Raw genomic sequence first — 72,089 nt, 5'->3', positions numbered from 1 at the left:
TGAAAATGCCATGAAAAATGAAATTTTATGTGTTGTATAAATAAGAAAAATTATGGGGTATAATGTTGAATAATTAAAAGTTTAACATTAACTTAATGTTTTAATTGTGTTAGTGGACCACTAAACATTATATTAAGTATTAAAAACCAGGTTCCTTCCACTATATCTATGCATTCATCTTCTTCTTCAATTAAACTTCATTTGGCCAAATGAAAATCTCTCCCAAAGTTCATCCATGGCTGCCCCATTTGCATGCTCCATGCTCCCATGATCAAGCAACAATTTCTTGCAAGAGTCTTCATCAAAGTTGGTCTATACAACTTGGGCAGCCATTTGAGAGCAAAAAGGGAGAGGTTTGAAGAAGATTTAGTAAGCTTCAAAGATAGGTAAGTGCTTATTTTCCATTTTTGCTTCATTAAAACTTGTGAGGATGTTATGGGTACTTGAATTGTGGAAAGAATTTTGAGGTTTGATGTTGAATGGGAATGTGTAATTTTGGCAGCCATGGAAATACCTTGAAGGCAGGTTATTTGTGCTTGTAAATGGTGAATTAAATGATTGATTAAATGTATATTGTGTAGGAAATTGTTTGGGTGATGTATACTTAGTGTATGTAAATGTAAAATGAGATTTAAAGCTTGGAAAGTAATGGAATGTAAGTGTACCATTGTGGCAGTTTGCTAACTCTTGAAGAATGCTGGAATTCATGCTTGGTTTATGGAATAATGATGTTAAAATGTGTTGGTTGTTATGGCAGTTTGAATGTATGTATAGTGGTGTGAAGGTTGGACATGTGAATGAGCTTGGTTATGGAGTTAAATTGTTGTAAATTGAGTTGGGCAAATTCTGCACCTGTTGGTGCACATTGAATATAATTGTAAGCTGCCAAAATGACCTATAATGTATTGTGAATTATGTTTAGGTTGTGGTACAACCAGAATTGGTTTGAATGGTAAGTTTGGTGAGTGTTAAAAGTGATGCTTGATGTGTATGCAAGAATTTCAATAAGGCAGTTTGAGTTTTAAGCCTATAAATTTAATTGTGTGGCTCCAATTGGTATGAGACCAATTGGAGGTGAAAATAGGCACAAAATGTGCCAACTTTCATGAAGGAAGCTTGCCAAAATTCTGCTTGCAAGGTAGCTTGAAAAATGACCAAATCCGGATTAAGTGCAATTGAGGCCTGAAAACTGACCATTTGGGCAGCAGTTAGTGTTTAGGCCATAAATCACTCAAAACAGGTCCAATTGACCTGAAATTTTAACCATGAATAGTTAAGACCCATATCTACAAGTATTATGAAGACACCAAAGCCCAGAAATGACCATAAGCAAGTCAAACAGCTTGCACAAGTTCGGGTCCAAAAACTGGCCGAACCTAAAATGACCTAAAGTGACCTAAAATGACCAATTTTGGTGCAATTTGACCAGTAATAGTAAAATGACCATAACTTGGCCTACATAATTCAGAATAACCTGAAATTTGGCCCCGCGTTCCATAAGCCATAGATCTACAAGTTTGTAGTTTTGACCGAAATCCGAAAACGGAGGGAACTAGGTCATCCGGCTAGGTCAAACTAGTATCCCGGAATCCAGCAAATCGCAAGAAAATGCAGTATACACGGAAATGAATTTGGTAACATGTACTAACCCTAAAAGACTATCGAATGTGACATATTAATGACATTAAAACCTAAATTACCTAGAATGTACCAAGGGTCGACATAGTAGGTTGACGAAGCGAATAAATGAATTCAGTGAATTAATTATCAAGCATTATCGTTAGAGACAATTTAAATGAGTATTGAAACACTTCAAATTGTGTTTCTCAGTTAGCAAAGACTTAGGGAGGGGAAGGAAACACTGAGTCAGAGCCAAGAGACAATTATCAGAGGTTTGTGCACAATAAGTATTTCTTTTGAATATTTTAATTCAAATAAATTACGATTATTTATATGTTATTGTTTTAAATTGTGTTTGTGCACAATAGTTATTTCTTTTGAATTTTTAATTGAAATAAATTATGATTATTTGTATATTATTGTTTTAAATTGTGTTTGTGCACAATAATTATTTCTTTTGAATTTTTCAATTGAAATAAATTATGATTATTTATATGTTATTGTTTTAAATTGTGTTTGGGCACAATAGTTATTTCTTTTGAATTTTTCAATTGAAATAAATTATGATTATTTATATGTCATTGTTTTAAATTATGTTTGTGCACAATAATTTTGACTTCTCATTTTCTGCTTAAAAATTTAATTGAACATTATAGTTTTAAATTGTGTCCATGCACAATACTTTTATATTCACTGCTTTTACTAGCAAATTTATTTGGAGAAATGAGTTATGAATAATTTTTTATTGCTTTGGTTTTGGGAATATTATTTGGAAATTATTGTGTTGCCAACTTTGCAAATGGAAATTTTGAGATAAAATGTGATTTATGGTTTGTATGAAATATTATGATTTGAAATTGTTTTGATTCACACTTGGCATGACACTGTTACTATGTTCCTCCTCCATTTATGGGGTGAGTGTGATTATATTCCTCCCTCTTTGACTTATCAGTCTGGGGTGAGTGTGATTATGTTCCTCCCTCTTTGACTTGTCAGTCTAAGGTGAGTGTGGATGAGTACTCATTATTCAGCTAGCTTCCTCCCTCATTGATTTCGATTATTGGGGTGAGTGTATCTTGTCGTGGTGTACAACACGGCATGTGTGGAAAAAATTATGTCATGGCCTAAATTATGTTATCGATTGGCAACATTGTATTATTCAGTTATTTGATCAAATTGTGTTATTGATTTGCAAAACTGTATTATTCAGTTATTTGATCAAATGGTGTTATTGATTGGCAAAACTGCATTATTCAGTTATTTGATCAAATTTATGTTATATGAACTTTGTAAATTGTGAAATGGAATTGTGAATTATTTGATTTGTGAATTATCAATAAAAGATTTATGTATCGCATTTCAAATTGTTATTGTGCACCACTGAGTAAATTTTACTCAGCGATAGCTTTTCATTCTTTGTCGCAGTAGACAGATCGACAGGCGTGCAGACTAGGCTGCTAGTACTACATTGAGAGATCATCGGGTATATTGAGTATACCACATTTTGCATTTTGTACTGTAATGTATGTTCACTGTATGTATATATTGTTCTTGGTTTTGAGCAGTTGTAAAATAAAATTATACATTAAAGTTGTAAAATAAATTATGAGTTATTTTGACTTGTAAAAATTGTATTATATTTCTTGTATCTCAGTCTTTGAAAAATTACTATGGATTTGAGTTGAGAACTATGTTGTGTTGAGAAACATGTTGGAGTTGAGATTTGGAAATATATATTGAAGTGCTTTTTACAGGTTTTTCTGAAGAACTGTTTTATCCAAAATACAGATGGCACTCTGCCAAAATTTTTACAGAAATTCCAAATAATTCAAATGTGTTAGTTCTATCACTTCAGTTCAAAAAGGTTTTTAGCACCTGTAAATAGTGCTCACCACTATAAAAGAAGTAAGAAAAGTTTTTAAAATCCCTTGTAGTGTATTTAATGGGTTATTAGTAGACGGAGTTGGTAATTCATTAGGTATACTACGGGATCATGTTGTGCCTTATAGAGGGGTAGGGTGTGACAGGATAAACGGGTAAACTGGCACTAGGTATCTAGTACCTCGGGTCGTCACACCATCGGTCACATATGCATCTCCCGGTGTGCAACAAAACAGCTAATAAGTTGTAATAACATTAGGCACAAGGCCAAGTATCAACACAATGTCAGAATGGCTAAAAGCCATGAAATCACATAATGGCATAATGCCATGTACAGTACTGCTAACTGAACCCTATTGGCATGCCAACCTATCCAATGTCACACCTTACCCCTTTGTAAGGCATAACATGATCCCGTAGAATACCTAATAAACTACCGCACTTCACCTACCAATAACTCATTAAGTACCCTATAAGGGATTTTAAAATAATTTTCTTACTTTTGATAAGTGGTGAGCATTTTCTAATTAGTATCAAAACAGTTGTTAAAAGTTGAAAACTAGATAAAATTTTTGGCCCATTTTATTTTTCTGCAAATTTTATAAAAATTTTGGCAGAGTTCAGTTCTTCAAATACCTGAAAAAAAAAAAAAAGCACTTCCAATAATTTTCTCAACAACTTCTTCAAATTCACAATCAATTCCAATAACTCCACAATCAATCTCAACCAATTTCTCAAGTATCAAAATTCAATAATCTTCATTTCTCAATTTCCAAAAATGTAGTAATCATCAAAATAATATCTATCCATTTCATTCAAATTAAAATAAAATACTACCATTCATATTTCATTAATGACAAAGTAATTTATATACATCATTGCAAAAATTTACATTCAAAGAAATTCAAACTAAATTTTAGTACAAACTTTATACAAACTTTGTACAAGCTGCTCAAGACCAGTTTTGCATGTCCATACATTTATGTGCAATACATATATCAAAATAAATATTTACATTCAGGGTATAAATTATAATCGATATAACTTCAAGCAAGTAGGTCCTCAATACTCAGCAGCTCCTCTAGTCTCTAAATCTGTGACAGCAATAACAGCCATCGCTGAGTACTAGGACTCAATGGTGCACAACATACTAAAATAATCTTTATGCAGAATTTAAATCACATTTATTCAAAAATTAAACTGAACATGAGGATTAAATATAAAACATGAATTATGGGATTTTAATCCAAACAATTTCATTTCGAAGTATCAAAACACATTTCATAAAACCCATAGTTATATCATGCCATTCGAAATAAATATAATCTCAATAGCCAGAGACTAAGGAGAAGTCACATCACAAGGCTGGCTAGCTCAAATATATGGATATCCATTCAATTTCTTCTTCTACTGGCACACACCTCAACACTTCAGCCAGAGAAGGAATCAAAATTCGAAACTGATTACGCCCACTAGTCATGCTAGTGAGGTGTTCAAATATATGGTCATGACATTGTGGTTTCAAAACTTATCTTAACAATTTACTAAATATTACCAATTCAAATATGCGCAAATAAACTTTCAACAATTCAAAGCAAAGTAAAATACATATTTCATTCACTTTATCAATGAATTTTAAAGCATGGTGATGTTGTGCAGAAACCTTAAGCGAGTCGCTTTTTGGCCTTGACTCGATTTTTCGGGTTCCTTCCCGGTATTCTTTTCCACTAAAACACATAGTTTCACAGTGTTTTAGTATCATAACTTAACATAAATCCAAAAATAAATTAAATTTCACTTTTACTTAGCTCTAATATGCTAAACTTGACGTTCTTTAAATTTTGTGTTTCGGGGTTACTATTCACTATACTATTCAAGTCAATTTGTTGACTTTCTAAGGCTTAATAGGTATGGGAATTCCAACTTCACCCACATACCACATTTTGGTCATTAAATTTGTTGTTTTTGGTTGTTTACTCAAATTCTAAGTCTTTTAGGCAAATTAGCAAATTTTCAGTTTTGGTGTCTTAAGTTGCACTGTTTCATTGGTTATTTTATTGTTAGAATTTGGCAAAACTTTCTTCATAGAAAATGTTCCCCATTGTCTTAAGTTTATTCTCCTTTTTAAATCACTCAAATTGGAGTTTGTAGCTCAAGTTATAGCCATTTGAACTATGGCTGCCGGATTGGACTTAACCCAGATTTTCTGGGCAAATTTTGGTTCTAGCAGTTTTAGGTCACCAAATTTGGGTGGCCAAATGACTTGGTTAATGGCATAATTTGGGTTTGTGTCCTTCATGAAAGTTTTAGGTATATACCTCAACTGTCTACTGGTAAAATTTCAGGTCATTTGGACCTACCTAGCTCAAGTTATGGCCAAATGAATAAACACTGTTCATTTGGTCAGTTTGTACAGGGCAGACTAAGATTTTCCGGATTTGGTCAATTTGTTCACTAGGTTTTGGTCACTTTTTAGGCATGCTTCCTAAATGAAAATTGTGTCATTTAGTGTCTATTTTCATTCTTAGTTGGTCTCATACCAATTGGACTTGTAAATTTTCATTTTTGGTTCCTCAAAGGGAACTTGGTGCTGCTACCAGCAGAATGACTACATTGAATCCGAATTTGCTTTTGATTCAAACACTTCTAACACACTTCATTTAGTCACAAATGACCATTTCTCACCTTAAACTAGGTCAAAGACATCATTTACCAATTTCTCATATTTTTGTCTCTAAACCCTAAGTGTCCAAAACTCTAGTTCATAAATTCTTTGCATTTAGCTAATTCAATGCCTTTAACTATAATCACTTAACTCCTAGATGTTCATATCCCCTTCTAATTCAATCAAACCATGCAATAATACCTCCACACACATGTTGGCTGAAATTCACTCATGGTCCCTCAACAAAAATTTTCTTTTTATTTAAAGTTTATTTACAAGTTCAATAAGTTAAAAATGTAGAAATCAAAATAAAATTGTCAAGTTTGCTTACTAACCTTTCTTAGAACTTCAAATCCTTCAATTCTCTATCTTTTGTCCTTTCTTTCCTCTTTCAATCTTCTTCTTAGGTTGAGATAACAAGTTTTGATGAGGTGTTTATGGAAAATATTAAGGTTAAGTGAGGGAATTCAAGTTTGAGTGCAAGCTTCAATGGAGGACAACCATGGAGAAGTGAGGGAGAGTGAGGGCGGTAACATGGATGAGGAAGAAGACTTTTTTTTTTTTTTCTTTTCGTTTTTTATGTCTTAGGAAGACCATAAATCAATTTAATTTAATTTATTAATTATAATCTTTATGGCATCATGCATGATCTCATGCATGATGTCATCTCCCTTCACTTTTTCATTTTCCTTTTTATTTATTTATTTATTTTTCTATTAGTTCTTTAATTTAATTCCTGACTCCAAAATTTTCTTTTCTCTGATTTTATTTGACAGGTAGGTCAGAAGTCAGCTCTCGGGGTCAATTGACCAAATTGCCCCTCGCCGGTTCATCCCGATTTGCAAATAATTCAATATTTCTTCCGGCTCCTTGACCTAATTATTTGGCTGGCTTAACAATTCTTTTTCATGATTTTCTCTTTCCCACTCTGTTCATAATGGTCCTAAGGACCGCAGTGTCACATTTTACGGTTCAAAATTTGAGTTTAAATCGACTTCGTAGTCGTTCCCAAGAAGGTCACCCATCGTTATGACTCTCGGCTCATTTAACTTCTTATGTTCTGTTTTTCTTATTTATACTTAACTAATTGACAATTACTAATTATTTGTGTTTATAGCTTATCTAGTTGTCTTAAGTGTGGTTCTAATCCCCTTAATTATCCGGACTGACACCGGTCACTGGAACAGTGAAATATACCAGGCTATACAAATAGGGGTGTTACATCCAAACCAATCTTGCTAGGTGTACTAGGGCATGTTACACTTTTAAATTGTACAATTCTTCAAATTTAAGTTTAGGTGCTACTATTCATTTCATTAGTTAACTAAGATGTTGACTTTTGCATAGACAATAGGTACATTGGTTCTAATACTCCCAACATGTCACACCTTACCCCTCTGTAAGGCATAACATGATCCCATAGAATACCTAATGAACTACCGAACTTCACTTACCGATAATTCATTAAGTATACTACAAGGGATTTTAAAACTATTTTCTTGCATTTTGGAAGTGGTGAGCATTTTGGTAGGAATTAAAATCATTTATTCAAAGCTTATAAACTAGTAAAAATTTTGTCCATTTTAATTTTACAGCAAATTTTATAAAAATTTTGACAGAGTTCCGTTTATATTTGGAGAAAACCGTTCTTCAAAACCTGTAAAAAGCACTTCTAATAAATTTTTCCTAACTCCCAACCTCCAAATATTCTCAAGTCAATACATCTCAAAATTCTCAAAACAAACTATTTCATATCATTCCATCAATATTGTATGCATAATTTAAATTTACAGATATACAATCCAAAAATAAAATTATTACAATTTATTATACAGCTGCTCACTTTACATTGATACATAAAACATCACAATATTTACATCAAAAGAACTACAAGGATATAAAACAATACCCGTACAAAAAGATCAATGGAATCTTCAATATTGATAGCAGCTCACTCTGCTGCTTTCTCCTTGCTCTTATCTACGACAGCAAAACAAGCTATCGCTGAGTATAAAAATACTCAGTGGTACACAATAAAAATTTTAAATACAATATATAAATCATTCATTAACAAAACACAATTTAAATATTTCTCAAATTATGAAAACTCATAATAACACAATTTAGTCAAATAATTTAAGAAACACAGTGTTGCCAATTCATACACAACTCAAGCCATGACACAAAATTTCCGATCAATGCCGTGTTGTACACCACGATAAAACAATCTACAACCCCACTAATCGAAATCAATAAGTGAGGTGGCTAGCTGGCTAATGAGTACTCATCTGATATGAAGGAACGGAAGCGTGAAAAACACAAGTTTATACTATTGAATTCAAAAATTTCACCTAGGGTCACATGCATCATGCAAGATTTATTTTTATCTATTTGATTTCAATGATAAACAACATATTAAAACTCTTTTAATATATTTTTGGATCTGTATTTGCCATTTAAGATTTTAAAAATTAATCAGATTAATTTTAGAACCCTATATTAAATAAAAAACGATTACACTAACCTCTTGATGCACTGCAGCGTGTCTGCGCCTTTGAGATTCGTCTTCAGGACACCAGATGTTGTCCCTCTAGCTTGTCCACACCAAGAACACCTATGGCAGCCCTTGAATAGCTTCTAAATCTTTTTCTATTAATTAGAAAATCAAGTTCTGCCTTTTAAGAGATTAAAGATGTAAACAGGACACTAGAAACAATTTCTAGTGTTCTTAATTCAAGAGATTGATGGCTAATCTCTTTGAATTGATAAGAGATGAAGAAGAAGAGATAAAAACCCTCAAAGTGGCGTGACAAAGGAGTGTGGCTGCTGGTTGTGTTTTATTTTCTCATAACAACACTTAAATAGCTAGGTTAACACATTAAACCCTTGCCACATGTCACCCTTTGATTAGCTCTAGGTTTAAGTGACCCAATCACATTGTGCCAAATGTCAAACCTATATTTAATCTTGATTTTAATCATCTTACATGATTAAAAAACATTTGGCAAGCTTATGTGTTATGCCATGTGTCACCATCTCATGGTGCCACGTGTCACACTGTAAAATGACCAAAATGCCCCTGTGTCTTAATTTTGAGTTCTCAACCCAAAATAATTATTTTTCTTCTTCTAATTAATTTATATCAAATATAAATTAATTAATTAATCTTTATTAATTAATTTCTCATTAATTAAATTCATATTTAAACACTTTAAATATAAATTTAATTTATACTACACATCCAATAATCTAGATTTGGTTTCAAGTCATGCTAGGGACTTTGCAATTTAATTGCAAACCAAACCTATTTAATTAATCAATTAAACTCTTTAATTAATTAATTAAATCATATTTAAATAGGTGATAACTTGTGTATGTGTGTGACTTACTAGGCTCATCACTAATTGGCAATGAGACATGATATCAACTCTTAATATCATCAGAACTCTTTCTTACCATAAATGATTTCTCTAAATCAATTTATGAACCTCATAGACCATGGTTAACACCTAGCATAGCATGCCATGGCCACCCAATTAGTAATAAGGTTTACCTTAAATGAACCTATAATCATATGTTACCATGCACTAGAATCTCTCTATTACAAAATCCCAACTCAAGCTGGAGTCATCGTTTATGTCAAACTCCATTTGCTATGAATATTATGTTCTCTTTTAATTCCAGTTCTTGATTAAAAAGATTTTCTCATCAGAAACTCTTTTCTGAATAAATCTATCTGTCCTGGCCAGGAACTTGAAACATTAAGAACAATTAAATGAACATAGGATTTTATCTCTATTTACTTAGAGGAACAGATTCCATCTTGATCAACACCTACCTCTATATATAACTAGTACGAGCCAACACATGCCCATATACCCATACACAGTACAAGTATGAAAGCAATATCAAACTCAAACTACCTATGTACAAGATAACTGTGCTATCTCAGGTCTAAAGATTATATGCACTGATATGATTTATGACAAAAGATTGACAAGAGTAAACTCCATGTGCTTGTCATAAGTGTCACTGGTTCGGCCTACTTATCATTTATAAGTGCCTATCATGTTTGTTATATGGCATGAGACTCACCATTCCATCTTATTTATATCTCATATAAATAACTTGGGAACAAACATGAATACAATCTTTCTGGATAAGTCATGTCCTTATTATGAAGTATCTTCGATTGTGAACCTATTTATGATACTTCGTGCTAGAAATATTGTCACTCATATTCTTAACAACTTAAGAATAATATTTCTAACAAAATATCAATGGACCTTTTCTATTACACATAAATATATTATGTAAACGGAAAAGTGGAAATGCCTTTTATTAATAAAATATGTACAAGATACATACTAAATGATATGCTCTAGGGCATACTACTAACAATCTCCCACTAGCACTAGAGCCATTCATTTCAATATCTTAAACCTATCTTCTCAAGATGTCGGTCTAACTGAGTCTGTGACATAGGCTTAGTGAATGGATCAGCTGGATTTTTCAGCTGATGTTATTTTTTTGCATGGCTATATCGCCTTGTCCAACTATATCTCTGATAATGTGGTAGTGCCTTTCTATGTGTTTGGATTTTGGTGAGACCTTAGTTCCTTAGCCTGTATGACTGCTCCATTATTGTCACAGTGTAGCGGGCTGCGACACAATGGAAGGAACTCTTGTAAGTTACATCACGAACTTCTTTATCCAAACGACTTCCTTTGCGACATCGATGCAAAGAATATACTCGGCTTACGTAGTGGAATCTGCAATCGTGCTCTGTTTGGAACTCTTCCAACCGATCGCACCTCCATTACAAATGAACACATATCCAGAGGTAGACTTTCTATCATCGATATCTGATTGGAAGTCAGAATCAGTATAACCATCTAATTGCAAGTCTCCACCTCCATAAATCAAGAATAAATCCTTAGTTCTTCTCAAGTACTTAAGGATATTCTTGACAGCTATCCAGTGTTCCAAACCTGGATTGGATTGATACCTGCTAGTCAAACTAACAGCATATGCGATATCCGGCCTAGTACACAACATTGCATACATTAAACTTCCAATAGCCGAAGCATATGGAATCCTAGCCATCTTATCTCTTTCTTCAGGTGTCTTTGGAGACATCTCTTTAGAAAGATGGATACCATGTCTCACTGGTAACAATCCTCTCTTGGAATCAAGCATGTTAAACCTCTTTAACACCTTTTCCAAGTATAGACTTTGGGATAAACCAATTATTCTTTTCGCTCTATCTCTATAGATGCGAATCCCAAGAATATAGGTTGCCTCCCCTAAGTCTTTCATGGAGAATGTATTTGACAACCATACCTTTATAGTCATCAACATACCTGTGTCATTACCCATCAACAGTATGTCATCCACATATAAGATAAGGAAAGTGATAGCACTGTCACTAACCTTCTTATATACACATGGCTTATCCTCATTTTTGATAAAACCAAAGGATTTAATGGCTTCATCAAAACGGATGTTCCAACTCCTCGAAGCTTGTTTCAACCCATAAATGGATCGCTTTAGCTTGCATACCTTAGAACCATCTTGGGATTCTAATCCCCTAGGTTGTTCCATGAAAATGTTTTCTTCAATGTATCCATTGAGAAAAGCTATTTTGACATCCATCTGCCAAATCTCATAATCATAGTACGCAGCTATTGCTAATAAAATCCTAATTGATTTAAGCATGGCAACAGGCGAGAAAGTCTCCTCGTAGTCGATTCCTTGCCTTTGGCGAAACCCTTTCGCTACTAGCCTTGCCTTATAGGTCTCTACCTTTCCATCAGAACCAATTTTCTTCTTGAAAACCCATTTGTTCCCTATAGGTATAATACCTTCAGGTGGGTCAACAAGATCCCAAACTTGATTCTTATACATGGAATCAATCTCGAATTTCATAGCATCAATCCATTTTGAAGAGTCTATATCTGATATAGCTTCTTCATAGGTAAGTGGATCATCTCCATGATCTACTTCTTCACGTGTAGACAACTCTTGTTCTTCTTCATGAAGAAAACCATATCTCACTGGTGGGTGAGATACCCTGGTTGTTCTACGAGGAATAGCTGTAGATGTTTCATCAACGGGTATTGGTTGACTAGATGGATCTATATCCATCGATGCATTGGTTGGTCAGAATTCTCCAATTCTAACTCTATTTGCCTTCCTTTGCCTCCTTCTTGAACAAACTGTTGTTCAAGAAATGTGGCATCTCTACTTATCACAACCTTTTGTGAAGTAGGCAAATAAAAATAATATCCAAAACTATCTTTTGGATATCCAACAAATTGACCTTTTTCTAATCTGGTCTCCAATTTATCAGTGTTCAGCTTTTTGATATAAGCTGGACAACCCCAAATCTTAACATGCTTAAGACTTGGTTTTCTTCCATGCCATATCTCATAAGGTGTGGAAGAAACTGATTTTGATGGAATCCTATTCAGAATATACAAAGCTGATTCTAATGCAAATCCCCAAAAGAAGATTGGCATATCAGTATAGCTCATCATACTACGTACCATATGAAGGAACGGAAGCGTGAAAAACACAAGATTATACCATTGAATTCAAAAATTTTCACCTAGGGTCACATGCACCATGCAAGATTTATTTTTAATATGTTGTTTATCATTGAAATCAAATAGATAAAAATAAATCTTGCATGGTGCATGTGACCCTAGGTGAAAATTTTTGAATTCAATGGTATAATCTTGTGTTTTTCACGCTGCATTCCTTCAATTGGTATCAGAGCCACTATATTTGCCATTTAGATTGTTGATTATATAATTTAATTGTGTGTTTGATCATGAGATCAAGAGATTCATTGCTGGTTGGATCATGAGGTGTGGCGGCACACATGGTGAAGCCACCATTGGTGGCGGCAACAATGGTTCCTTGGATGGTTCAAGGTTTGGCTTTTAATTCTGCAATTGTTGTATGATCTAAGGCCTATTCTTTGACTAATTAAAGTGTTTAATTAGTTGTTTTAATCACACAATTAAATTATGATTCAAATCAGAATTTTAAAAATTGTTTGAATGTGATTCAAATCTGAATTTTAAAAGTTGTTTGAATGTGATTCAAATCTGAATTTTTAAAGTTGTTTGAATTATATTTAAATCTGATTTTTTAAAATTGATTCAATAAAATTCAGATCTGATTTTTTAAAAAATATTTGAATGTGATTCAAATCTGATTTTTTAAAAAATGTTTGAATGTGATTAAAATCTGAATTTTTACGATTGTTTGAATGTGATTCAAATCTGAATTTTTAAATTTGTTTGAATGAGATTCAAATCTGAATTTTTAAATTTATTTGAATCATATTCAAATCTGGATTTTTAAGTTGAATATGAGATATTCAATTTAATTTAAGTATGTATGTTTTATTTAATTGTTAAATAGTGATATGCATGATGGATGATCATGGACTATAAAAGACCAATGTGATTGGATTTATTTCTTTTATGTTTCTTTGGGATTGTAAATTAATTAATTTATTTTAATTTATTTTGGGCATGTATTATTAAGTTTGTAATATTTTTGGGTTGTAATTTCATTTATTTAAGTTCTTGTAAATTCGCCTTGGTATGCCAAGGATTACTATGTAATATTGGATTGCAAGAAGTTCAAGGAGGTCAAGAGCATTGGTGGGACTAGTGGGAGGAATTCAATATCAAGTGTTGATTATGTACTCCTTCAGTAACTCTTGTAAAATGAATGAATGAAATACACCTAGGAATGCCCTGATTCAATTCTTGGTGGCTCAGAATTGAATCCCTTAGAAAGTCCATGATCATACCATATTTACTGCTTATCCATGAATGCATGAGATGTATGGGAATGTATGCAATTATATGATATATGCATGCTAAATGGATAATGTGCAAAGTGAGACCTTAATAGTAATTAGGATGGCTATAAAATCTTCCAAACAAATGATTAAGTTGGAAATGCTATAATTAAAGTAATTATAACATAAGCCCTCCATTGGGGCAATTATTTTAAGAAATTTTAAATAGTTGCATGAGATGCAATTAATTTAAGAGATTTTCTTAAGAATAATTGTTAAGCATGAGATGTTGTAAATATGTAAATGGTTTGGTGGCCAATATTGGATGTACCTGAGGACATTAAAATTATTTGCATAATTCCTGGCTCAATGGGATCAACTTAACTAATGCAAGATCAGTCAATAATGGATGTACACGAGATTTTGAGCATTAGGGGCTAGGTAAAGGATTGAACCTCACATGAGATGTGATGGGCAAGGAGTTGCTCACTTATAGTTTATTGTAATTCCAATAATGGATGTACCTGAGGATGATCAATAGAATTATAAGAATTCAATCACCCACTAGAAATCCATCCAACTAGGATTTCCGTTTTCTACTTTGGAAGTGTAGGATTCGCTAAGTTAGTGGGAGGACCAATTTGATTAAAAGACCATAATCATTTTGGTTAATTACATGATACATTTACTAATTAATCTGGTTATTTTCTGCAGTTAATTTTCTGATAAAAATGACCACAAAACAACCACCACCATCCAATATCCTTGCAAGCATACTTGATCACAACAGGTTGACAGGACCTAATCTATCTGATTGGCTAAGAAATTTGAAACTTGTCCTGAACCTTGAACATATAGGATATGTTCTAGATTCAAATGTTCCTGGTCCCTTACCTCCAGAGGCCACACAAGAGGAACATGAAACTTTGGACAAGTGGAAGGAGCATGATATGAGAGCTAAGTGTTACATGCTTGCTTCTATGAGTAATGAGTTACAGAAGCAACATGAGAACATGCAGAGTGCGAGTGAGATTCTCCTTCACCTACAAGAGTTGTATAGTGAGCACAGCAGGAATGCTAGGTATGAGATATCTAGACAGTTATTCCGTATGAGGATGTCTGAGGGACAGAATGTTGGGGATCATGTCCACAAGATGATTCGGCTGATTGAGCAGTTGGAACATCTTGACTTCAACATGGATTTCCAACTACAAACGGATTTGATCCTTCAGTCCTTCTGAGTCTTTTGGGAATTTTGTGACAAATTTCCATATGACTAAACAGAATGCACCTTGGCTGAATTACTCAACATCTGGTTATTGCCCAAAAGAATATGCCAGCAATAAAGGAAAAGAGGTAGCTTTGGTTGCATCTTCTTACTGGAAAGTCCAACAAGAAGAAGGGCAATAAGAAAAAGAAACCTCAGATTCTGGTCCTTCCAAGAAAATAGCTAAATAGAAAAGGAAGACTAAAGGCGATGGAGGCAAAGGAAAGTGTTTCCCTTTGCCAAAAGGATGGGCCTTTGGAAAAGGAACCGCTGCAGTATCTTGCTTCTCTGAAGGACAAGAAGGATACACCTTCGGAAGGTATGTCCATATCTTGTTATTTAGATTCGATGATACTTATAGTTCATCTACACTTGGGTTTTAGATCTGGTGCGGTTCTCACATTTCTAATGATATGCAAGAACTAGCAAGCGATGGCGACTTGCGTTCTCAAGATATTAGAGTCCGGATTGGCAATGGCTCAACTGTTGAAGCTTTAGCCATAGGATCTAAATCTTTTTACATGTTTGGACATGTTTTGTGTTTGGATAATATTTTATATGTACCTGATGCTTTTAAGAACATCATTTCTATATCTAGTTTGACTAGAAATGGCTATGAATTTCAGTTCACAGATGATGTTTGCAATATTTATTTTGGAAATAAATATGTTGGTTCGGGTTATATGAATGATGGTCTTTATTATTTGGATAATAATGACAAACACCAAATGAATGCAAGTGATCTAAAAGAATACAATGCCATGGTGAAAACCAACTCAAGTTCAAAATATATTTGGCACTTAAGGTTATGTCATGTTGCAAAAGATAGGATTGCAAAATTGGAGAAAATGGGGATTCTATCCTCATTGGGCTCTGAGCCTACTCCAACTTGTGAATCTTGCCTTCAAGGAAAAATGACTAGATCACCCTTTGTTGGACAAGGGCTAAGAGCTGAAAATATTTTGGAACTAATACATAGTGATGTATGTGGTCCGTTTAAAGAAATGGCTAGAGGGGGCTTTCATTATTTTATTACCTTTACTGATGATAAATCAAGGTTTGGGTATTTGTATTTGATGAAATACAAACATGAATCCTTTAAAAAGTTTAAGGAATTTAAATCTGAAGTAGAAAATCAAACAGGAAAAAGTATTAAAGCTCTTCGATCAGATCGTGGAGGTGAATATTTGAGTACTGAATTTGATGAATACTTGAGAGAGCATGGCATTGTTTCTCAGCTGACTCCTCCAGGAACGCCATACGGTGAATTGTGTATCTGAAAGGAGAAATCGTACCCTATTGGATATGGTACGTAGTATGATGAGCTATACTGATATGCCAATCTCCTTTTGGGGATTTGCATTAGAATCAGCTTTATATATTTTGAATAGGATTCCATCAAAATCAGTTTCTTCCACACCTTATGAGATATGGCATGGAAGAAAACCAAGTCTTAAGCATGTTAAGATTTGGGGTTGTCCAGCTTATATCAAAAAGCGAAACACTGATAAATTGGAGACCAGATCAGAAAGAGGTCGATTTGTTGGATATCCAAAAGATAGTTTTGGATATTATTTTTATTTGCCTACTTCACAAAAGGTTGTGATAAGTAGAGATGCCACATTTCTTGAACAACAGTTTGTTCAAGAAGGAGGCAAAGGAAGGCAAATAGAGTTAGAATTGGAGAATTCTGACCAACCAATGCATCGGATGGATATAGATCCATCTAGTCAACCTATACCCATTGATGAAACATCTACGGATGTTCCTCGTAGAACAACCAGTATCTCACCCACGGTGAGATATGGTTTTCTTCATGAAGAAGAACAAGAGTTGTCTACTCATGAAGAAGTAGATCATGGAGATGATCCACTTACCTATGAAGAAGCTATATCAGATATAGACTCTTCAAAATGGATTTATGCTATGAAATCCGAGATTGATTCCATGTATAAGAATCAAGTTTGGGATCTTGTTGACCCACTGAAGGTATTGTACCTATAGGGAACAAATGGGTTTTCAAGAAGAAAATTGGTTAGATGGAAAGGTAGAGACCTATAAGGCAAGGCTAGTAGCGAAGGGTTTCGCCAAAGGCAAGGAATAGACTATGAGGAGACTTTCTGCTTTGTTGCCATGCTTAAATCAATTAGGATTTTATTAGCAATAGTGCATACTATGATTATGAGATTTGGCGGATGGATGTCAAAGCGACTTTTCTCAATGGATACATTGAAGAAAACATTTTCATGGAACAACCTAGGGGATTTGAATCCCAAGATGGTTCCAAGGTATGCAAGCTAAAGTGATCCATTTATGGGTTGAAACAAGCTTCGAGGAGTTGGAACATCCGTTTTGATGAAGCCATTAAATCTTTTGGTTTTATCAAAAATGAGGATGAGCCATGTGTATATAAGAAGGTTAGTGACAGTGCTATCACTTTCCTTGTCTTATATGTGGATGACATACTGTTGATGGGTAATGATACAGGTATGTTGACGACTATAAAGGTATGGTTGTCAAATACATTCTCCATGAAAGACTTAGGGGAGGCAACCTATATTCTTGTGATTCGCATCTATAGAGATAGAGCGAAAGAATAATTGGTTTATCCCAAAGTCTATACTTGGAAAAGGTGTTAAAGAGGTTTAACATGCTTGATTCCAAGAGAGGATTGTTACCAGTGAGACATGGTATCCACCTTTCTAAAGAGATGTCTCCAAAGACACCTGAAGAAAGAGATAAGATGGCCAGGATTCCATATGCTTCGGCTATTGGAAGTTTAATGTATGCAATGTTATGTACTAGGCCGGATATCGCATATGCTGTTAGTTTGACTAGCAGGTATCAATCCAATCCAGGTTTGGAACACTAGATAGCTGTCAAGAATATCCTTAAGTACTTGAGAAGAACTAAGGATTTATTCTTGATTTATGGAGGTGGAGACTTGCAATTGGATGGTTATACTGATTCTGATTTCCAATCAGATATCGATGATAGAAAGTCTACCTCTGGATATGTGTTCATTTGTAATGGAGGTGCGATCGGTTGGAAGAGTTCCAAGCGAGCACGCATTGCAGATTCCACTACCGAGGTCGAGTATATTCTCGCATCGAATCTCGCAAAGAAAATTTGGATAAAGAAGTTCGTGAGAACTTACGATAGTTCCTTCCATTGAGTCGCCAGTTCCATTACCTTTGTGACAATAATGGAGCGATCATCTGAGCTAAGGAACCAAGGTCTCACCAGAAATCCAAACACATAGAAAGGCGCTACCACATTATCAGAGAAATAGTTGGGCGAGGCGATGTAGCCATGCAGAAAATAGCATCAGCTGAAAATCCAGCTGATCCATTCACTAAGCCTATGTCACAGACACAGTTAGACCGACATCTTGAGAAGATAGGTCTAAGATATTGTAATGAATGGCTCTAGTGCTAGTGGGAGATAGATTTGAATGGCTCTGATACCAATTGAAGGAACAGAAGCGTGAAAAACACAAGTTTATACCATTGAATTCAAAAATTTTCACCTAGGGTCACATGCATCATGCAAGATTTATTTTTATCTATTTGATTTCAATGATAAACAACATATTAAAACTCTTTTAATATGTTTTTGGATCTGTATTTGCCATTTAAGATTTTAAAATTAATCAAATTAATTTTAGAACCCTAGATTAAATCAAGAACAATTACACTAACCTCTTGATGTGCTGCAGCGTATCTGCGCCTTTGAGATTCGTCTTCAAGACACCAAATGTTGTCCCTCTAGCTTGTCCACACCAAGAACACCTATGGCAGCCCTTGAACAGCTTCTAAAGCCTTTTCTATTAATTAGAAATTCAAGTTCTGCCTTTTAAGAGATTAGAGATGTAAACAGGACACTAGAAACAATTTCTAGTGTTCTTAATTCAAGAGATTGATGGCTAATCTCTTTGAATTGATGAGAGATGAAGAGAAATAGCTGAAGAGGCTCAAAGTGGCGTGACAAATGAGAGGAGAGGCTGCTGGTTATTTTTTCTTTTCATAACCACACTTAAATAGCTAGGTTAACACATTAAACCCTAGCCACATGTCACCTTTTGATTAGCTCTAGGTTTAAGTGACCCAATCACATTGTGCCAAGTGTCAAACCTATATTTAATCTTGATTTTAATCATCTTACATGATTAAAAAACATTTGGCAAGCTTATGTGTTATGCCATGTGTCACCATCTCATGGTGCCATGTGTCACACTGTGAAATGACCAAAATGCCCCTGTGTCTTAATTTTGAGTTCTTAACCCAAAATAATTATTTTCTTCTTCTAATTAATTTATATCAAATATAAATTAATTAATTAATCTCTATTAATTAATTTCTCATTAATTAAATTCATATTTAAACACTTTAAATATAAATTTAACTTATATTATACATCCAATAATCTAGATTTGGTTTCAAGTCATGCTAGGGACTTTGCAATCTAATTGCAAACCAAACCTATTTAATTAATCAATTAAACTCTTTAATTAATTAATTAAATCATATTTAAATAGGTGATAACTTGTGTATGTGTGTGACTTACTAGGCTCATCACTAATTGGCAATGAGACATGATATCAACTCTTAATATCATCAGAACTCTTTCTTACCATAAATGATTTCTCTAAATCATTTTATGAACCTCTATTTGATTTCAATGATAAACAACATATTAAAACTCTTTTAATATGTTTTTGGATCTGTATTTGCCATTTAAGATTTTAAAATTAATCAGATTAATTTTAGAACCCTAGATTAAATCAAGAACGATTACACTAACCTCTTGATGTGCCGCAATGTGCGCCTTTGAGATTCGTCTTGAGACACGGATGTTGTCCCTCTAGCTTGTCCACACCAAGAACACCTATGGCAGCCCTTGAACAGCTTCTAAAGCCTTTTCTATTAATTAGAAATTCAAGTTCTGCCTTTTAAGAGATTAGAGATGTAAACAGGACACTAGAAACAATTTCTAGTGTTCTTAATTCAAGAGATTGATGGCTAATCTCTTTGAATTGATGAGAGATGAAGAGAAATAGCTGGAGAGGCTCAAAGTGGCGTGACAATTGAGAGGAGAGGCTGCTGGTTATGTTTTCTTTTCATAACCACACTTAAATAGCTAGGTTAACACATTAAACCCTAGCCACATGTCACCTTTTGATTAGCTCTAAGTTTAAGTGACCCAATCACATTGTGCCAAGTGTCAAACCTATATTTAATCTTGATTTTAATCATCTTACATGATTAAAAAACATTTGGCAAGCTTATGTGTTATGCCATGTGTCACCATCTCATGGTGCCACGTGTGACACTGTGAAATGACCAAAATGCCCCTGTGTCTTAATTTTGAGTTCTTAACCCAAAATAATTATTTTCTTCTTCTAATTAATTTATATCAAATACAAATTAATTAATTAATCTCTATTAATTAATTTCTCATCAATTAAATTCATATTTAAACACTTTAATTATAAATTTAATTTATACTACACATCCAATAATCTAGATTTGGTTTCAAGTCATGCTAGGGACTTTGCAATTTAATTGCAAACCAAATCTATTTAATTAATCAATTAAACTCTTTAATTAATTAATTAAATCATATTTAAATAGGTGATAACTTGTGTATGTGTATGACTTACTAGGCTCATCACTAATTGGCAATGAGAAATGATATCAACTCTTAATATCATCAGAACTCTTTCTTACCATAAATAATTTCTCTAAATCATTTTATGAACCTCATAGACCATGGTTAACACCTAGCATAGCATGCCATGGCCACCCAATTAGTAATAAGGTTTACCTTAAATGAACCTATAATCATATGTTACCATGCACTAGAATCTCTCTGTTACAAAATCCCAACTCAAGCTGGAGTCATGGTTTATGTCAAACTCCATTTGCTATGAATATTATGTTCTCTTTTAATTCCAGTTCTTGATTAAAACATTTTTATCATCATAAACTATTTTCTGAATAAATCTATCTGTCTGCCAGAACTTGAAACATCAAGAACAATTAAATGAACATAGGATTTTATCTTTATTTACTTAGAGGAACAGATTCCTTCTTGATCAACACCTACCTCCATATATAACTAGCAGGAGCCAACACATGCCCATATACCCATACATAGTACAAGTATGAAAGCAGTATCAAACTCAAACTACCTATATACAAGATAACTGTGCTATCTCGTGTCTAAAGATTATATGCATCGATATGATTTATGACAAAACATTGACAAGAGTAAACTCCATGTGCTTGTCATAAGTGTCACTGGTTCGGCCTACTTATCATTTATAAGTGCCTATCATGTTTGTTATATGGCATGAGACTCACCATTCCATCTTATTTATATCTCATATAAATAACTTGGGAACAAACATGAATACAATCTTTCTGGATAAGTCATGTCCTTATTATGAAGTATCCTCGATTGTGAACCTATTTATGATACTTTGTGCTAGAAATATTGTCACTCATATTCTTAACAACTTAAGAATAATATTTCTAACAAAATATCAATGGACCTTTTCTATTACACATAAATATATTATGTAAACGGAAAAGTGGAAATGCCTTTTATTATTAAAAATATGTACAAGATACATACTAAATGATATGCTCTAGGGCATACTACTAACACCATATCCAATAGGGTACGATTTCTCCTTTCAGATACACCATTTAGCTGTGGCTTTCCTGGAGGAGTCAGCTGAGAAACAATGCCATGCTCTCTCATGTATTCATCAAATTTAGTACTCAAATATTCACCTCCACGATCTGATCAAAGAGCTTTAATACTCTTTCCTGTTTGATTTTCTACTTCAGATTTAAATTCTTTGAACTTTTCAAAAGATTCATGTTTGTATTTCATCAAATACAAATACCCAAACCTTGATTTATTATCAGTAAAGGTAAAAAAATAATGAAAGCCCCCTCTAGCCATTTCTTTAAATGGACCACATACATCACTATGTATTAGCTCCAAAATATTTTCAGCTCTTAGCCCCTGTCCAACAAAGGGTGATCTAGTCATTTTGCCCTGAAGGCAAGATTCAAAAGTTGGAGTAGGCTCAGAGCCCAATGAGGATAGAATCCCCATTTTCTCCAGTTTTGCAATCCTATCTTCTGCAACATGGCATAACCTTAAGTGCCAAATATATTTTGAACTTGAGTTGGTTTTCACCATGGCATTGCATTCTTTTATATTGCTATACTCTAGCCAGTGGAAACACTTTCTTACTGGCAATGGAAACACTTTCCTGTTGGCAATGGAAACACTTTCCTATTGGCAGTGGAACCACTTTCCTTTGCCTTTGTCAGCTTTGGTCTTCCCTTTCTATTTAGCTATTTTCTTGGAAGGACCAGGAATCTGAGGTTTCTCTTTCCTATTACCCTTCTTCTTGTTGGACTTTCCAGCAGAAGAAGATGCAACCAAAGCTACCTCTTTTCCTTTATTGCCTGGCATATTCTTTTGGGCAATAAACAGCATGTTGAGTAAACCAGCTAAGGTGCATTCCTGTTTAGTCATATGGAAATTTGTCACAAAATTTCCAAAAGACTCAGGAAGGGACTGAAGGATCAAATCCGTTTGTAGTTGGAAATCCATGTTGAAGTCAAGATGTTCCAACTGCTCAATCAGCCGAATCATCTTGTGGACACGATCCCCAACATTCTGTCCCTCAGACATCCTCATACGGAATAGCTGTCTAGATATCTCATACCTAGCATTCCTGTTGTGCTCACCATACAACTCTTGTAGGTGAAGGAGGATCTCACTCGCACTCTGCATGTTCTCATGTTGCTTCTGTAACTCATTACTCATGGAAGCAAGCATGTAACACTTAGCTCTCATATCATGCTCCTTCCACTTGTCCAAAGTATCATGTTCCTCTTGTGTGGCCTCTGGAGGTAAGGGACCAGGAACATTTGAATCTAGAACATATCCTATATGTTCAAAGTTCAGGACAAGTTTCAAATTTCTTAGCCAATCAGACAAATTAGGTCCTGTCAACCTATTGTGATCAAGTATGCTTGCAAGGATATTGGATGGTAGTGGTTGTTTTGTGCTCATTTTTATCAGAAAATTAACTGCAGAAAATAACCAGATTAATTAGTAAATGTATCATGTAATTAACCAAAATGATTATGGTCTTTTAATCAAATTGGTCCTCCCACTAACTTAGCGAATCCTACACTTCCAAAGTAGAAAACGGAAATCCTAGTTGGATGGATTTCTAGTGGGTTATTGAATTCTTATAATTCTATTGATCATCCTCAGGTACATCCATTATTGGAATTACAATAAACTATAAGTGAGCAACTCCTTGCCCATCACATCTCATGTGAGGTTCAATCCTTTACTTAGCCCCTAATGCTCAAAATCTCAGGTACATCCATTATTGACTTATCTTGCATTAGTTAAGTTGATCCCATTGAGCCAGTAATTATGCAAATAATTTTAATGTCCTCAGGTACATCCAATATTGGCCACTAAACCATTTACATATTTACAACATCTCATGCTTAACAATTATTCTTAAGAAAATCTCTTAAATAAATTGCATCTTATGCAACTATTTAAAATTTCTTAAAATAATTGCCCCAATGGAGGGCCTATGTTATAATTACTTTAATTATAGCATTTCCAACTTAATCATTTGTTTGGAAGATTTTATGGTCATTCTATTTACTATTCAGGTCTCACTTTGCACATTATCCATTTAGCATGCATATATCATATAATTGCATACATTCCCATACATCTCATGCATTCATGGATAAGCAGTAAATATGGTATGATCATGGACTTTCTAAGGGATTCAAATCTGAGCCACCAAGAATTGAATCAGGGCATTCCTAGGTGCATTTCATTCATTCATTTTACAAGAGTTGCTGAAGGAGTACATAATCAACACTTGATCTTGAATTCCTCCCACTGGTCCCACCAATGCTCTTGACCTCCTTGAACTTCTTGCAATCCAATATTACATAGTAATCCTTGGCATACCAAGGCGAATTTACAAGAACTTAAATAAATGAAATTACAACCCAAAAATTATTACAAACTTAATAATACATGCCCAAAATAAATTAAAATAAATTAATTAATTTACAATCCCAAAGAAACATAAAAGAAATAAATCCAATCACATTGGTCTTTTATAGTCCATGATCATCCATCATGCATATCACTATTTAACAATTAAATAAAACATACATACTTAAATTAAATTGAATATCTCATATTCAACTTAAAAATCCAGATTTGAATATGATTCAAATAAATTTAAAAATTCAGATTTGAATCTCATTCAAACAAATTTAAAAATTCAAATTTGAATCACATTCAAACAACTTCAAAAATTCAGATTTGAATCACATTCAAACATTTTTTAAAAAATCAGATTTGAATCACATTCAAACATTTTTTAAAAAATTAGATATGAATTTTATTCAATCAATTTTAAAAAATCAGATTTAAATATGATTCAAACAACTTTAAAAATTCATATTTGAATCACATTCAAACAACTTTTAAAATTCAGATTTGAATCACATTCAAAAAATTTTTAAAATTCTGATTTGAATCATAATTTAATTGTGTGATAAAAACTACTAATTAAACACTTTAATTAGTCAAAGAATAGGCCTTAGATCATACAACAATTGCAGAATTAAAAGCCAAACCTTAAACCACCCATGGAAGCCAAACCATGCACACCATTGATGGTGTTTTTTTCAAGTATGCCGCCAACTTGCTTTGCAACCAGCAATGAACTTTTGATCTCATGATCAAACACACAATTAAATCATATAATCAACAATCTAAATGGCAAATATAGTGGCTCTGATAGCAAATGAAGGAACGGAAGCGTGAAAAACACAAGTTTATACCATTGAATTCAAAAATTTCACCTAGGGTCACATGCATCATGCAAGATTTATTTTTATCTATTTGATTTCAATGATAAACAACATATTAAAACTCTTTTAATATGTTTTTGGATCTGTATTTGCCATTTAAGATTTTAAAAATTAATCAGATTAATTTTAGAACCCTAGATTAAATCAAGAACGATTACACTAACCTCTTGATGCACTGCAGCATGTCTGCGCCTTTGAGATTCGTCTTCAGGACACCAGATGTTGTCCCTCTAGCTTGTCCACACCAAGAACACCTATGGCAGCCCTTGAATAGCTTCTAAAGCTTTTTCTATTAATTAGAAAATCAAGTTCTGCCTTTTAAGAGATTAAAGATGTAAACCGGACACTAGAAACAATTTCTAGTGTTCTTAATTCAAGAGATTGATGGCTAATCTCTTTGAATTGATAAGAGATAAAGAAGAAGAGATAAAAACCCTCAAAGTGGCGTGACAAAGGAGTGTGGCTGCTGGTTGTGTTTTATTTTCTCATAACAGCACTTAAATAGCTAGGTTAACACATTAAACCCTTGCCACATGTCACCCTTTGATTAGCTCTAGGTTTAAGTGACCCAATCACATTGTGCCAAGTGTCAAACCTATATTTAATCTTGATTTTAATCATCTTACATGATTAAAAAACATTTGTCAAGCTTATGTGTTATGCCATGTGTCACCATCTCATGGTTCCACGTGTCACACTGTAAAATGACCAAAATGCCCCTGTGTCTTAATTTTGAGTTCTCAACCCAAAATAATTATTTTTCTTCTTCTAATTAATTTATATCAAATATAAATTAATTAATTAATCTCTATTAATTAATTTCTCATTAATTAAATTCATATTTAAACACTTTAAATATAAATTTAATTTATACTACACATCCAATAATCTAGATTTGGTTTCAAGTCATGCTAGGGACTTTGCAATTTAATTGCAAACCAAACCTATTTAATTAATCAATTAAACACTGTAATTAATTAATTAAATTATATTTAAATAGGTGATAACTTGTGTATGTGTGTGACTTACTAGGCTCATCACTAATTGGCAATGAGACATGATATCAACTCTTAATATCATCAGAACTCTTTCTTACCATAAATGATTTCTCTAAATCATTTTATGAACCTCATAGACCATGGTTAACACCTAGCATAGCATTTCATGGCCACCCAATTAGTAATAAGGTTTACCTTAAATGAACCTATAATCATATGTTACCATGCACTAGAATCTCTCTGTTACAAAATCCCAACTCAAGCTGGAGTCATGGTTTATGTCAAACTCCATTTGCTATGAATATTATGTTCTCTTTTAATTCCAGTTCTTGATTAAAAAGATTTTCTCATCAGAAACTCTTTTCTGAATAAATCTATCTGTCCTGGCCAGGAACTTGAAACATCAAGAACAATTAAATGAACATAGGATTTTATCTCTATTTACTTAGAGGAACGGATTCCATCTTGATCAACACCTACCTCCATATATAACTAGTAGGAGCCAACACATGCCAATATACCCATACACAGTACAAGTATGAAAGCAGTATCAAACTCAAACTACCTATGTACAAGATAACTGTGCTATCTCAGGTCTAAAGATTATATACATTGATATGATTTATGACAAAACATTGACAAGAGTAATGTCACACCTTACCCCTCTGTAAGGCATAACATGATCCCGTAGTATACCTAATGAATTACCAACTCCGTCTACTGATAACCCATTAAATACACTACAAGGGATTTTAAAAACTTTTCTTACTTCTTTTACAGTGGTGAGCACTATTTACAGGTGTTAAAAACTTTGGTGAACTGAGGTGAAACAACTAACTCATTTGATTTATTTGGAATTTCTGTAAAAATTTTGGCAAGGTGCCATCTGTATTTTGGATAAAACAGTTCTTCAGAAAACCTGTAAAAGCACTTCTATAATTTTCCAAATCTCAACTTCAATACATTTCTCAACACAACAATTCATCAACTCAATTCCATAGAAATTTTTCAAAGTCTGAGATAAGGAAATATAATACAACTTTTACAATCCAAAACACTCATAATTAATTTACAACTTCAAGTACAATTTAATTTAATTTACAACTGCTCAAAACCAAATACAATATGTACATACAGTGTCATACATTACAGTACAAAAAGCAAAAGCGGTATACTCAATATACCGGTAATCCCTCGCCGGATGTATATGCAGCCTAGTCTGCTGCCCTGTCGGTCTCTCTACCTGCGACAGCAATAAAAAGCTATCGCTGAGACAATGTCTCAGTGGTGCACAACATTAACCAAATCCAATTTAAATCACAATTCATAAGTCATGTAAATAGTGGATACTTAAAATCATAATTAAATTCAAGACAATAATTGTCAACAAGAATTTAAACTCCATTTCTCAATATCACAATAATTTTCCATAAGTCAGATCAGGTTTGAATTCAAAAGACAGTATATGTCAATGAGAGTTTAAATCCATTTCACAATCTCACAATACATATCAATAAATCACACACAGCTTAATCATGATCCATAATTCAATTCATCCCAAAAGTCGATGGCTAATGAGGTATTCAATTCATCCCAAAAGTCGATGACTAATGAGGAATAACATGGCTAGCTAGCAAACATATGAGTACTCATTCTATTCGTCCTCAACAGGCACACACCTCAACACTTCAGCCAGAGAGGGAATTCAATTCATCCCACTAGACAAGCTAGAGAGGAATACAATCAATATACATGATAGCTATGGTTTCAAACCATTTCTAATGCTTTTTAATCAATAAGTATCCATCAATGTCATTCAAACCATTTTTCATAGTTTCAAACTATTCACAATATTTTTCAATCAATAAATATTCACCAAACACATTTCCACAATTTAAAATAATGATATACAAATAATCAATATTTAATTCCATTGAAAATAATTCAAAAGAAACAGTTGTTGTGCACAAACCTCTGATATTTGTCTCCTGGTCTTGACTCAGTATTTCTTTCCCTTTTCTTTGAGTCCTTGTTAATCGAGAAACACAATTTGAAGTGTTTGATTCAAATTAAACTGTCTCTATCGATGGGGTTTGGTAAATAATGCACTGAACTCAATTATTCGCTTAATCACCTAATATACCGACCCTCGATGCGTTTTAGGTAAATTAGGTTTTAGTGTCGTTAATATGTCACATTCGATAAGGTTTTAGATTTGGTATGTTTTACCAAAGTCATTTCCTTGCTTAGTGCATTTTAATGCAAATTGCTGGATTCCGGAACACTGGTTTGACCTAACCGGACGATCTAGTTCCTCGGTTTTGGGTCTCGGTCGAAACTACAAACTTGTAGATCTAGGTCTTATTGCACGCGGTGCAAAATTTCAGGTCAATCCGAGTTAAGTAGACCAAGTTATGGTCATTACACTATTGCTGGTCAAATGGTACCATTTTAGGTCAATTTTAGGTCAAAGTGGTCAATTCTGGTTCGGCCAGTTTTTGGACCCGAACTTGTGCAAGTTGTTTGACTTGCTTATGGTCATTTCTGGGCTTTGGTGTCTTCATAAGACTTGTAGGTATGGGTCTTAACTATTCTTGGTCAAAATTTCAGGTCAATTGGACCTGGTTTGAGTGAGTTATGGCCTAAACACTCACTGCTGCCCAATTGGTCATTTTTCAGGTCCTAATTGCATCTAATCCGAATTGGTCAAATTTTTAGGTCACCTTGCAAGCAGAATTTTGGCATGGTTTCTCAATGAAAGTTGGCACATTTTGTGCCTAGTTTCACCCCAAATTGGTCTCATACCAATTGAGGTTACACATTCAAGGTTATAGGCCAAAATATACACTGCCCTCACTATGCATTACACACCCAAACTTCAAACACACACTTACCTTTGCAAGGTTCACTTCCATACCCTACCAAACTGTTTTGGCACATTACCAACAACATTTTCTACATTACATTTGCATTATTTTGGGCAGATTCCAATCACCCTTAACACACCAAATATCATTCACAATTATAATTCTAAGTACCATTACAAATACACCTAAACATTACAAACTTTACATACACTTTACAACATTAATTTACATACATAACATCCATCCTTCTAGGTCAATATGCTGCCCACACTTCCTTCAATATACACCATTTCTCAAGTGTCCACAAGCTGCCACAAATCACTCATCAACATCACATTGCCATACCATATGCTAATTCCCATCAAAGTGCATAATTCACCATATATACATGCATTAAATCACTAGGTTACTAACTCACCATGAACAACATTATTTCTCAACAATTATATGCACAATTTCCTCATCAAAAACGTGACCATGGCTGTCCAAAATGACAACAACAATAACCCTTCAAACTCAAAATTTTCCTTCACCAAACTAACACCCATAACATGAACATAAACTTTAACAAAGGATTTCTCAAAAATACAAACTTACCTTTATTTGTAACTTGCTAAACCTTCACCAAACTTCCCAAAATTGGTATCAATATCTTCCTTGTGGTGTGTAGACCATTTTTCATGAAAGAAGCTAAGTGAATGGAGTTGAAAATGGAGGGTGGATTAAGCTTGCATGCAAACGCCCATGGAGTTCTTTGTGTTCTTCAATTCGGCCATTTTTGAGAGAATATGAGGAAGATGGATTTCAGATGGTTAGTGGACCATATCAGCCATAATTCAATGATAAATTAGTCCCTTAGTGCTCCACTAAGTAAATTTAATCATATTATAAACTTAACTTTCCCATAATCCATATTTAACCCATTATTTCCACTATTTATTTTAGGTACCACCAAATTAATTTTTCATTTCATTTTCTAAGTGTAATACTATTTATTTTTAATGGACATTTAGGTCAAAAGACACTTCGGGATGTCGAATGACCATAATGCCCCTGTTCGGGTGGTTTTCCCGATTTTTCGGTAACACCGTATTTTGTCTGTTTTTCGATTTCTCACTTTTCTTTGTACTAATTATTTAATTTTTCTTTGGTCTTTCTAATGATATTTACTCTTCAACAATGGTCTATTTAAGTCCTAAAAATGTTTCCCGGGGTTCCATGATCCAGGCTAGTCAACGGTCCACGCCGTGACTTCAGTCTGATCACCATCGCTAGGTTTCCCGGCTCACTTACTCGGTTACATTTCTTTGCTATGATTTTTCCTTTGTTTTTCTTTTCTTGTATTTCATTATTTTATGTCTCCTCACTCATATTGAAGTACGGTTCTAGGCATCCTAGCTGTCCAGGACAACACCGTCACCGAGCAAGAGAACGCACTCTAGAACTTAGGGTGTTACAATTCTCCCCCTTAAATAAATTTCGTCTCAAATTTTTACACGCATTAGTCTCTCGAATAGCCGTGGGTGTTGTCTCCTCATATCCTCTTCACGTTCCCAAGTAGCTTCCTGGCCTGAATGATGGTTCCACAGCACTTTAACCAGGTGTATCTGTTTGTTCCTCAGCTGCTTCACCTCATATGCCAGAATTTTTATGGGTTCTTCCTCATATGAAAGGTCTGGATTTACTTCAATCTCTTCAACTGTTAGTACATGAGATGGGTCGACTGTACCTCCTTAACATGGACACATGGAAGACACTGTGTATCCTTGCTAGCTCTGGAGGTAATGCCAACCGAGACGCTAAAGGACCCACTCTTTCCGAACTTCATATGGTCCGATGAAACGAGGACTTAGTTTCCTTTACGCCAAATCTCATAATCCTCTTCCAAGGAGAAACTTTGAGGAATACCTTATCACCCACTGCATACTCAATATCTCTTCTCTTCAGATCAACATAGGACTTCTGGCGGTCTGATGCAGCCTTGAGCCTATCTCTGATCAATCTGATCTTTTCCTCTGTCTGCTGGACAATTTCTGGCCCAATCATCTTCCTTTCACCTACTTCATCCCAACATAAGGGAGTTCTGCACTTCCTGCCATACAAAGCTTCATATGGAGGCATCCCTATGCTTGATTGGTAGCTGTTGTTATAAGCAAACTCAATCAAAGGCAAGTGTGTATCCCAACTACCTTCAAATTCAATCACACAAGCCCGTAGCATATCCTCCAATATCTGAATAACCCTCTCAGACTGGCCATCTGTCTGTGGGTGGAATGCTGTGCTGAAGTTCAGTCTAGTTCCTAGGGCTCTCTGAAGACTACCCCAGAATCTAGAAGTGAACCTAGGATCTCTGTCAGACACAATTGCTACTGGCACTCCATGCAGTTTTACAATCTCATATATGTACAATCTGGCCAATCTTTCCAGGCTATAGTCCATCCGAACTGGCAAAAAGTGAGCAGACTTAGTCAATCTGTCAACTATAACCCATACTGCATCATGACTACTCTGTGTCCTTGGAAGTCCTGTAACAAAATCCATAGTTATCCGTTCCCATTTCCACTGCATCGATGACAAAGGATGTAACAAACCAGCTGGAACTTGATGTTCTGCCTTTACTTGCTGACAAGTTAGGCATTTGGAAACAAATTCAGCTATATCTCTCTTCATGCCCATCCACCAGTAATGTTCTTTCAACCCTCTGTACATTTTAGTTCCACCAGGGTGCATAGCAAATGGAGACTCATGTGCTTCCTTCATAATGATCTGTCTCAGTTCCACATCACTAGGAACGCACATTCTGCCCTGATGTAGCAATAAACCATCATCTCTCACAGAGAATTCAGGTTTCTTGCCCTGCTGAACTTCTTTCAGTAGCTTCTGATATTTTTCATCACTCTGTGCAGCCATTCTGATCTGATCAATCAACACTGGCTGTACATGCCATGCAACTACTGTCTGTCCCTCATCATCAACCTCTAAACTGGCATGCTGTGCTTTCAATTCATATACCATGGACAAAGGAGAAACTCTGAGACTTGCCATAGTCTTGCGACTTAAGGCGTCAGCCACCACATTTGCTTTCCCTGGCTGATAGTCTATTAAGCAATCATAATCTTTAATGAGTTCTAACCATCTCCTCTGCCTCAAATTCAATTCCTTCTGGGTGCCTAAGTACTTCAAGCTCTTGTGATCTGTGAAAATGTAGCATTTCTCTCCATACAGATAGTGTCTCCAGATCTTTAGAGCAAAAACAATAGCTGCTAACTCCAGATCATGTGTTGGGTAGTTCCTCTCATGCGGTTTCAGCTGGCGTGATGCATAAGCAATGACATTCCGATCTTGCATCAGTACACAACCTAACCCATTGTGAGAAGCATCACTATAAATCGTGTATTCTTTACCCGAGTAGGTAAAGTGAGAACTGAGCTTGATTAAGCACCTCTTCAACTCATCAAAACTCTACTGACATTTATCAGTCCACTGAAATTTTACATCTTTCCGAAGCAGCTTGGTCAGTGGAGAAGATAACATAGAGAATCCCTTCACAAACCGACGGTAATATCCAGCTAAACTCAGAAAACTGCGAATTTCTGTGATGTTCCTGGGCGGTTTCCAATTAAGGATAGCTTCTACCTTGCTGGAATCTACCTTGATCCCTTGGTGACACAACATGTCCCAAAAGGAGATTTCCTTCAGCCAAAATTCACATTTCGACAATTTGGCGTCTGTTTGTTTCTCCCTTAAAGTCTGCAGTACAATCCGCAGATGTCTATCATGCTCCTCTGCACTCCTCGAGTATATCAAAATGTCATCAATAAACACCACCACAAATTGATCAAGATATGGTCTGAAGATAGTGTTCATCAGATCCATAAAAGCAGCTGGAGCATTTGTCAACCCGAATGGCATTATTAGAAACTCATAGTGGCCATACCGAGTTCTGAAAGCAGTTTTTGGAATACTCTGCTCTTGCACCTTCAACTGATGATAACCAGATCGCAAATCAGTTTTGGAGAATCTGCTGCACCCTTCAATCGATCGAGCGGATCATCAATGCGAGTCAATGTATATCTTTTCTTTATTGTCACCCTATTCATCTGACTGTAGTCATTGCATAAGCGGAGAGTTCCATCCTTCTTCTTATCATACAACACTGGTGTTCCCCAATGTGACAGAATTGGTCGGATGAAGCCCTTTTCAAGTTATTCTTCCAATCGTATCTTCACTCCTTCAACTCTGCTGGTGCCATTACGTATGGCGTTATGGAGATTGGATCCACACCAGCGAACATTAATTTCAAGCGCACTTCTCTTTCCGAGGTAATCACGGCAATTCATCAGAAACACGTCGGAAAGTCATGTCTGTAGGGATGTCCTTCAATCTGGACTCCCACTTGGGTGTCTACCACATGTGCCAAGTATGCTTCACACCCTTTTCGATCATTTTTCCGCTAGTGCGGCCGAAATGATGTTGGATGGCAATATTGCCTCTCCCCATGTATCACCACATCACTGCATCGAGGAGACCAAAAGTGATCTTGATCTCTGATCAATCATGGCATGATGCCTAGCTAACCAATCCATGCCCAAGATGATATCATAATCTCTGAAGGGCATTTCAATGAAATCAGACAGGAAAGTGTGTCCTTGGATCACCAAAGGGCAATCTCTATACATCCTATTAACCCTGACCTCCTGTCCTAGCGGACTTGTTACTAGCACTTCAAAGTCCATTTTTGTACATGGAACAAAGAATGCAATCAATGATGCTAGCACTCACATAAGAATGGGTAGAACCCCGATCAAATAGCACAAATACATTCTGGTTAAAAGTTGAGAAGGTACCAGCCACAACATCAGATGTATCTACCTCTTCTCTCTGTCTCATAGCATAGACTCATCGGAGCACCTGTCTTGCTCGATTGTTTCTTGTGCCTGGCTGCCTGTTTGGGTTACCTCTACCCCTGCCTCTACCTGCTAGGTGGTTGTGAGCTTCGGTGACGGGGCTCAGGCCCGACCCTTCTGCGGTAGTAGGAGGTGGTCCAACTCTGCGACTCATGGTGCAGTCCTTGGCAAAGTGTCCGTGCCTCCACAGTTATAACAGCTCCAATAGCCTTGTACAGATTCCACCATGATTCTTTCCACAAGTTTCACATTGGCGGGAGGATAGGAACTTCACGGTACTCTGCGACCAGGATAGGGAGGTCTCATCACGAATATCTTCCCCTACCAGATTTCTTGCCACCTCTGCCATGTCCCCCATAGTTCTTCCTCTTTCCAGTATGACCACTGGAACTCTGATCTACTGATTTTCCCTCTTTCTCTGTCTTCTCTAACCTCTTCTTCTCAGGAGCAGTCTCAAACTCAACTCTTTCCAACTCTAGGGCTTGAGAAACAAGTTCAGAGAAGTTAGTGTGTTTGAAGCCGAGCACTTGTACTGACGATCTGGGCTTCAAGCCAGTTTCAAACCTCTTGCATCTCTCCCTGCTGGTAGAGAGTAGACTCACTGCATAATGGCTAAGGCGGGAAAATTCTCTTTCATACTCAGCCACTGATCTGCTCCTCTGTTTCAAACTTAAGAATTCTTGCAGTTTCTGGTCTACATAGGCATCAGGGATGTATTTACATCTGAATTCCCGAGGAAGTCATTCCAGTCGACCTTGCAGTTCTACTGCATGTGGGAATGGTTTTCCACCAGTCATAAGCATCCCCTTGTAGTAAGGATACTGAGTATTCAAGTCTGAGCTCCTCTGTACAATGAAGTTTCTTGAACACCCTATCCATCCTCTCTAACCACTGCTCAGCTTCTAGAGGATCTCTGTCCTTGAACTCAGAGCCCCATACTTCATCAATTTATCATCTTGTCTCGTAGGAGACTGTGGTTGTACCACTGTGTCCGAATTGGGACTTGAGTAGGTGCATTACCACCATTTGTTGGAATATTGCGACCATCTGAGCGAATCGAGCAGAAGCTGCAGATGCTGCGGTGGTCTTCTTTGAACCACTAACATTTTGTAGGCCTGGGGCATCCCCTTGCACCTCAGCCTCAATAGACTGATCGACTGAACGATCACCCTCTTCCATATTCAATGCGAGGATTTTAACTTTCCTGAACAAATGACACAAGAATATTCACTCTCGTTAGTGCATATTTATACTGTAATGTACTGTATGTATCAAACAATGATATTGAGCAGTTGTACTATGCAGAAAGAACATTCAAATAACAGGTGAAAACGGAATTTAAAAACTTTGCTCTGATACCACTAAAACATGTCACACCTTACCCCTCTGTAAGGCATAACATGATCCCGTAGTATACCTAATGAATTACCAACTCCGTCTACTGATAACCCATTAAATACACTACAAGGGATTTTAAAAACTTTTCTTACTTCTTTTACAGTGGTGAGCACTATTTACAGGTGTTAAAAACTTTGGTGAACTGAGGTGAAACAACTAACTCATTTGATTTATTTGGAATTTCTGTAAAAATTTTGGCAAGGTGCCATCTGTATTTTGGATAAAACAGTTCTTCAGAAAACCTGTAAAAGCACTTCTATAATTTTCCAAATCTCAACTTCAATACATTTCTCAACACAACAATTCATCAACTCAATTCCATAGAAATTTTTCAAAGTCTGAGATAAGGAAATATAATACAACTTTTACAATCCAAAACACTCATAATTAATTTACAACTTCAAGTACAATTTAATTTAATTTACAACTGCTCAAAACCAAATACAATATGTACATACAGTGTCATACATTACAGTACAAAAAGCAAAAGCGGTATACTCAATATACCGGTAATCCCTCGCCGGATGTATATGCAGCCTAGTCTGCTGCCCTGTCGGTCTCTCTATCTCATGACATAAAGAATAAAGCTATCGCTGAGACAATGTCTCAGTGGTGCACAACATTAACCAAATCCAATTTAAATCACAATTCATAAGTCATGTAAATAGTGGATACTTAAAATCATAATTAAATTCAAGACAATAATTGTCAACAAGAATTTAAACTCCATTTCTCAATATCACAATAATTTTCCATAAGTCAGATCATGTTTGAATTCAAAAGACAGTATATGTCAATGAGAGTTTAAATCCATTTCACAATCTCACAATACATATCAATAAATCACACACAGCTTAATCATGATCCATAATTCAATTCATCCCAAAAGCCGATGGCTAATGAGGTATTCAATTCATCCCAAAAGTCGATGACTAATGAGGAATAACATGGCTAGCTAGCAAAAATATGAGTACTCATTCTATTCGTCCTCAACAGGCACACAACTCAACACTTCAGCCAGAGAGGGAATTCAATTCATCCCACTAGACAAGCTAGAGAGGAATACAATCTATATACATGATAGCTGTGGTTTCAAACCATTTCTAATGCTTTTTAATCAATAAGTATCCATCAATGTCATTCAAACCATTTTTCACAGTTTCAAACTATTCACAATATTTTTCAATCAATAAATATTCACCAAACACATTTCCACAATTTAAAATAATGATATACAAATAATCAATATTTAATTCCATTGAAAATAATTCAAAAGAAACAGTTGTTGTGCACAAACCTCTGATATTTGTCTCCTGGTCTTGACTCAGTATTTCTTTCCCTTTTGCTGAGTCCTTGTTAACTGAGAAACACAATTTGAAGTGTTTCAGTACCAAATTAAACTGTCTCTATCGATGGGGTTTGGTAAATAATGCACTGAACTCAATTATTCGCTTAATCACCTAATATACCGACCCTCGATGCGTTTTAGGTAAATTAGGTTTTAGTGTCGTTAATATGTCACATTCGATAAGGTTTTAGATTTGGTATGTTTTACCAAAGTCATTTCCTTGCTTAGTGCATTTTAATGCAAATTGCTGGATTCCGGAACACTGGTTTGACCTAACCGGACGATCTAGTTCCCTCGGTTTTCGGGTCTCGGTCGAAACTACAAACTTGTAGATCTAGGTCTTATTGCACGCGGTGCAAAATTTCAGGTCAATCCGAGTTAAGTAGACCAAGTTATGGTCATTACACTATTGCTGGTCAAATGGTACCATTTTAGGTCAATTTTAGGTCAAAGTGGTCAATTCTGGTTCGGCCAGTTTTGGACCCGAACTTGTGCAAGTTGTTTGACTTGCTTATGGTCATTTCTGGGCTTTGGTGTCTTCATAAGACTTGTAGGTATGGGTCTTAACTATTCTTGGTCAAAATTTCAGGTCAATTGGACCTGGTTTGAGTGAGTTATGGCCTAAACACTCACTGCTGCCCAATTGGTCATTTTTCAGGTCCTAATTGCATCTAATCCGAATTGGTCAAATTTTTAGGTCACCTTGCAAGCAGAATTTTGGCATGGTTTCTCAATGAAAGTTGGCACATTTTGTGCCTAGTTTCACCCCAAATTGGTCTCATACCAATTGAGGTTACACATTCAAGGTTATAGGCCAAAATATACACTGCCCTCACTATGCATTACACACCCAAACTTCAAACACACACTTACCTTTGCAAGGTTCACTTCCATACCCTACCAAACTGTTTTGGCACATTACCAACAACATTTTCTACATTACATTTGCATTATTTTGGGCAGATTCCAATCACCCTTAACACACCAAATATCATTCACAATTATAATTCTAAGTACCATTACAAATACACCTAAACATTACAAACTTTACATACACTTTACAACATTAATTTACATACATAACATCCATCCTTCTAGGTCAATATGCTGCCCACACTTCCTTCAATATACACCATTTCTCAAGTGTCCACAAGCTGCCACAAATCACTCATCAACATCACATTGCCATACCATATGCTAATTCCCATCAAAGTGCATAATTCACCATATATACATGCATTAAATCACTAGGTTACTAACTCACCATGAACAACATTATTTCTCAACAATTATATGCACAATTTCCTCATCAAAAACGTGACCATGGCTGTCCAAAATGACAACAACAATAACCCTTCAAACTCAAAATTTTCCTTCACCAAACTAACACCCATAACATGAACATAAACTTTAACAAAGGATTTCTCAAAAATACAAACTTACCTTTATTTGTAACTTGCTAAACCTTCACCAAACTTCCCAAAATTGGTATCAATATCTTCCTTGTGGTGTGTAGACCATTTTTCATGAAAGAAGCTAAGTGAATGGAGTTGAAAATGGAGGGTGGATTAAGCTTGCATGCAAACGCCCATGGAGTTCTTTGTGTTCTTCAATTCGGCCATTTTTGAGAGAATATGAGGAAGATGGATTTCAGATGGTTAGTGGACCATATCAGCCATAATTCAATGATAAATTAGTCCCTTAGTGCTCCACTAAGTAAATTTAATCATATTATAAACTTAACTTTCCCATAATCCATATTTAACCCATTATTTCCACTATTTATTTTAGGTACCACCAAATTAATTTTTCATTTCATTTTCTAAGTGTAATACTATTTATTTTTAATGGACATTTAGGTCAAAAGACACTTCGGGATGTCGAATGACCATAATGCCCTGCTCGAGTGGTTTTCCCGATTTTTCGGTAACACCGTATTTTGTCTGTTTTTCGATTTCTCACTTTTCTTTGTACTAATTATTTAATTTTTCTTTGGTCTTTCTAATGATATTTACTCTTCAACAATGGTCTATTTAAGTCCTAAAAATGTTTCCCAGGGTTCCCCGCAGTCCAGGGCTAGTCAACGGTCCACGCCGTGACTTCCCGGTGCGGTCACCCATCGCTAGGTTTCCCGGCTCACTTACTCGGTTACATTTCTTTGCTATGATTTTTCCTTTGTTTTTCTTTTCTTGTATTTCATTATTTTATGTCTCCTCACTCATATTGAAGTACGGTTCTAGGCATCCTAGCTGTCCGGACAACACTGGTCACCGGAGCAGTAGAACGCACTACCGAACTTAGGGGTGTTACAAGTAAACTCCATGTGCTTGTCATAAGTGTCACTGGTTCGGCCTACTTATCATTTATAAGTGCCTATCATGTTTGTTATATGGCATGAGACTCACCATTCCATCTTATTTATATCTCATATAAATAACTTGGGAACAAACATGAATACAATCTTTCTGGATAAGTCATGTCCTTATTATGAAGTATCCTCGATTGTGAACCTATTTATGATACTTCGTGCTAGAAATATTGTCACTCATATTCTTAACAACTTAAGAATAATATTTCTAACAAAATATCAATGGACCTTTTCTATTACACATAAATATATTATGTAAACGGAAAAGTGGAAATGCCTTTTATAATAAAATATGTACAAGATACATACTAAATGATATGCTCTAGGGCATACTACTAACACGATTTACAACCTAAACTGGTAAACCAGAGAGGGAGGAAAGATAACCGATCTCACCCCATAAATGGAGGAGGAATAATAAGATACTGTCATGCTAAGTGTGAATCAAAAATCAATTTCAAACATTTTATTCAAATGATTCGTGAGAAATCCAATAAATTTCCAAAGTCATAATTTCATCCATAGGATGGCAACACAATTCATAATTAACTTCAAATTTTCATAAATCACACTAAATCAATTTTTCAATGACAAAAGGCTCAAATAAGGTTTATTGTGCACAAACCTGACGTGAGTGGCCTCTAGGCCTTGACTCAGTCTCTCCGAGCTTCCAAGTCTTTTTCAGCTGAAACACACAATTTCACACTGTTTCAGTACCATAACTTAGCATAAATCCAAAAATAAATTTAACTTCACTTTTACCTAACTCTAATGTGCTAAACTCGATGTTCTTAAAATTTTTGTGTTTCGGGCTACTATTCACTACACTATTTAAATCAAATTTTTGACTTTCTAAGGCTTAATAGGTATGGGAATTCCAACTTCACCCACATACCACATTTTGGTCATCAAACTTGTTAGTTTTGGTCATTTTCTCAACACTTAAGTCTTTTAGGAAAAATTGTCAATTTTCAATTTTTGGTGTCTAGGTTGCACTGTTCCATTGGTCATTTTACTGTTGGAACTTGGCAAAACTTCCTTCATATAAAATGTTCCTTATTGTCTTAAGTTTATTCTCCTTTTTGAATCACTCCAATTGGAGTTTTTTAGCTCAAGTTATATGCAAATTACATTTACTGTTCATGCTGCAGAATTTTGTTTTGGTAGATTATTGTTTCCAACTTCGTTCAGCAATTTGATCAAGTTAGGTCCATAATTTGGTCTAATTTTCTTCATATGAAATGTTTGACTATGCCTTAGGTTTCCATCAATTTAAGAATCACCTAAATCGGAGTTTTCTAGAGAGAATTATAGCCATTGAAACTTTACTGTTCATATGTAAATCTGCAGTTTTGTAAGTTCAGTGATCCAACTTTGCTCAGTGATTTGATTGGGTTAATGGCATAATTTGGGTTTGTGTTCCTCATGAAAGTTTTAGATCTATATCTCATCTAACCACTGGTAAAATTTCAGGTCATTTTGACCTGCCTATCTCGAGTTATGACTAAATGAACAAACACTATTTATTTGGTCAATTTGGGCAGGGCAGCCTGCAATTTTTCAACTTTGGTCAATTTGTTCACTAGGTTTTAGTCACTTTTTGGGCATGCTTCCTCAATGAAAATTGTGTCATTTAGTGCCTATTTTCATCCCCAATTGCTCCCATATCAATTGGACTTGTAAAATTTCATTTTTGGTCCTTCAAAGTTGACTTGGTCATGCTGTAGTAGCATGACCACACTCCCTCCGAATTTGACTTTAATTCCAACACTTTTAACACACTTAATTAAGTCACAAATGACCATTTCTCACTTTACATTAGGTCAAACACACCATTTACAAGTTTCTCACATTTTTGGTCTCTAAACCCTAATGTCCAAAACTCTAATTCATGTCATTTGTTGCATTTAGCTAATTAAACACCTATAAGCATGCTTCCTTAACTCAATTCTGCTTCCTAACATTAAGCTCAAACAAATTCATACTTTATCCAACCAAACCCCTAGCTGGCCAAAATTCTATATAATCCCTCAACAAGTATTTTCTTTTCATTTTAAATGAATTTCTATGTAATTCAAGCTAAAAACACAATAATTAAATCTCAAACTTTCAAATTGATGTGCTTACCTCACTTTTTAGATTCCCTAGTTCTTCAATTCTCCAAGTTTTCTCTCCCTTCTTGCTCCCAAAGTGTTTATCTAGGTCTAAGGGTAAGATTTAATGTTGGGATTTAGGGGATTTATGGAAAGGAACCAAAGAGTTCAAGCTTTTGTTCCTTAAAAATGGTGGAAGAAAAAATGAGAGAGAGGAGAGAAAATTGGGGTGGCACTTAGGAAGAAGAAGACCAAAAAAATGATTTTTTTCATTTCTTTTTTATAATTTTATCTCTCATTAACAAGAATTGACTTGGTCAATTTGGGTAGGCAAATTAAAATTGTATTTTGACATTATGATGATGTCATCCAATGAGGTAAGCATGAGTTAATAAACTTTTTTTAATTTTCTTTTTTCTTTTATATTTATTTTTTTCATTAGTTCTTTAATTTAATTCCCGATTCTGAAATTTTTCTTTTTTCGATTTTATTTGACAGCTAGGTCAGAAGTCAGCTCTCGGGGTCAATTGACCAAATTGCCCCTCGCCGGTTCATCCCGATTTGTAAATAATTCAATATTTGTTCTGGCTCCCTGACCTAATTATTTGACTGGCTTAACAGTTCTTTTTCATGATTTTCTTTTTTCCACTATGTTCGTAATGGTCCTAAGGACCGCAGCGTCACATTTTACGGCTTGAAATCTGAGTTTAAAATGGCTTCGCAGTCGTTCCCGAGACGGTCACCCATCACTGTGACTCTCGGCTCGTTTAACTTCTTATGTTCTGTTTTTCTTATTCATACTTAACTAATTGGCATTTACTAATTATTTATATTTATAGCTTATTTAGTTGTCTTAAGTGTGGTTCTAATCCTCTTAATTGTCCGGACTGATAACGGTCACCGAAATAGTGAAATATACCAGGCTATACAAATAGGGGTGTTACAATTCTCCCCCCCTTAAATAAATTTCGTCTCGAAATTTTATCTAGTATTAATCTCTGAACAGCTGTGGGTGCTGTCTCCTCATGTCCTCCTCTCATTCCCAAGTAGCCTCCTGGCCAGATGATGGTTCCACAACACTTTTACCAACCGTATCTGCTTGTTCTGTAGCTGCTTCACCTCATAAGCAAGAATCTTTATGGGTTCTTCTTCATATGTGAGGTCTGGATTCACCTCAATTTCTTCCACTGGTAGTACATGAGATGGGTCTAATCAGTACCTCCTCAACATAGACACATGGAAGATATTATGTATCTTCTCAAACTCTGGAGGTAATGCCAACCGATATGCCAAAGGACCCACTCTTTCCAGAACCTCATATGGCCCAATGAAACAAGGACTTAGTTTCCCCTTTCTGCCGAATCTCATAATTCTCTTCCAAGGAGAAACTTTGAGGAAAACTTTCTCACCCACTGCATACTCAATATCCCTTCTCTTCAGATCAATGTAGGACTTCTATTGGTCTGATGCAGTCTTAAGTCGATCTCTGATCACTCTGATTTTCTCTTCAGTCTGTTGAACAATTTTGGGTCCAATCATCTTTTTTTCACGCATGTCATCCCAACACAACGGGGTTCTACATTTTCTACCATACAAAGCTTCATATGGAGGCATCCCAATGCTAGATTGGTAGCTGTTGTTATAAGCAAACTAAATCAAAGGCAAGTGTGTATCCCAACTGCCCTCAAACTCAATCACACAAGCCCGTAGCATATCCTCCAAGATTTGAATTACCCTCTCAGACTGGCCATCTGTCTGTGGGTGGAATGCAGTACTGAAGTTCAATCTAGTTCCTAGGGCTCTTTGAAGACTACCCCAGAATCTAGAATTGAACCTAGGATCTCTGTCTGATACAATGGATACTAGCACTCCATGAAGTCTCACAATCTCATCGATGTACAACCTGGCCAATCTATCTAAACTGTAGTCCATTCGGACTGGCAGAAAATGAGCAGACTTAGTTAGTCTGTCAATAATGACCCATACTGCATCATGACTCTTCTGTGTCCTCGGAAGTCCCATCACAAAATCCATAGTTATTCTCTCCCATTTCCATTATGGCACTGGTAGTTGATGTAATAACCTAGTTGGTACTTGGTGCTCTGCCTTCACTTGCTGACAAGTTAGGCATTTGGAAACAAACTCTGCCACATCTCTTTTCATACCCATTCACCAGTAATGCTCCTTTAGCCCTCTATACATTTTGTACCACCAGGGTCCATGGCAAAAGGAGACTCATGCGCTTTCTTCAAAATGATCTGTCTCAAATCAACATCATTAGGAACGCATATTCTCCCCTAGTGTAGCAGTAGACCATCATCTCTGATTGAAAACTCTGGTTTCTTGCTCTGTCTGACTTCTTCCAACAGCTTCTGATACTTTTTATCATTCTGAGCAGCCATTCTGATCTGATCAATCAACATTGGCTGTACATGCCATGCAACTATTGTCTGCCCATCATCATTAATCTTTAAGCTGGCATGCAATGATCTTAACTTATGTACCAAAGACAAAGGAGTAACCTGTAGACTTGCCATAGTCTTGCGACTTAAGGCGTCAACCACAACATTAGCTTTCCCTGACTGATAGTCTATTAGACAATCATAGTCTTTTATCAACTCTAACCATCTCCTTTGTCTCAAATTAAGCTCTTTTTAGGTGCCCAAATACTTCAAACTCTTATGATCTGTGTAGATGTAGCACTTCTCCCCATACAAATAATGTCTCCAGATCTTAAGAGCAAACACAATAGATGCAAGATTCAAGTCATGTGTCAGATAATTCCTCTCATGCGGTTTTAGCTGGCATGATGCATAGGCAATGACATTTCGATCTTGCATCAATACACAGCCTAACCCATTATGAGAAGCATCGTTATAAACTGTATATTCTTTACCCGGTGTAGGTAAAGTCAGGACTGGAGGTTCAGTCAAACATCTCTTCAATTCATCAAAGCTTTGCTGGCATTTATCCGTCCACTGAAATTTCACATCTTTCCTAAGCAGCTTGGTCAATGGAGATGCCAACAAGGAGAATCCCTTCACAAAATAATGGTAGTATCCAGCTAAACCTAGAAAACTGCGAATCTCTGTGATATTTCTGGGTGGCTTCTAATTAAGGACAACTTTTATCATGCTAGGATCTACCTTAATACCCTCTGTTGATACTATGTGCCCCAAAAAGGATATCTCCTTCAACCAAAATTCACACTTCGACAATTTGGCATATAGTTGTTTCTCCCTCAAAGTCTGTAGTACAATCTGCAGATGTTTATCATGCTCTTCTGCATTCCTCAAATAGACCAATATATCATCAATAAATACCACAACAAACTGGTCTAGGTATGGTCTGAAGATAGTGTTCATCAGATCCATAAAAGTAGCCAGAGCATTAGTTAACCCGAATGGCATAACCAAGAACTCATAATGGCCATAGCGGGTTCTAAAGGTAGTTTTAGAAATACTCTGCTCTTGTACTTTCAAATTGATAATAACTCGATCTCAGTCAATTTTGAGAACATACCGCACACCTCAACTGATCAAACAAGTCATCAATGCGGGGCAATGGGTATCTGTTCTTTATTGTCACCTTATTCAACTGCCAATAGTCAATGCATAACCAGAGAGTGCCATCCTTCTTCTTTACAAACAACACTGGCCCTCCCCAAGGTGACACACTAGGGTGGATGAAGCCCTTGTCAAGCAACTCTTGCAACTGTACTTTCAATTCTTTTAGTTCTGCTAGTGCCATTCTGTATGGCATTATGGAGATTGGGTCCACAGCAGGCATAACATCAATTTCAAACTGCACCTCTCTTTCTGGAGATAATCCTGGTAATTCATCAGGAAACACATCCGAAAAGTCACATACCGTAGGGATGTCCCTCAAATCTGGACTATCCACTTGGGTGTCTATCACATGTGCCAAGTACGCTTCACACCCTTTCCTAATCATTTTTCTTGCTAGTGTAGCTGAAATGATGTTTGAAGGCAATAACTGCCTCTTCCCATGTATTACTACATCACCATACTGAGGAAGACCAAAAGTGACTGTCTTCAGTCTACAGTCAATCATCGCATGATGCCTAGCTAACCAATCCATGCCCAAGATAATATCATAATCTCTGAAGGGCATTTCTATCAAATCAGACAGAAAAGTGTGTCCTTGGATCACCAAAGGACAATCCCTATATAATTTATTTACCCTGACCTCCTGACCTAATGGACTAGTCACTAGCACATCATAATCCATTGGTACACACTGGATAACAGTAGAACATATCACACTAGCACTAACATACGAATGTGTGGAGCCAGGATCAAATAACACATGTACATCTTGGTCAAGGATGGAGAAAATACCAGCTACTACGTCTGATGTTTTAGCTTCCTCCCTCTGATGCATGGTATACACTTCGATCGTGCGCCATCGATACCGGGCGTTAACAGTGCTTTGACTCCCAGGAGTGTTACCAGGACCCCTACCTCTGCCTCTACCTCTAGCAGCTGATTGTGACCCTCTAAGTGCAGAGATTTGGGCTGATCCTTCAGATGTAGTAGAAGGTCCAGACCGGCACAGACTAGTGCAATCCTTAGCGAAATGTCCGCTCCCTCCACAATTAAAACATGCACCGGTAGCCTTAAAACAAACCCCACCATGAGTTCTACCACAAGTTTCACACTGCCGTACTGATAGAGCTCCTCGGGGCACTTGCTGGGTCTGCTGACCAGACTGAGGTGGTCATTGGCCAGAGAATCTGCCTCTGCCAGATCTACGGGAGCTGGATCCCCCAAACTGTTTCCTCTTCCCAGAACCACTCTCAAGTGCTTGTCTAGTAGTCCTTTCAGTCTTCTCTTTCTCTTGTGTACCCTTCTTCACTGCCCCTTCTGATTCTATCTTTTCCAATTCCAGGGCCTGTGAGATCAACTCAGAGAAATTCTGATGTCGGAAACCCACAACTAGCATTCTCAGATTCGGCCTTAACCTAAACTCAAACCTCTTACATCTATCTCTGGGGGTAGAGACTAAGCTTCCAGCGTAGTGGCTCAGTCGAGAGAAGTCTCTCTCATATTCTGCTATAGTTCTGTCCCCTTGTTTCAAACTCAGGAATTCTTGTAACTTCATATCCACATATGCATCGGGGACCCACTTTTGTTGAAACTCCCTCAAAAAGTCTAACCAGGTTAACACAGGTGGCTCAACCAGGCTGTGGGGGATGGTCTTCCGCCATTCATATGCATCCCCTTGGAGAAGAGATACTGAATATTCAAATTTTAATTCTTCAGTACACTGCAGCTTCCTGAAAACTCGTTCCATTCTTTCCAACCACTACTCTGCCTCCAGTGGATCCATAGTGCCCTTAAACTCGGTGGCCCCAAATTTCATCAATTTATCATATTGCCGAGCTGAGGGCTGTGGTTGTGCTACAGGTACTTGCATCTGAGCTTAGGGTGGCACATTTCCCGCCATTTGCTGGAAAAACGCAACCATCTACTGTGCAAATTGAGCAGGGAACTGCGGTGCTACAGTAGGAGCTGGAGTAGCTGACCCACTCACGTTCTGGAGTGCTGGGGCTTCCACTTGAACCTCAGCCTCAACAGATTGTTCCACGGAATGATCTCCTTCTTCCATTCCATTTGCCCATTTTTTCTACTTCTTGAGATCAAACACAAGGAGGTTGACCTTTGTTAGTGCATATTCATGATGTAAATATGTCATATGTATCAATTAAAGACACTTGAGTAGTTATACTTATCAAAGAAATGTTCACATAAATAGTCAAAATTCATTGCAAAACCATGCTCTGATACCACTAAAACATGTCACACCTTACCCCTCTATAAGGCATAACATGATCCTGTAGAATACCTAATGAACTACCGAGCTTCACCTACCGATAATTCATTAAGTACACTACAAGGGATTTTAAAACTATTTTCTTGCATTTTGAAAGTGGTGACCATTTTGGTAGGAATTAAAATCATTTATTCAAAGCTTATAAACTAGTAAAAATTTTGTCCATTTTAATTTTACCACAAAATTTATAAAAATTTTGACAGAGTTCCGTTTATATTTGGAGAAAACCGTTCTTCAAAACATGTAAAAAGCACTTCCAATAAATTTTTTCTAACTCCCAACCTCCAAATATTCTCAAGTCAATACATATCAAAATTCTCAAAACAAACTATTTCATATCATTCCATCAATATTGTATGCACAATTTAAATTTACAGATATACAATCCAAAAATAAAATTATTACAATTTATTATACAACTGCTCACTTTACATTAGTACATACAACATCATAATATTTACATCAAAAGAACTACAAGGGTATAAAACAATACCCGTACAAAAAGATCAATGGAATCTTCAATATTGATAGCAGCTCACTCTGCTGCTTTCTCCTTGCTCTTATTTGTGACAGCAAAACAAGCTGTCGCTGAATATAAAAATACTCAGTGGTGCACAATAAAAATTTTAAATACAATACATAAATCATTCATTAACAAAACACAATTTAAATATTTCTCAAATTATCAAAACTCATAATAACACAATTTAGTCAAATAATTTAAGAAACACAGTGTTGCCAATTCATACACAACTCAAGCCATGACACAAAATTTCCGATCAATGCCGTGTTGTACACCACGATAAAGCAATATACAACCCCACTAATCGAAATCAATAAGTGAGGTGGCTAGCTGGCTAATGAGTACTCATCCGATCTACAACCTCAACTGGTAAACCAGAGAGGGAGGAAAGATAACCGATCTCACCCCATAAATGGAGGAGGAATAATAAGATACTGTCATGCTAAGTGTGAATCAAAAATCAATTTCAAACATTTTATTCAAATGATTCATGAGAAATCTAATAAATTTCCAAAGTCATAATTTCATCCATAGGATGGCAACATAATTCATAATTAACTTCAAATTTTCATAAATCACACTAAATTAATTTTTCAATGACAAAAGGCTCAAATAAGGTTTATTGTGCACAAACCTGACGTGAGTGGCCTCTAGGCCTTAACTCAGTCTCTCCGAGCTTCCAAGTCTTTTTCAACTGAAACACACAGTTTCACAGTGTTTCAGTACCATAATTTAGCATAAATCCAAAAATAAATTTAACTTCACTTTTACCTAGCTCTAATGTGCTAAACTCGACGTTCTTGAAATTTTTATGTTTCGGGTTACTATTCACTATACTATTCAAGTTAAATTTTTGACTTTCTAAGGCTTAATAGGCATGGGAATTCCAACTTTACCCACATACCACATTTTGGTCACCAAACTTGTTAGTTTTGGTCATTTTCTCAACACTTAAGTCTTTTAGGCAAAATTGTCAATTTTTGGTTTTTGGTGTCTAGGTTGCACTGTTCCATTGGTCATTTTACTGTTGGAATTTGGCAAAACTTCCTTCATAGAAAATATTTCTTATTGTCTTAAGTTTATTCTCCTTTTTGAATCACTCCAATTGGAGTTTTGTAGCTCAAATTATATGCAAATTATGTTTACTATTCATGCTACAGAATTTTGTTTAGGCAGATTATTGATTCCAAATTCGTTCAGCAATGTAATCAAGTTAGGTCCATAATTTGGTCTAATTTTCTTCATATGAAATGTTCTAATATGACTTATATTTCCATCGGTTCAAGAATCACCTAAATCGGAGTTTTCTAGAGAGAGTTATAGCCATTGAAACTTTACTGTTCATATGGTAAATCTGCAGTTTTGCAGGTTCAGTGATCCAACTTTGCTCAATGATTTGATTGGGTTAATGGCATAATTTGGGTTTGTGTTCCTCATGAAAGTTTTAGATCTATATCTCATCTAACCACTGGTGAAATTTCAGGTCATTTTGACTTGCCTAGCTCGAGTTATGACAAATGAACAAACACTATTTATTTGGTCAATTTGTGCAAGGCAGCCTGCAATTTTTCAACTTTGGTCAATTTGTTCACTAGGTTTTAGTCACTTTTTGGGCATGCTTCCTAAATGAAAATTGTGTCATTTAGTGCCTATTTTCATCCCCAATTGGTCCCATATCAATTGGACTTGTAAAATTTCATTTTTGGTCCTTCAAAGTTAACTTGGTGATGCTGCAGTAGCATGACCACACTCCCTCCGAATTTGACTTTAATTTCAACACTTCTAACACACTTAATTAGGTCACAAATGACCATTTCTCACTTCACATTAGGTCAAAGACACCATTTACAAGTTTCTCACATTTTTGGTCTCTAAACCCTAATGTCCAAAACCCTAATTCATGTCATTTGTTGCATTTACCTAATTAAACACCTATAAGCATGCTTCCTTAACTCAATTATGCTTCCTAACATGTTTAGCTCAAACAAATTCATACTTTATCCAACCAAACCCTAGCTAACCAAAATTCTATATAATTCTCAACAAGTATTTTCTTTTCATTTTAAATGAATTTCTAAGCAATTCAAGCTAAAAACACAACAATTAAATCTCAAACTTTCAAATTGATGTGCTTACCTCACTTTGTAGATTCCCTAGTTCTTCAATTCTCCAAGTTTTATCTCCCTTCTTGCTCCCAAAGTGTTTATCTGGGTCTAAGGGTAAGATTTAATGTTGGGATTTAGGGGATTTATGGAAAGGAACCAAAGAGTTTAAGCTCTTGTTCCTTAAAAATGGTGGAAGAAAAAATGAGAAAGAGAGGAGAGAAAATTGGGGCGGCACTTAGGAAGAAGAAATCTAAAAAAATGAAATTTTTTCATTTCTTTTTTGTTATTTTATGTCTCATTAACAAGAATTGACTTGGTCAATTTGGGTAGGCAAATTAAAATTGTCTTTTGACATCATGATGATGTCATCCAATGAGGTAAGCATGAGTTAATAAACTTTTTTCAATTTTCTTTTTTCTTTTATATTTATTTTTTTTCATTAGTTCTTTAATTTAATTCCTGACTCCGAAATTTTTCTTTCTCTGATTTTATTTGACAGCTAGGTCAGGAGTCAACTCTAGGGGTCAATTGACCAAATTGCCCCTCGCCGGTTCATCCCGGTTTGCAAATAATTCAATATTTCTTTCGGCTCCCTGACCTAATTATTTGACTGGCTTAACAGTTCTTTTTTGTAATTTTCTTTTTCCCACTGTGTTCATAATGGTCCTAAGGACCGTAGCGTCACATTTTAGGGTTCGAAATTTGAGTTTAAAATGGCTTCGCAGTCGTTCCCGAGACGGTCACCCATCGCTGTGACTCTTGTCTCGTTTTACTTCTTATGTTTTTTTTTTTTTGTTATTCATACTTAACTAATTGGCATTTACTAATTATTTATGTTTATAGCTTATTTAGTTGTCTTAAGTGTGGTTCTAATCCTCTTAATTGTCCGGACCGACAACGGTCACCGGAACAGTGAAATATACCGAGCTATACAAATAGGGGTGTTACACAACATATCACATTTTGCATTCTAAAATTGTTGGTATTAGTTGCCAATACCATTTCTAAGCTTAGTGTTAGTTATTCAAAATTTTCAGATTTCAATCCCCATATTTACTATTCCATTGGTTATTTATACACTAGGAATTTGGCAAAATTGTCTTCATGAAAGTTGTTCCTTATTTTGTCTAGTTACATTTTCTTTTTTAAATTAGTCCATTTGGAGTTTTGTAGCTCAAGTTATGGCCTAAACACCATAATTGGCCGGATTGGACAGAATCCAAAATTCTGGGCAAAACTGGTTCTGCTAGATTTGGTAACTAAGTTTGGTTGGCAATTTGACTAGGTTATGTTCAGAATTTAGATTTGTATTCTTCATGAAAGTTGTAGGTCTATGTCTCATCTTTTTGCTGGTAAAATTTTAGGTCAATTGGATCTTTCTACACTAAGTTATGACCAAATGAATAAATACTGTTCATTTAGTCATTTTGCCCAGGCAGAATGCAGGTCACCCGGATTAGGGCAATTTTTAGGTCAACTTGGTTTGGTTTTCTAGGCAAGGTTTCTATACCAAAGTTGTGCCATTATGTGTCTAGTTTCATGTCCAATTGGCTTTGCACCAATTAAACCTCTACAATTCCATTTATAACTGCCCAAACCAGCTGGACTCATGCTCAGTTCTGCAGGTCAGCCAAGGCAGCTCACCCATACACAAATGCCAAGCCTCAACTCACTTCATTTCCTCATTATACACATTCAAATGGTCACTAATTGACCATTACAAGGTTAGTGAAACATTACATGAGAAAACTCTAATATTGTTCAAATGTCCAAGTTTTCAAGTTCTATTTATGCATTACATTTGCCTTACACTTGCACTTAAATGTTTAATCACTCATCTTATATCAAGGGCAGCTCATAAACCCTTTGCTTCAAGAAAATTCATCAAAACCTAACCATCCCTAAGCTGCCAAAATTGTAGGGATGAATATACATAAATTTTATTTTGTTTTTCTTACAATTTCCACTTATCTCATGGCATTAAATATGAATTAAACAAGAAAGGGGGGAGATTGGTCACTAACCTCAACTGATCTCTCTTCCAAGTTCCCAAATCTCCCTTTTTCATTCTTCTTTTTGCTAGCTAGATGTTATTTAAGGTGTGAGGAAGAGGTTTACTGAAGAAAGTTTATGGTTTTATGGTGAAAAAGTAAGGTTTGGCATGAGAGAGAGAGATGCTCTTCAATAGTGGAGGAAGAAGATGGCTGCCCGAATTTGGGAAGAAACAACCTGGTTTCTTTTTATTTTTTTTATCCTTATTTATTAAGTTTTTATCCTCTTAAAATGTTTGTCAAGCTCCCATTGGTTGGTACTTTAATTTATTATAAATTTTAATTTAAACTTTATGACATCATGGCTTATGTCATAAGTCTAATTTTTACTTTAAATTTCTTTTCTTTTCTACTCATTTCTAATTTAATTTTTAGCGATATTTATTCATATTTATATTATATAATTTATTTACTTAATTGGACAAGTTGATCAAAAATCGTCTCTGAAGACGAAATGACCAAAATGCCATCCGTTTGGCTTATTGAGCCAAAATTGTCTGTACCGATCTAAAAATTTTTCTAAGCATTTTCTTGGCACTCTAATACCATAGGAACCTCAATGACCCTTCTCTAGAGTCCCAAAAATTATTTTATGAATTTTCCCTGGGTCTAGGGCTCCTAGTTGCGAGAACCGTAACTTTTCACTGGGTTGCCCATCGCTAGGGCACCGGCTCATTTAACTTGGTTGTATTTTATTTCTAAAATTTTTCATAAATTTTTCTTATTACTATTTGAGTTAATTATAGTTCCTCACTTTAGTTTAAATATTTTTCCCGATATTTTAGCTATTCGGACCGATATCGATCACCGGAGCAGTAGAATGTATGAAATTGCTACAGTGAGGGTGTTACAGTACGTAGTATGATGAGTTATACTGATATGCCAATCTCCTTTTGGGGATTTACATTAGAATCAGTTTTGTAACATCCTCACTTTAGCTAGTCCGTACAATCTACTATTCCGGTGACCAATGTCGGTCCGGGCAGCTAGAATGTTTGAAATTATAATTAGACTAAAGTGGAGAGTTATAAAGAAACTAAATAATGTTCATAAAAATCAAGGAAAAATTTTTAGAAATGAAATACACTAAGGTTAAACGAGCCAAAACCCCAATGATGACTAACCCAAAGGGGAAGTGACGGTGAAGGCCGTTAGCAACCCTAGACCCAGGGGAAAAATTATAAAATAATTTTTGGGACTCCAGAGAAGGGTCATTGAGATTCTTATGGCATTAGAATGCCAAGAAAATGATTAGAAAAATTTTTCTATCGGTACACACAATTTTGGCTCATTAAGCCCAACGAAGGGCATTTTAGTCATTTCATCTTCAGAGATGATTTTTGGCCAACTTGTCTAGTTAAATAAATAATTTATATGACATAAAATGTGAATAAATACTGTTAAAAATTTAATTGAAATTAAGTAAACAAGAAAAGAAAAGAAAAGAAAATGAAAAGAAAATGGGATTTATTACTTCATGCTTATGTAAGCATGACGTAATTAAAAAAGATGGCCAATCAAATTAAAGAAAAGCAATTAAAATACATTAAAGGATAAAGAAAAGGAGTAAAACTCTAGAATTTGCAGCAGCCACTCTCTCTTCTTCATTGTCGTCCCATACCTCTCCCTCACTCCACCATTTTTGAGTTAACAAGCTCCCTTCCCTTAGTCCTCTCTCAACAAAACCCTAACATAGCAACATAAAAACTTGTTCTTTCATCTTGGTGAGTCTTTTGGGAGCAAAAAGAAAAGAAAAAGAAGAACCCTAGCAAGTTGGAATTTCACTCCATTAGAGGTTAGTGACCTAAACTTGATTTTCTCTTTAAATTCATGTTAAAGGAGTATGATTGAGTGCAAAAATTATAAAGAATTTAATAAATACCATGTGTATGCTCATCCAATAATTTTGGCAACCTTGGTTGGGTTAAGATTTTGATGGTTTTCATGGAACTAAAATGGTAGTATGGCTGCCCTTGGTATTAATCTCTTAAGTGGAGTAATGAAATGCAAGTTATAATGCATGGTTTGAGATAGTTGAGTTAGGGTTTGAGATGAAAATGAGACTTTGATCATGTTATGATGAAATTAGGTTTTAATGGTCAATTAGTGACCATTTGGTTTTGTTTGAATCAAAAATGAAGTGGGTTGTGTAGTGGGAATTGAGTTTGGTGTGGTTACCGTTGGTGACTTACAGGACTGAGCTATTGGGAGATTGTTAGTAGTATGCTCTAGAGCATATCATTTAGTATGTATTTTGTACATATTTTTATTAATAAAAGGCATTTCCACTTTTCTGTTTACATAATATATTTATGTGTAATAGAAAAGGTCCATTGATATTTTGTTAGAAATATTATTCTTAAGTTGTTAAGAATATGAGTGACAATATTTCTAGCACGAAGTATCATAAATAGGTTCACAATCGAGGATACTTCATAATAAGGACATGACTTATCCAGAAAGATTGTATTCATGTTTGTTCCCAAGTTATTTATATGAGATATAAATAAGATGGAATGGTGAGTCTCATGCCATATAACAAACATGATAGGCACTTATAAATGATAAGTAGGCCGAACCAGTGACACTTATGACAAGCACATGGAGTTTATTCTTGTCAATGTTTTGTCATAAATCATATCAGTGCATATAATCTTTAGACCTGAGATAGCACAGTTATCTTGTATATAGGTAGTTTGAGTTTGATACTGCTTTCATACTTGTACTGTGTATGGGTATATGGGCATGTGTTGGCTCCTACTAGTTATATATGGAGGTAGGTGTTGATCAAGATGGAATCTGTTCCTCTAAGTAAATAGAGATAAAATCCTATGTTCATTTAATTGTTCTTGATGTTTCAAGTTCCTGACCAGGATAGATAGATTTATTTAGAAAAGAGTTTCTGATGAGAAAATCTTTTTAATCAAGAACTGGGATTAAAAGAGAACATAATATTCATAGCAAATGGAGTTTGACATAAACCATGACTCCAGCTTGAGTTGGGATTTTGTAATAGAGAGATTCTAGTGCATGGTAACATATGATTATAGGTTCATTTAAGGTAAACCTTATTACTAATTGGGTGGCTATGGCATGCTATGCTAGGTGTTAACCATGGTCTATGAGGTTCATAAAATGATTTAGAGAAATCATTTATGGTAAGAAAGAGTTCTGATGATATTAAGAGTTGATATCATGTCTCATTGCCAATTAGTGATGAGCCTAGTAAGTCACACACATATACAAGTTATCACCAAATTAAATATGATTTAATTAATTAATTAAAGAGTTTAAATTGATTAATTAAATAGGTTTGGTTTGCAATTAGATTGCAAAGTCCCTAGCATGACTTGAAATCAAATCTAGATTATTGGATGTATAATATAAGTTAAATTTATATTTAAAGTGTTTAAATATGAATTTAATTAATGAGAAATTAATTAATAGAGATTAATTAATTAATTTATATTTGATATAAATTAATTAGAAGAAGAAAATAATTATTTTGAGTTAAGAACTCAAAATTAAGACACAGGGGCATTTTGGTCATTTTGCAGTGTGACACGTGGCACCATGAGATGGTGACACATGGAATAACACATAAGCTTGCCAAATATATATATTTTTTTTAATCATGTAAGATGATTAAAATCAAGATTAAATATAGGTTTGACACTTGGCACAATGTGATTGGGTCACTTAAACCTAGAGTTAATCAAAGGGTGACATGTGGCAAGGGTTTAATGTGTTAACCTAGCTATTTAAGTGTTGTTATGAGAAAATAAAACACAACCAGCAGCCACACTCCTTTGTCACGCCACTTTGAGGGTTTTTATCTCTTCTTCTTCATCTCTTATCAATTCAAAGAGATTAGCCATCAATCTCTTGAATTAAGAACACTAGGAATTGTTTCTAGTGTCCTGTTTACATCTCTAATCTCTTAAAAGGCAGAACTTGAATTTCTAATTAATAGAAAAGGCTTTAGAAGCTGTTCAAGGGCTGCCATAGGTGTTCTTGGTGTGGACAAGCTAGAGGGACAACATCTGGTGTCCTGAAGACGAATCTCAAAGGCACAGACACGCTGCAGTGCATCAAGAGGTTAGTCTAATCGTTCTTGATTTAATCTAGGGTTCTAAAATTAATCTAATTAATTTTAAAATCTTAAATGGAAAATACAGATCCAAAAAACATATTAAAAGAGTTTTAATATGTTGTTTATCATTGAAATCAAATAGATAAAAATAAATCTTGCATGATGCATGTGACCCTAGGTGAAAATTTTTGAATTCAATGGTATAAACTTGTGTTTTTCATGCTTCCGTTCCTTCAATTGGTATCAGAGCCACTATATTTTCCATTTAGATTGTTGATTATATGATTTAATTGTGTGTTTGATCATGAGATCAAAAGTTCATTGCTGGTTGCAAAGCAAGTTGGCGGCATACTTGAAAAAAAAAACACAATCAACGGTGCGCATGGTTTGGCTTCCATGGGTGGTTTAAGGTTTGGCTTTTAATTCTGCAATTGTTGTATGATCTAAGGCCTATTCTTTGACTAATTAAAGTGTTTAATTAGTAGTTTTTATCACACAATTAAATTATGATTCAAATCAGAATTTTAAAAATTGTTTGAATGTGATTCAAATCTGAATTTTAAAAGTTGTTTGAATGTGATTCAAATCTGAATTTTTAAAGTTGTTTGAATCATATTTAAATCTGATTTTTTAAAATTGATTGAATAAAATTCAGATCTGATTTTTTAAAAAATGTTTGAATGTGATTCAAATCTGATTTCTTAAAAAATGTTTGAATGTGATTCAAATCTGAATTTTTGAAGTTGTTTGAATGTGATTCAAATCTGAATTTTTAAATTTGTTTGAATGAGATTCAAATCTGAATTTTTAAATTTATTTGAATCATATTCAAATCTGGATTTTTAAGTTGAATATGAGATATTCAATTTAATTTAAGTATGTATGTTTTATTTAATTGTTAAATAGTGATATGCATGATGGATGATCATAGACTATAAAAGACCAATGTGATTGGATTTATTTCTTTTATGTTTCTTTGGGATTGTAAATTAATTAATTTATTTTAATTTATTTTGGGGCATGTATTATTAAGTTTGTATTAATTTTTGGGTTGTAATTTCATTTATTTAAGTTCTTGTAAATTTGCCTTGGTATGCCAAGGATTACTATGTAATATAGGATTGCAAGAAGCTCAAGGAGGTCAAGAGCATTGGTGGGACCAGTGGGAGGAATTCAAGATCAAGTGTTGATTATGTACTCCTTCAGCAACTCTTGTAAAATGAATGAATGAAATGCACCTAGGAATGTCCTGATTCAATTCTTGGTGGCTCAGAATTGAATCCCTTAGAAAGTCCATGATCATACCATATTTACTGCTTATTCATGAATGCATGAGATGTATGGGAATGTATGCAATTATATGATATATGCATGCTAAATGGATAATGTGCAAAGTGAGACCTTAATAGTAAATAGAATGACCATAAAATCTTCCAAACAAATGATTAAGTTGGAAATGCTATAATTAAAGTAATTATAACATAGGCCCTCCATTGGGGCAATTATTTTAAGAAATTTTAAATAGTTGCATAAGATGCAATTTATTTAAGAGATTTTCTTAAGAATAATTGTTAAGCATGAGATGTTGTAAATATGTAAATGGTTTAGTGGCCAATATTGGATGTACCTGAGGACATTAAAATTATTTGCATAATTCTTGGCTCAATGGGATCAACTTAACTAATGCAAGATAAGTCAATAATGGATGTACTGAGATTTTGAGCATTAGGGGCTAGGTAAAGGATTGAACCTCACATGAGATGTGATGGGCAAAGAGTTGCTCACTTATAGTTTATTGTAATTCCAATAATGGATGTAACTGAGGATGATCAATAGAATTATAAGAATTCAATCACCCACTAGAAATCCATCCAACTAGGATTTCCGTTTTCTACTTTGGAAGTGTAGGATTCGCTAAGTTAGTGGGAGGACCAATTTGATTAAAAGACCATAATCATTTTGGTTAATTACATGATACATTTACTAATTAATCTGGTTATTATCTGCCGTTAATTTTCTGGTAAAAATGAGCACAAAACAACCTCCACCATCAAAGATCCATGCAAGCATACTTGATCACAATAGGATGACAGGACCTAATCTGTCTGAGGGGCTAAGAAATGTGAAACTTGTCCTGAACCTTGAACATATAGGATATGTTCTAGATTCAAATGTTCACGATCCCTTACCTCCAGAGGCCACACAAGAGGAACATGAAACTTTGGACAAGTGGAAGGAGCATGATATGAGAGCTAAGTATTACATGCTTGCTTCCATGAGTAATGAGTTCTGAAGCAACATGAGAACATGCAGTGCGAGTGAGATCCTCCTTCACCTAAAAGAGTTGTATGGTGAGCACAGCGAGAATGCTAGGTATGAGATATCTAGACGGCTATTCAGGTATGAGGATGTCTGAGGGGAGAATGTTGGGGATCATGTCCACAAGATGATTCGGTGATTGAGCGGTTGGAACATCTTGACTTCAACATGGATTTCCAACTACAGACGGATTTGATCCTTGATCCCTTCACGAGTCTTTTGGGAATTTTTGACAAATTTCCATATGACTAAACAGAATGCACCTTAGTTATTTTACTCAACATGCTGGTTATTGCCCAAAAGAATATGCCGTGCAATAAAGGAAAAGAGGTAGCTTTGGTTGCATCTTCTTCTCTGGAAAGTCCAACAAGAAGAAGGGCAATAAGAAAAAGAAACCTCGATTCTGGTCCTTCCAAGAAAATAGCTAAGCAGAAAGGAAGACTAAAGTCGATGGTGGCAAAGGAAAGTGTTTCCACTTGCCAAAAGGATGGGCCTTTGGAAAAGGAACCGCCTGAGTATCTTGCTTCTCTGAAGGACAAGAAGGATACACCTTCTAAGGTATGTCCATATCTTGTTATTTAGATTCGATGATACTCATAGTTCATCTACGACTTGGGTTTTAGATCTGGTGCCGTTCTCACATTTCTAATGATATGCAGGAACTAGCAAATAGTAGCAGCTTGCGTTCTCAAGATGTTAGAGTCCGGATTGGCAATGGCTCAACTGTTGAAGCTTTAGCCATAGGATCTAAATCTTTTTACATGTTTGGGCATGTATTGTGTTTGGATAATATTTTATATGTACCTGATGCTTTTAAGAACATCATTTCTATATCTAGTTTGACTAGAAATGGCTATGAATTTCAATTCACTGATGATGTTTGCAATATTTATTTTAGAAATAAATATATTGGTTCGGGTTATATGAATGATGGTCTTTATTATTTGGATAATAATGACAAACACAAATTGAATGCAAGTGATCTAAAAGAATGCAATGCCATGATGAAAACCAACTCAAGTTCAAAATATATTTGGCACTTAAGGTTATGTCATGTTGCAGAAGATAGGATTGCAAAACTGGAGAAAATGGGGATTCTATCCTCATTGGGCTCTGAGCCTACTCCAACTTGTGAATCTTGCCTTCAGGGCAAAATGACTAGATCACCCTTTGTTGGACCGGGGCTAAGAGCTGAAAATATTTTGGAGCTAATACATAGTGATGTATGTGGTCCATTTAAAGAAATGGCTAGAGGGGTTTTCATTATTTTATTACCTTTACTGATGATAAATCAAGGTTTGGGTATTTGTATTTGATGAAATACAAACATGAATCTTTTGAAAAGTTCAAAGAATTTAAATCTGAAGTAGAAAATCAAACAGGAAAGAATATTAAAGCTCTTCGATCAGATCGTGGAGGTGAATATTTGAGTACTGAATTTGATGAATACTTGAGAGAGCATGGCATTGTTTCTCAGCTGACTCCTCCGGAACGCATACGGTGAATGGTGTATCTGAAAGGAGAAATCGTACCCTATTGGATATGGTACGTAGTATGATGAGCTATACTGATATGCCAATCTCCTTTTGGGGATTTGCATTAGAATCAGCTTTGTATATTCTGAATAGGATTCCATCAAAATCAGTTTCTTCCACACCTTATGAGATATGGCATGGAAGAAAACCAAGTCTTAAGCATGTTAAGATTTGGGGTTGTCCAGCTTATATCAAAAAGCTGAACACTGATAAATTGGAGACCAGATCAGAAAAAGGTCGATTTGTTGGATATCCAAAAGATAGTTTTGGATATTATTTTATTTGCCTACTTCACAAAAGGTTGTGATAAGTAGAGATGCCACATTTCTTGAACAACAGTTTGTTCAAGAAGGAGGCAAAGGAAGGCAAATAGAGTTAGAATTGGAGAATTCTGACCAACCAACAGATCAGATGGATATAGATCCATCTAGTTAACCAATACCCGTTGATGAAACATTTATAGCTGTTCCTCGTAGAACAACCAGGGTATCTCACCCACCAGTGAGATATGGTTTTCTTCATGAAGAAGAACAAGAGTTGTCTACTCATGAAGAAGTAGATCATAAAGATGATCCACTTACCTATGAAGAAGCTATATCAGATATAGACTCTTCAAAATGGATTGATGCTATGAAATCCGAGATTGATTCCATGTATAAGAATCAAGTTTGGGATCTTGTTGACCCACCTGAAGGTATTATACCTATAGGGAACAAATGGGTTTTCAAGAAGAAAATTGGTTCTGATGGAAAGGTAGAGACCTATAAGGCAAGGCTAGTAGCGAAAGGGTTTCGCTAAAGGCAAGGAATCGACTATGAGGAGACTTTCTACTTTGTTGCCATGCTTAAATCAATCAGATTTTATTAGCAATAATGCGTACTATGATTATGAGATTTGGCGGATGGATGTCAAAGCGACTTTTCTCAATGGATACATTGAAGAAAACATTTTCATGGAACAACCTAAGGGATTTGAATCCCAAGATGGTTCCAAGGTATGCAAGCTAAAGCGATCCATTTATGGGTTGAAACAAGCTTGAGGAGTTGGAACATTCGTTTTGATGAAGCCATTAAATCCTTTGGTTTTATCAAAAATGAGGATGAGCCATGTGTATATAAGAAGGTTAGTGTGATGCTATCACTTTCCTTGTCTTATATGTGGATGACATCTTGTTGATGGGTAATGACACGGTATGTTGGCGACTATAAAGGTATGGTTGTCAAATACATTCTCCATGAAAGACTTAGGGAGGCAACCTATATTCTTGGGATTCGCATCTATAGAGATAGAGCGAAAAGTATAATTGGTTTATCCCAAAGTCTATACTTGGAAAAGGTGTTAAAGAGGTTTAACATGCTTGATTCCAAGAGAGGATTGTTACCAGTGAGACATGGTATCCATCTTTCTAAAGAGATGTCTCCAAAGACACCGAAGAAAGAGATAAGATGGCCAGATTCCATATGCTTGGCTATTGGAAGTTTAATGTATGCAATGTTGTGTACTAGGCGGATATCGCATATCTCGTTAGTTGGACTAGCGGTATCAATCCAATCCAGGTTTGGAACATCGGATAGTTTCAAGAATATCCTTAAGTACTTGAGAAGAACTAAGGATTTATTCTTGATTTATGGAGGTGGAGACTTGCAATTGGATGGTTATCTCGATTCGATTTCCAATCGATATCGATGATAGAAAGTCTACCTCGGATATGTGTTCATTTGTAATGGAGGTGCGATCGGTTGGAAGAGTTCCAAGCGAGCACGCATTGCAGATTCCACTACGAAGTGAGTATATTGCGGCATCGAGATCTTTGCAAAGGAAGTCGTTTGGATAAAGAAGTTCGTGATGAGAACTTACGGTAGTTCCTTCCATTGAGTCAGCGGTTCCACTACCTTTGTGACAATAATGGAGCGATCATCTGAGCTAAGGAACCAAGGTCTCACGAGAAATCCAAACACATAGAAAGGCGCTACCACATTATCGGAGAAATAGTTGGGCGGCGATGTAGCCATACGAGAAAATAGCATCGGTGAAAATCCGGTGATCCATTCACTAAGCCTATGTCACAGACTCAGTTAGACCGACATCTTGAGAAGATAGGTCTAAGATATTGTAATGAATGGCTCTAGTGTTAGTGGGAGATTGTTAGTAGTATGCCCTAGAGCATATCATTTAGTATGTATCTTGTACATATTTTTATTAATAAAGGCATTTCCACTTTTCCATTTACATAATATATTTATGTGTAATAGAAAAGGTCCATTGATATTTTGTTAGAAATATTATTCTTAAGTTGTTAAGAATATGAGTGACAATATTTCTAGCACGAAGTATCATAAATAGGTTCACAATCTAGGATACTTCATAATAAGGACATGACTTATCCAGAAAGATTGTATTCATGTTTGTTCCCAAGTTATTTATATGAGATATAAATAAGATGGAATGGTGAGTCTCATGCCATATAACAAACATGATAGGCACTTATAAATGATAAGTAGGCCGAACCAGTGACACTTATGACAAGCACATGGAGTTTATTCTTGTCAATGTTTTGTCATAAATCATATCAATGCATATAATCTTTAGACCTGAGATAGCACAGTTATCTTGTATATAGGTAGTTTGAGTTTGATACTGCTTTCATACTTGTACTGTGTATGGGTATATGGGCATGTGTTGGCTCCTACTAGTTATATATGGAGGTAGGTGTTGATCAAGATGGAATCTGTTCCTCTAAGTAAATAGAGATAAAATCCTATGTTCATTTAATTGTTCTTGATGTTTCAAGTTCCTGGCCAGGACAGATAGATTTATTCAGAAAAGAGTTTCTGATGAGAAAATCTTTTTAATCAAGAACTGGGATTAAAAGAGAACATAATATTCATGGCAAATGGAGTTTGACATAAACCATGACTCCAGCTTGAGTTGGGATTTTGTAACAGAGAGATTCTAGTGCATGGTAACATATGATTATAGGTTCATTTAAGGTAAACCTTATTACTAATTGGGTGGCTATGGCATGCTATGCTAGGTGTTAACCATGGTCTATGAGGTTCATAAAATGATTTAGAGAAATCATTTATGGTAAGAAAGAGTTCTGATGATATTAAGAGTTGATATCATGTCTCATTGCCAATTAGTGATGAGCCTAGTAAGTCACACGCATATACAAGTTATCACCTAATTAAATATGATTTAATTAATTAATTAAAGATTTTAAATTGATTAATTAAATAGGTTTGGTTTGCAATTAGATTGCAAAGTCCCTAGCATGACTTGAAATCAAATCTAGATTATTGGATGTATAATATAAGTTAAATTTATATTTAAAGTGTTTAAATATGAATTTAATTAATGAAAAATTAATTAATAGAGATTAATTAATTAATTTATATTTGATATAAATTAATTAGAAGAAGAAAATAATTATTTTGAGTTAAGAACTCAAAATTAAGACACAGGGGCATTTTGGTCATTTTGCAGTGTGACACGTGGCACCATGAGATGGTGACACATGGCATAACACATAAGCTTGCTAAATGTTTTTTTTTTTTTTAATCATGTAAGATGATTAAAATCAAGATTAAATATAGGTTTGAACCTTGGCACAATGTGATTAGGTCACTTAAACCTAGAGCTAATCAAAGGGTGACATATGGCAAGGGTTTAATGTGTTAACCTAGCTATTTAAGTGTTGTTATGAGAAAATAAAACACAACCAGCAGCCACACTCCTTTGTCACGCCACTTTGAGGGTTTTTATCTCTTCTTCTTCATCTCTTATCAATTCAAAGAGATTAGCCATCAATCTCTTGAATTAAGAACACTAGGAATTGTTTCTAGTGTCCTGTTTACATCTCTAATCTCTTAAAAGGCAGAACTTGAATTTCTAATTAATAGAAAAGGCTTTAGCTGTTCAAGGGCTGCCATAGGTGTTCTTGGTGTGGACAAGCTAGAGGGACAACATCTAGTGTCCTGAAGACGAATCTCAAAGGCGCAGACACGCTGCAGTGCATCAAGAGGTTAGTGTAATCGTTCTTGATTTAATCTAGGGTTCTAAAATTAATCTGATTAATTTTAAAATCTTAAATGGCAAATACAGATCCAAAAAACATATTAAAAGAGTTTTAATATGTTGTTTATCATTGAAATCAAATAGATAAAAATAAATCTTGCATGATTCATGTGACCCTAGGGGAAAATTTTTGAATTCAATGGTATAAACTTGTGTTTTTCACGCTTCCGTTCCTTCAATTGGTATCAGAGCCACTATATTTGCCATTTAGATTGTTGATTATATGATTTAATTGTGTGTTTGATCATGAGATCAAAAGTTCATTGCTGGTTGCAAAGCAAGTTGGCGGCATACTTGAAAGAAAAACACCATCAATGGTGCGCATGGTTTGGCTTCCATGGGTGATTTAAGGTTTGGCTTTTAATTCTGCAATTGTTGTATGATCTAAGGCCTATTCTTTGACTAATTAAAGTGTTTAATTAGTAGTTTTTATCACACAATTAAATTATGATTCAAATCAGAATTTTAAAAATTGTTTGAATGTGATTCAAATCTGAATTTTAAAAGTTGTTTGAATGTGATTCAAATCTGAATTTTTAAAGTTGTTTGAATCATATTTAAATCTGATTTTTTAAAATTGATTGAATAAAATTCAGATCTGATTTTTTAAAAAATGTTTGAATGTGATTCAAATCTGATTTTTTAAATAATGTTTGAATGTGATTCAAATCTGAATTTTTGAAGTTGTTTGAATGTGATTCAAATCTAAATTTTTAAATTTGTTTGAATGAGATTCAAATCTGAATTTTTAAATTTATTTGAATCATATTCAAATCTGGATTTTTAAGTTGAATATGAGATATTCAATTTAATTTAAGTATGTATGTTTTATTTAATTGTAAAATAGTGATATGCATGATGGATGATCATGGACTATAAAAGACCAATGTGATTAGATTTATTTCTTTTATGTTTCTTTGGGATTGTAAATTAATTAATTTATTTTAATTTATTTTGGAGCATGTATTATTAAGTTTGTAATAATTTTTGGGTTGTAATTTCATTTATTTAAGTTCTTGTAAATTTGCCTTGGTATGCCAAGGATTACTATGTAATATAGGATTGCAAGAAGCTCAAGGAGGTCAAGAGCATTCGTGGGACTAGTGGGAGGAATTCAAGATCAAGTGTTGATTATGTACTCCTTCAGCAACTCTTATAAAATGAATGAATGAAATGCACCTAGGAATGCCCTGATTCAATTCTTGGTGGCTCAGAATTGAATCCCTTAGAAAGTCCATGATCATACCATATTTACTGCTTATCCATGAATGCATGAGATGTATGGGAATGTATGCAATTATATGATATATGCATGCTAAATGGATAATGTGCAAAGTGAGACCTTAATAGTAAATAGAATGACCATAAAATCTTCCAAACAAATGATTAAGTTGGAAATGCTATAATTAAAGTAATTATAACATAGGCCCTCCATTGGGGTAATTATTTTAAGAAATTTTAAATAGTTGCATAAGATGCAATTTATTTAAGAGATTTTCTTAAGAATAATTGTTAAGCATGAGATGTTGTAAATATGTAAATGGTTTAGTGGCCAATATTGGATGTACCTGAGGACATTAAAATTATTTGCATAATTACTGGCTCAATGGGATCAACTTAACTAATGCAAGATAAGTCAATAATGGATGTACCTGAGATTTTGAGCATTAGGGGCTAGGTAAAGGATTGAACCTCACATGAGATGTGATGGGCAAAGAGTTGCTCACTTATAGTTTATTGTAATTCCAATAATGGATGTACCTGAGGATGATCAATAGAATTATAAGAATTCAATCACCCACTAGAAATCCATCCAACTAGGATTTCCGTTTTCTACTTTGGAAGTGTAGGATTCGCTAAGTTAGTGGGAGGACCAATTTGATTAAAAGACCATAATCATTTTGGTTAATTACATGATACATTTACTAATTAATCTGGTTATTTTCTGCACTTAATTTTCTGATAAAAATGAGCACAAAACAACCACCACCATCCAATATCCTTGCAAGCATACTTGATCACAATAGGTTGACAGGACCTAATCTGTCTGATTGGCTAAGAAATTTGAAACTTGTCCTAAACCTTAAACATATAGGATATGTTCTAGATTCAAATGTTCCTGATCCCTTACCTCCAGAGGCCACACAAGAGGAACATGAAACTTTGGACAAGTGGAAGGAGCATGATATGAGAGCTAAGTGTTACATGCTTGCTTCCATGAGTAATGAGTTACAGAAGCAACATGAGAACATGCAGAGTGCGAGTGAGATCCTCCTTCACCTACAAGAGTTGTATGGTGAGCACAGCAGGAATGCTAGGTATGAGATATCTAGACAGCTATTCCGTATGAGGATGTCTGAGGGACAGAATGTTGGGGATCATGTCCACAAGATGATTCGGCTGATTGAGCAGTTGGAACATCTTGACTTCAACATGGATTTCCAACTACAGACGGATTTGATCCTTCAGTCCCTTCCTGAGTCTTTTGGGAATTTTTTGACAAATTTCCATATGACTAAACAGGAATGCACCTTAGCTGTTTTACTCAACATGCTGGTTATTGCCCAAAAGAATATGCCAGGCAATAAAGGAAAAGAGGTAGCTTTGGTTGCATCTTCTTCTCTTGGAAAGTCCAACAAGAAGAAGGGCAATAAGAAAAAGAAACCTCGATTCACAGTTCTTCCAAGAAAATAGCTAAGCAGAAAAGGAAGACTAAAGTGATGGTGGCAAAGGAAAGTGTTTCCCTTTGCCAAAAGGATGGGCCTTTGGAAAAGGGCGCCAGAGTATCTTGCTTCTCTGAAGGACAAGAAGGATACACCTTCGGAAGGTATGTCCATATCTTGTTATTTAGATTCTGATGATACTCATAGTTCATCTACAGCTTGGGTTTTAAATACTGGTGCCAGTTCTCACATTTCTAATGATATGCAGGAACTAGCAAATAGTAGCAGCTTGCGTTCTCAAGATGTTAGAGTCCGGATTGGCAATAGCTCAACAGTTGAAGCTTTAGCCATAGGATCTAAATCTTTTTACATGTTTGGGCATGCTTTGTGTTTGGATAATATTTTATATGTACCTGATGCTTTTAAGAACATCATTTCTATATCTAGTTTGACTAGAAATGGCTATGAATTTCAGTTCACTGATGATGTTTGCAATATTTATTTTAGAAATAAATATATTGGTTCGGGTTATATGAATGATGGTCTTTATTATTTGGATAATAATGACAAACACAAATTGAATGCAAGTGATCTAAAAGAATGCAATGCCATGATGAAAACCAACTCAAGTTCAAAATATATTTGGCACTTAAGGTTATGTCATGTTGCAGAAGATAGGATTGCAAAACTGGAGAAAATGGGGATTCTATCCTCATTGCGCTCTGAGCCTACACCAACTTGTGAATCTTGCCTTCAGGGCAAAATGACTAGATCACCCTTTGTTAGACAGGGGCTAAGAGCTGAAAATATTTTGGAGCTAATACATAGTGATGTATGTGGTCCATTTAAAGAAATGGCTAGAGGGGGTTTTCATTATTTTATTACCTTTACTGATGATAAATCAAGGTTTGGGTATTTGTATTTGATGAAATACAAACATGAATCTTTTGAAAAGTTCAAAGAATTTAAATCTGAAGTAGAAAATCAAACAGGAAAGAATATTAAAGCTCTTCGATCAGATCGTGGAGGTGAATATTTGAATACTGAATTTGATGAATACTTGAGAGAGCATGGCATTGTTTCTCAGCTGACTCCTCCGAGGCATACGGTGAATGGTGTATCTGAAGGAGAAATCGTACCCTATTGGATATGGTACGTAGTATGATGAGCTATACTGATATGCCAATCTCCTTTTGGGGATTTGCATTAGAATCAGCTTTGTATATTATGAATAGGATTCCATCAAAATCAGTTTCTTCCACACCTTATGAGATATGGCATGGAAGAAAACCAAGTCTTAAGCATGTTAAGATTTGGGGTTGTCCAGCTTATATCAAAAAGCTGAACAATGATAAATTGGAGACCAGATCAGAAAAAGGTCGATTTGTTGGATATCCAAAAGATAGTTTTGGATATTATTTTTATTTGCCTACTTCACAAAAGGTTGTGATAAGTAGAGATGCCACATTTCTTGAACAACAGTTTGTTCAAGAAGGAGGCAAAGGAAGGCAAATAGAGTTAGAATTGGAGAATTCGACCAACCAATGCATCAGGATGGATATAGATCCATCTAGTTAACCAATACCCGTTGATGAAACATTTACAGCTGTTCCTCGTAGAACAACCAGGGTATCTCACCCACCAGTGAGATATGGTTTTCTTCATGAAAAAGAACAAGAGTTGTCTACTCATGAAGAAGTAGATCATAAAGATGATCCACTTACCTATGAAGAAGCTATATCAGATATAGACTCTTCAAAATGGATTGATGCTATGAAATCCGAGATTGATTCCATGTATAAGAATCAAGTTTGGGATCTTGTTGACCCACCTGAAGGTATTATACCTATAGGGAACAAATGGGTTTTCAACAAGAAAATTGGTTCTGATGGAAAGGTAGAGACCTATAAGGCAAGGCTAGTAGCGAAAGGGTTTCGCCAAAGGCAAGGAATCGACTATGAGGAGACTTTCTCGCCTGTTGCCATGCTTAAATCAATCAGGATTTTATTAGCAATAGCTGCGTACTATGATTATGAGATTTGGCAGATGGATGTCAAAACAGCTTTTCTCAATGGATACATTGAAAAAAACATTTTCATGGAACAACCTAAGGGATTTGAATCCCAAGATGGTTCCAAGGTATGCAAGCTAAAGCGATCCATTTATGGGTTGAAACAAGCTTCGAGGAGTTGGAACATTCGTTTTGATGAAGCCATTAAATCCTTTGGTTTTATCAAAAAATGAGGATGAGCCATGTGTATATAAGAAGGTTAGTGACAGTGCTATCACTTTCCTTGTCTTATATGTGGATGACATACTGTTGATGGGTAATGACACAGGTATGTTGACGACTATAAAGGTATGGTTGTCAAATACATTCTCCATGAAAGACTTAGGGGAGGCAACCTATATTCTTGGGATTCGCATCTATAGAGATAGAGCGAAAAGAATAATTGGTTTATCCCAAAGTCTATACTTGGAAAAGGTGTTAAAGAGGTTTAACATGCTTGATTCCAAGAGAGGATTGTTACCAAAGGAGACATGGTATCCATCTTTCTAAAGAGATGTCTCCAAAGACACCAAGAAAGAGATAAGATGGCCAGATTCCATATGCTTGGCTATTGGAAGTTTAATGTATGCAATGTTATGTACTAGGCCTGATATCGCATATCTTTGTTAGTTGGACTAGCGGTATCAATCCAATCCAGTTTGGAACATCGATAGTCACAAGAATATCCTTAAGTACTTGAGAAGAACTAAGGATTTATTCTTGATTTATGGAGGTGGAGACTTGCAATTGGATGGTTATACCGATTACGATTTCCAATCGATATCGATGATAGAAAGTCTACCTGCGGATATGTGTTCATTTGTAATGGAGGTGCGATCGGTTGGAAGAGTTCCAAATAGAGCACGACCGCAGATTCCACTACGAAAGCCGAGTATATTGCAAAGATCGATGTCGCAAAGGAAGTCGTTGGATAAAAAGTTCGTGATGAACTTACAGTAGTTCCTTCCATTGAGTCGCAATTCCACTACACCGTGACAATAATGGAGCGATCATACGAGCTAAGGAACCAAGGTCTCACCGTAAATCCAAACACATAGAAAGGCGCTACCACATTATCGAGAAATAGTTGGGCGAGGCGATGTAGCCATGCAGAAAATAGCATCAGCTGAAAATCCAGCTGATCCATTCACTAAGCCTATGTCACAGACTCAGTTAGACCGACATCTTGAGAAGATAGGTCTAAGATATTGTAATGAATGGCTTTAGTGCTAGTGGGAGATTGTTAGTAGTATGCCCTAGAGCATATCATTTAGTATGTATCTTGTACATATTTTTATTAATAAAGGCATTTCCACTTTTCTGTTTACATAATATATTTATGTGTAATAGAAAAGGTCCATTGATATTTTGTTAGAAATATTATTCTTAAGTTGTTAAGAATATGAGTGACAATATTTCTAGCACGAAGTATCATAAATAGGTTCACAATCGAGGATACTTCATTATAAGGACATGACTTATCTAGAAAGATTGTATTCATGTTTGTTCCCAAGTTATTTATATGAGATATAAATAAGATGGAATGGTGAGTCTCATGCCATATAACAAACATGATAGGCACTTATAAATGATAAGTAGGCCGAACCAGTGACACTTATGACAAGCACATGGAGTTTATTCTTGTCAATGTTTTGTCATAAATCATATCAGTGCATATAATCTTTAGACCTGAGATAGCACAGTTATCTTGTATATAGGTAGTTTGAGTTTGATACTGCTTTCATACTTGTACTGTGTATGGGTATATGGGCATGTGTTGGCTCCTACTAGTTATATATGGAGGTAGGTGTTGATCAAGATGGAATCTGTTCCTCTAAGTAAATAGAGATAAAATCCTATGTTCATTTAATTGTTCTTGATGTTTCAAGTTCCTGGCCAGGACAGATAGATTTATTTAGAAAAGAGTTTCTGATGAGAAAATCTTTTTAATCAAGAACTGGGATTAAAAGAGAACATAATATTCATAGCAAATGGAGTTTGACATCAACCATGACTCCAGCTTGAGTTGGGATTTTGTAACAGAGAGATTCTAGTGCATGGTAACATATGATTATAGGTTCATTTAAGGTAAACCTTATTACTAATTGGGTGGCTATGGCATGCTATGCTAGGTGTTAACCATGGTCTATGAGGTTCATAAAATGATTTAGAGAAATCATTTATGGTAAGAAAGAGTTCTGATGATATTAAGAGTTGATATCATGTCTCATTGCCAATTAGTGATGAGCCTAGTAAGTCACACACATATACAAGTTATCACCTAATTAAATATGATTTAATTAATTAATTAAAGAGTTTAAATTGATTAATTAAATAGGTTTGGTTTGCAATTAGATTGCAAAGTCCCTAGCATGACTTGAAATCAAATCTAGATTATTGGATGTATAATATAAGTTAAATTTATATTTAAAGTGTTTAAATTTGAATTTAATTAATGAGAAATTAATTAATAGAGATTAATTAATTAATTTATATTTGATATAAATTAATTAGAAGAAGAAAATAATTATTTTGAGTTAAGAACTCAAAATTAAGACACAGGGGCATTTTGGTCATTTTGCAGTGTGACACGTGGCACCATGAGATGGTGACACATGGCATAACACATAAGCTTACCAAATTTTTTTTTAATCATGTAAGATGATTAAAATCAAGATTAAATATAGGTTTGACACTTGGCACAATGTGATTGGGTCACTTAAACCTAGAGCTAATCAAAGGGTGACATGTGGCAAGGGTTTAATGTGTTAACCTAGCTATTTAAGTGTTGTTATGAGAAAATAAAACACAACCAGCAGCCACACTCCTTTGTCACGCCACTTTGAGGGTTTTTATCTCTTCTTCTTCATCTCTTATCAATTCAAAGAGATTATCCATCAATCTCTTGAATTAAGAACACTAGGAATTGTTTCTAGTGTCCTGTTTACATCTCTAATCTCTTAAAAGGCAGAACTTGAATTTCTAATTAATAGAAAAGGCTTTAGAAGCTGTTCAAGGGCTGCCATAGGTTTTCTTGGTGTGGACAAGCTAGAGGGACAACATCTGGCGTCCTGAAGACGAATCTCAAAGGCGCAGACACGCTGCAGTGCATCAAGAGGTTAGTGTAATCGTTCTTGATTTAATCTAGGGTTCTAAAATTAATCTGATTAATTTTAAAATCTTAAATGGCAAATACAGATCCAAAAAACATATTAAAAGAGTTTTAATATGTTTTTTATCATTGAAATCAAATAGATAAAAATAAATCTTGCATGATGCATGTGACCCTAGGTGAAAATTTTTGAATTCAATGGTATAAACTTGTGTTTTTCACACTTCCGTTCCTTCATCCAGCAGGTTTGGGCAGCAATAACTGTAGTTGTAGAGGTTCAATTGGTGTAAGGCCAATTGGACATGAAACTAGACACATAATGGCACAACTTTGGTGAAGAAACCATGCCCATAAAACCAAAACAAGTTGACCTAAAGATTGCCCTAATCTGGGTGACCTGCAATCTGCCTAGGTAAAATGACCAAATAAACAATGTTTAGTCATTTGGTCATAACTCAGTGTAGAAAGGTCGAATTGACCTGAAATTTTACCAGGAACAAGCTAAGATATAGACC

This window comes from Hevea brasiliensis, chromosome 8 (assembly GCF_030052815.1).
Source record: "Hevea brasiliensis isolate MT/VB/25A 57/8 chromosome 8, ASM3005281v1, whole genome shotgun sequence".
NCBI classification, from domain to species: Eukaryota; Viridiplantae; Streptophyta; class Magnoliopsida; order Malpighiales; family Euphorbiaceae; genus Hevea; species Hevea brasiliensis.
The sequence above is the reverse complement of the archived record's forward strand: the minus strand, read 5'-3'. Positions refer to the sequence as shown.